Below are 57926 nucleotides of genomic sequence, written 5' to 3' on the forward strand. Positions count from 1 at the left end.
AGTAAATGACAAAAGTAATAATCCTGGATATATCAAGGAGAAAACAAAACAGGAAAAACTGAAATCCACTCGTAGTAGCGAGGACTGACTGGAGACTCGACCATAGACTGCAGGTTGCTTCGGGAAGGCACCGACCGTAGCAGACTAAGACACCTGCTCACACGCAGCATCTGAAGAAGACAAAACACGACAGGGCGAGACAAGGACACAGAACAGCGAACATCATACAAGGATCCGACAAGGACAGAAGCGGAAAACAGAGGGAGAAATAGTGGCTCTAATCAGAGGGCAAAATAGGGGACAGGTGTGAAAAGAGTAAATGAGGTAGTTAGGAAAATGAGGAACAGCTGGGAGCAGGAACGGAACGATAGGGGAGAGAGCGAGAGAGGGAGAGAGGGAGGGGAAGAGAGGGATAGAAAGAGGGAAAGAACCTAATAAGACCAGCAGAGGGAAACGAATAGAAGGGAAGCACAGAGACAAGACATGATAACCAATGACAAAACATGACAGTACCCCCCCACTCACCGAGCGCCTCCTGGCGCACTCGAGGAGGAACCCTGGCGGCAACGGAGGAAATCATCAATCAGCAAACGGTCCAGCACGTCCCGAGATGGAACCCAACTCCTCTCCTCAGGACCGTAACCCTCCCAATCCACTAAGTACTGGTGACCACGTCCCCGAGAACGCATGTCCATGATCCTTCGTACCTTGTAAATAGGTGCGCCCTCGACAAGGACGGGGGGGGGGAAGACGAACGGGGCGCGAAGAAAGGGCTTGACACAGGAGACATGGAAGACAGGGTGGACGCGACGAAGATGTCGCGGAAGAAGCAGTCGCACAGCGACAGGATTGACGACCTGGGAGACATGGAACGGACCAATGAACCGCGGAGTCAACTTACGAGAAGCTGTCGTAAGGGGAAGGTTACGAGTGGAAAGCCACACTCTCTGGCCGCGACAATACCTAGGACTCTTAATCCTACGTTTATTGGCGGCTCTCACAGTCTGCGCCCTGTAATGGCAAAGTGCAGACCTCACCCTCCTCCAGGTGCGCTCACAACGTTGGACAAACGCCTGAGCGGAGGGAACGCTGGACTCGGCGAGCTGGGACGAGAACAGAGGAGGCTGGTATCCCAGACTACTCTGAAACGGAGATAGCCCGGTAGCAGACGAAGGAAGCGAGTTGTGAGCGTATTCTGCCCAGGGGAGCTGTTCTGCCCAAGACGCAGGGTTTCTAAAAGAAAGGCTGCGTAATATGCAACCAATCGTCTGATTGGCCCTTTCTGCTTGACCGTTAGACTGGGGATGAAAACCGGAAGAGAGACTGACGGAAGCACCAATCAAACGACAGAACTCCCTCCAAAACTGTGACATGAATTGCGGACCTCTGTCTGAAACGGCGTCTAACGGGAGGCCATGAATTCTGAACACATTCTCAATGATGATTTGTGCCGTCTCCTTAGGGGAAGGAAGCTTAGCGAGGGGAATGAAATGTGCCGCCTTAGAGAACCTATCGACAACCGTAAGAATCACAGTTTTCCCCGCAGACGAAGGCAGACCGGTAATGAAGTCTAAGGCGATGTGAGACCATGGTCGAGAAGGATTGGGAAGAGGTCTGAGACGACCGGCAGGAGGAGAGTTACCTGACTTAGTCTGCGCGCAGTCCGAACAAGCAGCCACGAAACGGCGCGTGTCACGCTCCTGAGTAGGCCACCAAAACCGCTGGCGAATAGAAGCAAGTGTACCTCGAACGCCGGGATGGCCAGATAACTTGGCAGAGTGAGCCCACTGAAGAACAGCCAGACGAGTAGAAACAGGAACGAAAAGAAGGTTACTAGGACAAGCGCGCGGCGACGCAGTGTGAGTGAGTGCTTGCTTAACCTGTCTCTCAATTCCCCCAGACAGTCAACCCGACAACACGCCCATAAGGAAGAATCCCCTCGGGATCGGTAGAAGCCACAGAAGAACTAAAGAGACGGGATAAGGCATCAGGCTTGGTGTTCTTATTACCCGGGCGATAAGAAATCACAAACTCGAAACGAGCGAAAAACAACGCCCAACGAGCTTGACGTGCATTAAGTCGTTTGGCAGAACGGATGTACTCAAGGTTCTTATGGTCAGTCCAAACGACAAAAGGAACGGTCGCCCCCCCTCCAACCACTGTCGCCATTCGCCTAGGGCTAAGCGGATGGCGAGCAGTTCGCGGTTACCCACATCATAGTTGCGTTCCGATGGCGACAGGCGATGAGAAAAATAAGCGCAAGGATGGACCTTATCGTCAGACTGGAAGCGCTGGGATAGAATGGCTCCCACGCCCACCTCTGAAGCGTCAACCTCGACAATGAATTGTTTAGTGACGTCAGGAGTAACAAGGATAGGAGCAGACGTAAAACGCTTCTTGAGGAGATCGAAAGCTTCCTGGGCGGAACCGGACCACTTAAAGCACGTCTTGACAGAAGTAAGAGCTGTGAGAGGGGCAGCAACTTGACCGAAATTACGAATGAAACGCCGATAGAAATTAGCGAAACCTAGAAAGCGCTGCAACTCGACACGTGACCTTGGAACGGGCCAATCACTGACAGCCTGGACCTTAGCGGGATCCATCTGAATGCCTTCAGCGGAAATAACAGAACCGAGAAATGTGACAGAGGAGACATGAAAGGCGCACTTCTCAGCCTTCACGTAGAGACAATTCTCCAAAAGGCGTTGGAGTACACGTCGAACGTGCTGAACATGAATCTCGAGTGACGGTGAAAAAATCAGGATATCGTCAAGGTAGACAAAAACAAAGATGTTCAGCATGTCTCTCAGTACATCATTAACTAATGCCTGAAAAACAGCTGGAGCATTAGCGAGACCGAACGGCAGAACCCGGTACTCAAAATGCCCTAACGGAGTGTTAAACGCCGTTTTCCACTAGTCCCCCTCTCTGATGCGCACGAGATGGTAAGCATTACGAAGGTCCAACTTAGTAAAGAACCTGGCTCCCTGCAGAATCTCGAAGGCTGACGACATAAGGGGAAGCGGATAATGATTCTTAACCGTTATGTCATTCAGCCCTCGATAATCCACGCAGGGGCGCAGAGTACCGTCCTTCTTCTTAACAAAAAAAAAACCCCGCTCCGGCGGGAGAGGAAGAAGGCACTACGGTGCCGGCGTCGAGAGAAACAGACAAATAATCCTCGAGAGCCTTACGTTCGGGAGCCGACAGAGAGTATAGTCTACCCCGAGGGGGAGTGGTCCCCGGAAGGAGATCAATACTACAATCATACGACCGGTGAGGAGGAAGGGAGTTGGCTCTGGACCGACTGAAGACCGTGCGCAGATCATGATATTCCTCCGGCACTCCTGTCAAATCACCAGGTTCCTCCTGAGAAGAGGGGACAGAAGAAACAGGAGGGATAGCAGACATTAAACACTTCACATGACAAGAAACGTTCCAGGATAGGATAGAATTACTAGACCAATTAATAGAAGGATTATGACATACTAGCCAGGGATGACCCAAAACAACAGGTGTAAAAGGTGAACGAAAAATCAAAAAGGAAATGGTCTCACTGTGGTTACCAGATACTGTGAGGGTTAAAGGTAGTGTCTCATATCTGATACTGGGGAGAAGACTACCATCTAAGGCGAACATGGGCGTGGGCTTCCCTAACTGTCTGAGAGGAATGTCATGTTTCCGAGCCCATGCTTCGTCCATAAAACAACCCTCAGCCCCAGAGTCTATCAAGGCACTGCATGAAGCAGCCGAACCGGTCCAGCGTAGATGGACCGACATGGTAGTACAGGATCTTGATGGAGAGACCTGAGTAGTAGCGCTCACCAGTAGCCCTCCGCTTACTGATGAGCTCTGGCTTTTACTGGACATGAATTGACAAAATGTCCAGCAGAACCGCAATAGAGGCAAAGGCGGTTGGTGATCCTCCGTTCCCTCTCCTTAGTCGAGATGCGAATACCTCCCAGCTGCATGGGCTCAGTCTCTGAGCCGGAGGAAGGAGATGGTTGCGATGCGGAGAGGGGGAACACCGTTAACGCGAGCTCTCTTCCACTAGCTCGGTGACGAAGATCTACCCGTCGTTCTATGCGGATGGCGAGTGCAATCAAAGAGTCCACACTGGAAGGAACCTCCCGGGAGAGAATCTCATCCTTAACCTCAGCGTGGAGTCCCTCCAGAAAACAAGCGAGCAACGCCGGCTCGTTCCAGTCACTAGAGGCAGCAAGAGTGCAAATCTCTATAGAGTAATCCGTTATGGATCGATCACCTTGACATAGGGAAGCCAGGGCCCTAGAAGCCTCCCTACCAAAAACTGAACGATCAAAAACCCGTATCATCTCCTCTTTAAAGTTCAGATAATTGTTAGAACACTCAGCCCTTGCCTCCCAGATAGCTGTGCCCCACTCTCGAGCCCGACCATTAAGGAGTGAAATGACGTAAGCAATCCGAGCTCTCTCTCTTGAGTATGTGTTGGGTTGGAGAGAGAACACAATATCACACTGGGTGAGAAAGGAGCGGCACTCAGTGGGCTGCCCAGAGTAACATGGTGGGTTATTAACCCTTGGTTCCGGAGACTCGGAAGACCAGGAAGTAGCTGGTGGCACGAGACGAAGACTCTGAAACTGTCCTGAGAGGTCGGAAACCTGAGCGGCCAGGGTCTCAACGGCATGACGAGCAGCAGACAATTCCTGCTCGTGTCTACCGAGCATTGCTCCCTGGATCTCGACGGCAGTGTTACGAGAATCCGTAGTCGCTGGGTCCATTCTTGGTCGGATCCTTCTGTTATGCTGGTGAAAGAGGACCCAAAAGCGACTTAACGAAAACAGAGTCTTTATTCCAGTAAATGACAAAAGTAATAATCCTGGATATATCAAGGAGAAAACAAAACAGGAAAAACTTAAATCCACTCGTAGTAGCGAGGACTGACTGGAGACTCGACCATAGACTGCAGGTTGCTTCGGGAAGGCACCGACCGTAGCAGACTAAGACACCTGCTCACACGCAGCATCTGAAGAAGACAAAACACGACAGGGCGAGACAAGGACACAGAACAGCGAACATCATACAAGGATCCGACAAGGACAGAAGCGGAAAACAGAGGGAGAAATAGTGGCTCTAATCAGAGGGCAAAATAGGGGACAGGTGTGAAAAGAGTAAATGAGGTAGTTAGGAAAATGAGGAACAGCTGGGAGCAGGAACGGAACGATAGGGAGAGAGAGCGAGAGAGGGAGAGAGGGAGGGGAAGAGAGGGATAGAAAGAGGGAAAGAACCTAATAAGACCAGCAGAGGGAAACGAATAGAAGGGAAGCACAGAGACAAGACATGATAACCAATGACAAAACATGACATTAACATTCCAAAACCATGCCACACAAGGTCCGAGGAACCTTAAAATAATCAGAGGGGATTAACTAGAGTTGTAAAGGCCGTCTTTTGTTTCTGTGTTTCATATGTCTTTGATATTTTGATTGTCACTGATATGTCTGCATATAATACATTGTTTTAGGTGATTCTAGAGAAATAGCAGCACTTCAAGCTTTTTTGCAGAATCTTGGTTGCTAACATACAGGGTCCTATCTTCAATGCTACCAGATACAGGTAACTGCCAAACGTTAATTAAGAAATTAACCTCAAAAGCTTAGGGTCATGTATAAAAATGCCCAGTTGCCCATTATTTTGGCTACCATGGCTAGAAGAGATCTCAGTGACTTTGAAAGAGGGCTCTCAAAGGAGCATAGAGGATTTAACGGGTGTGTGTATTTGTGTGTGCGTATCAGTCACCAGATCTCAACCCAATTGAACACTAATGAGAGATTCTGGTGCGGTGCCCTAGACGCCTAAGATGCAAAAAACTGTCCGAATAGCTGATTTCTAAAGATGTTATGATCAATAGTTGCAATATTTCAGCTTTCTGGGTACATTCTTACAACAATTCTGTGAATAATTTAACGTCTTTATATATATCTGGCACACCTGGCTGATTTAGTTGTGTATTCTCCATCACTCTGAACATTTTTAGATATTATTGAGCATATTCTACAATTATATTTCATACAGGTATGGTGATGCGAAACGTATCCAATAAGACTCGATTGAGTTGTTTGGCGGCCATATTGAAAAAAAGGCTTCTGTGGGGTTAATGTGTGAATCCTGTGATAGCCCTGAAATATACAAATCTTTTTGAAACCATGTTCTAGCTGTGTATGTAACATTTGGTGCCTCTATCACCAAAGTTACAATCCAAAAACATAGCTGCATAATTACACTGAATTGTATGTAAGGCTATAAGCTATAGCTAGTGCTTTCAAAGTTGGTTTTATTATATCACTAAGAAACATTTCAGAATCACTTGTCAAACAAAGTTGAAAATGTATTGGTATTTCCTTTTAAAAAGCAATTTATACATATCATTCTGAAATGTTCCATAGAGGTCAAAGTTCAAACTTCCGTTGACCTGAACACTCCCTGAAAATGTGTCTTATGTATAGCTGTGAATCTAATCTTTAAAGATAACTTGTATACTGACATTGTTTGCCACGGGTAAAATCTCTATGAGAAAATGCCCGAGATGGAGGGATAAAACTAGGGATAAAACGAGGGATTAAAATGCTTTGTTGTCCACCACCAAGTAGAAACGTGTTGAGGAATGGACTGAGCCAATAGTCACAACATAGGAGGTCCTGTGGTAACACCAGATGTTGTGGAAGTCTCTTGAAATGAATCAAATACAATATATCATAGAATTGAATGAAAAATAATGTAGCATACATCAATACTTTAAATACCGTAAATAGTAACTTACTGAAAACTACTTTACAAACAGTGTACGTTCTTCCTTCAAGGAGATGGGGAAGCATCAGGAGGCCAGCTAGAGTATGGTGTTGTGTTACCATTCAACTTGGGTCTTGTGCCTTCATGTCTTCCTCGAAGGTAATGTTCATTCTCTCCACAATGCCTTGGAGGACTGCTCCCTTTCATTTGTTCCTTTGCTGAGGGTTGCACTCCATTTTTTCAATTTAGTCTCTGCCCATATGAAATAACTTTACCGCCTGAATGGCAGCATGTCTCTGAAAGTCTCTGAGTACCTGTGTTGAGTTAGTAAGTAGTTCAAAGTCTAAGCTAAATCCATATTTGTTGAACAAAAAGGATATTCCATGAATATTTCACGTATTTAGTAACTTTCTCCTTTGTGTGAATGTTTCCTCAAGAACACTTTTTATCTTGCTCATAGCCCTCTCCCCATCTATCTTTCTTAAATTCTTCATTCATTAGTGATACTGCATCTGATGTGGCCTGGCATGTCGGTGGCTCCAAGTTCACACCGGTTGAAGAGTCAGTCCTACATTTTGTTTTGATGTCTGAGACGCTCCCTCACCCTCTGCTGCTCTTATGCCTCGCCGTCTGTTCTTTACTTTGTCCATAACACACGTAAGCCACACTGTAGTGGGTGAACACCATTTGGCCTTCAGGGTGTAGCCATTTCCAGATTATGGCATTTGCCATAAACATTTTCTGGTACCTTCCATGATATTTTATTTACCTTTGTTTAACCAGGTAGGCAAGTTGAGAACAAGTTCTCATTTACAACTGCGACTTGGCCAAGACAAAGCAAAGCAGTTCGACACATACAATAACACAGAGTTACACATGGAGTAAAACAAACATACAGTCAATAATACAGTAGAAACAAGTCTATATACGATGTGAGCATATGAGGTGAGATAAGGGAGGTAAAGGCAAAAAAAGGCCACGTTGGTGAAGTAAATACAATATAGAAATTAAATACACTGGAATTGTAGATTTGCAGTAGGTGAATGTGCAAAGTAGAAATACTGGGGTGCAAGGGAGCAAAATAAATAAATAAAATAAATATGTTGTGTGCTTCGTCAACAAATGCAGACTGCAACATACCCCTCGGGTGATGAAATTGAGGCTTTGTGAGATCCACTTTGTTCCAAAAGGCATTTTGAAGCTTCATTAACAAAGTGTCCTCACATGTAGTGAAATTGTCTGGCCAGCCTTTTTCAGGGGCGTCAGCCCCAGATGTGCCTTCCAGGTGAGACGCTTCAACATTCAAGATGAACTCTGTATAAAAAAATAAAAACATGTTTGGATACCTCCCCCAAGTTCACTATTGTATGTATTTCAAGTTGTTTTTTTCACTCACATGGCAATTGATCTCTGAATTACAAATACCTACAAAAACCTAAATAATTATCCCTACTTTTATTTAAACTGATAAAAATAAGACTTTGCTGTATATACAGTCTATTCAAAAAGTATTCAGATCCCTTGAATTTTTCCACATTTTGTTAAGTTACAGCCTTATTCTAAAATGGATGGATTATTTTTTTTGCATCAATTTACACACAATAGCCCATAATGACCAAACAATTAATTTTTTTAAAGTAAATAAGTACTCAGATCCTTTACTCAGCACTTTGTTGAAGCACTTTTGGCAGCGATAACAGCCTCGAGTCTTCTTGGGTATTACGCAACAAGCTTGACACCCTTGTATTTGGGGAGTTTCTACCATTCTTCTCTGTAGATCCTCTCAAGCACTGTCAGGTTGGCTGGGGAGCGTTGCTGCACAGTTATTTTCAGGTCTGTCCGGAGATGTTTGATGGGGTTCAAGTCCGGGCTCTGGCTGGGCCACTCAAGGCTTTTAAAGAGGCTAGTCCCAAAGCCACTCCTGCATTGTCTTGGCTGTGTGCTTAGGGTCATTGTCCTGTTGGAAGGTAAAACCTTCGCCCCAGTCTGAGGTCCTGAGTGCTCTGGAGCAGGCTTTCATTAAGGATCTCTCTGTACTTTGCTCCGTTCATCTTTCCCTCGATTATGACTATTCTCCCAGTCTCTGCATCCGAAAAACATCTGCCACCACCATGCTTCACTGTAGAGATGGTGCCAGGTTTCCACCAGACGTGACGCTTGGCATTCAGGTCAAAGAGTTCAATCTTGGTTTCATCAGACCAGAGGTCATTGTCTGCATCCTTTAGGTGCGTTTAGGCAAACTCCAAGCGGGCTGTCTAATGCCTTTTACTGAGGTGTGGCTTCCGCCTGACCACTCTACCATAAAGACCTGATTGGTGGAGTGCTGCAGAGATGGTTGTCCTTCTGGAAGGTTTCCCCATCTCCACAGAGGAACTCTAATGCTCTGTCAGTGACCATTGGGTTCTTGGTCACCTCGCGGACCAAGGCCCTTCTCCCCCGATTGCTCACTTTAGCTGAGCGGCCAGCTCTAGGAAGAGTCTTGCTGATTCCAAACTTCCTCTATTTAAGAATGATCGAGGCCACTGTGTTCTTGGGGACCTTCAATGCTGCAGAAAATGTTTTGGTACCCTTCCCCAGATCTGTGCCTCGACACAATCCTGTCTCGGCGCTCTGTGGACAATTCCTTCAACCTCATGGCTTGGTTTTTGCTCTGACATGCACTGTCAACTGTGGGACCTTATATAGACAGGTGTGTGTCTTCCCAAATCATGTCCACTCAATTGCATTTACCACAGGTGGACCACAATCAAGTTGTACAAACATCTAAAGGATGATCAATGGAAACAGGATGCACCAGGCATTTCTGTTTTTTATTTGTAATACATTTGCAAACTTTTCTAAAAACCTGTTTTTGCTTATTATGGGATATTGTGTCTAGATTGATTTGAAACATTTTTTTATTTAATCCATTTTAGAATTAGGCTCTAATGTAACAAAATGTGGAAAAAGTCAAGGGTTCTGAATACTTTCCCGAACGCACTGTACCTTGTGAGTCCTCTGGAAGTGAGTCAGTTTCAGACTTCCCATGTAGATGGCCTCCTCACAGCAAATGGGTTTCAATGATTCACCAATCATTACCATCAATTTCATGGTAAGACCTGATTTTAAAGAGAATAACATTAAAAACTCAATGCACTTGTAAATGATTGCAAATTATACATTTGTTAATGTAAGCAATACAATAATATACAACAAAATGCGTTACATACTGTACCTATCTATAGCTTCCATTGATTACATCATAGTGGTCTGTTTCACCATTTAATTAAAATGGCTATGAATTCACAAGACCTCTACGAAGTAAATGCCCCCTTTTGTCTGAAACTTCAAGATATGTAGGCACCTTTTTTTCTGTTTATTTTTATTTACAACAAATATTTCAATAAACTGAAGGGGAAGCATAGAAGTATAGTACATAGAACAGATCTGCCACTTGTCATATTTTCAATGAAAATGACAGATCTATAACCAGGGTCGGGGTGAATTCCATTTCAATTCCAGTCAATTCAGAAAGTTAACCAAATTCCAATTCCAAATGTTCTTCATTGAAAAGCATTGAAGAGAATTGGAATTTCAGTGTACTTCCTGAATTGACTGGAATTTAAATGGAATGGACCCCAATCCTGTTTTTCAACCCATATTTGTATCTGAAAATATTTTTGGCTCGCTACAGACCTGGATAGTGCAGCTTTAAATAAACACTGCATGGAAAAAGTTACAGATTTCAATGCAGTTGTAAAGCTTAAACTTGACTCAGGATATGCACCCAAATCACTCGTCAAACAATCAATTCTTCAAAACAATGTATAGTTTGAATCCAATAATGTACATGGTCAGTGGATAGTAATTTAACACATCTGATGACCTGCAGACTGTAGAGTCCTTAGTTACCCCTAGACAATATGCTGATGTGTGATTTTGGATCCTGAGTGGCGCAGCGGTCTAAGGCACTGCATCGATATTCTAGTATCACAACCAGCCATGATCGGGGGGTCCCATAGGGCTGCGCACAATTGGCCCAGCGTCGTCTGGGTTAGGGGAGGGTTTGGCTGGGGTATGCAGTCATTTTAAATAATAATTTTCTCTTAACTGACTTGCCTAGTTAAATAAAGGTTAAATAAAATAATAAAGTAGTGAACATTAAAATTGTTAAACTGAAACACATAGAAATATGGCTGCATGTTTTGTTGAAGATGTTATCAATTTGACCAAGAACAGGAATGCCATTATGCATTCCTAGTACCACATACATCTTCTGTTGAGAAGTAATGCCATATTTAATTTTTTAAAAGTACATTGATGTAAAGGGCTTGTGCTAGACACTCCACTGGACAGCAGGAACTTAGCAATATCATCAGAGAGAATGCTCAACAGCATGGGGAGCAGAGAAGGGGATTTCACCTTTCACCTAGAGGTTGATTGCTTGATGGTACTGATGTCTCAAAGATAAGAGTCTAGTATTGGTTTATGAGTTGTTCGCAACACGCATTAAGCGAATGAAGTAAAAGGCGTGTAGCCTCAAAACGCATGCACCAACATTGCCGCAGTGGCCCCAAAAGCCTTAGGTACTGTGGGTAATGTAGGAGAAAGAGGCTTACATGTTGACCAAACCGGACGCGCGTCTGCGTGGATTTTGTTCACCCACACCAGAAGCGATCAGGACACGCATGTTGAAATATCAAAACAAACTCTGAACCAATTATATTAATTTGGGTACAGGTCGAAAAGCATTAAACATTTATGGCAATTTAGCTTGCTTGCTGTTGCTAATTAATTTGTCCTGGGATATCAACATTGGGTTGTTACTTTACCTGAAATGCACGAGGTCCTCTACTCCGACAATGAATCCACAGATTAAACTGTAAACCGAATTGCTTTCTCATCATCTCTGCTCCTTCCCCAGGCTTATTTTTTTACTTCTTTGGACTTAATATGATGGTTGGCAATCAACTTTACGGTGCATTACTATAACTGACCGAAGTGTGGAGTTCAGTTCATCTTTCAATCACCCACGTCGGTACATGCTCCTAAACACCAATGAGGAGATGGCACGTGGGTATATACTCTTAAAAACCAATGAGGAGATGGGAGAGGCTGGACTTGCAGCGTGTTGAGCTCCACAAATATGAACTATTTCTATTTTAGCGCCTGGCCATGCAGACACTCGCTCAGCATGTTAGAATGTTGATTCCCCAACACATAATAAAAGGCGAGGATTTTGTTTTTCGTCCTGTGGGACCCTAATGGATTTACCATTTCAAATTCATCAGAATATAAAATAATCTGGAGTACAAAATCATATTTAGAAAATATTGGATGCTTTTGAAATGTTTTTCCATCTTGGAAATCTGATAGGATGCCCTCCACAGATTGGCAAAGACTGAAAACCTCATTTAGTACTGTCTTCATGGTTTCAAGAATTGGAAGGTGGTCTTTTTATCAATCCAATTGCATCTGAATTTGAATTCATTTGGGTAAAAAAAATGAAAATGGGCCTCATAATATTCGTCCCTTTTCTTCTGAGTGGACAGTGCTGATAATCCATGCTGAACAAAACTGCTTGATTGTCCCATATATGTGAGCTGCGATTGAATTGTCCAGTCTGTGTGATCCCCAAACCATTTCAGCTTCACTTCACTGAAGGTCATTAGAGTCGTCAAGAATAGAGTTACACTTTTCAATTATGCTTTGTATTGTGCTTGAAGCAAGCATGTCGTCCTTGTAATGAAACAAATGTGACAGCAAGGGTTCTTGTAACATAACAATGTGGATTATGGCTAGATGGGTAAATAGTTTAGCAAGATTTGTGAAGTTTGTTGCATTGCACAAAGGACAAGCCAACATATTGCAAACAAGCTTGCATGGGCATCAGATGTTTGCTATACACTGTCCTCTCCGGTAGTTAGGATCAGTTATCTTCTCCGGTTGTTTTGAATGCTGACTTTTCTTTTTCATTTGTGATTGTTGTTTGGTTGTCATTTTGATTCATTACGGATAAGGTTGTGGGAGACAAAAAAGAAAGGGGCATGTGCTAACAAGCACTATTTCTGTCATGTGTGATCAGCATCCAGAGTATATGACATATTCTTACCTGGGTGTATTATATCAATTTTGAATATTAAGGAATACATTTAGTTATTCCATGTCTAGGTAATTCCATGAGAAGTGTTCCAGGAAATGGTGGTACCAGGAAGAATGCTATTTGTTTGTCACATGACATGCTATGCATTCATTGAGATGGCTGTATTCAGTGGGGAAAACCCACAGTGATGGGAACGTTTCACATTGTGTCAGATAGAAGTATGACAAATAGAACTTTTGGATCCTTTTATATAAACACTTTTACGTCACAACCCAAGGCTCAATGTCTGCCGTATTCTCTCTTTGTTCTTGTTTCCTTATTAGGATGCTGGTGGGCGGAGTTGGGAGGGTCGTCAGCTACATGGGAAACACCTGGGCCCAGTGTGTCCCAGAATAAATACATCACTTCCCCATTCATGGAAGAGACTCTCTCCATGCAGACACCTTTATAGATTTTGTTGTGAGTCTTGGTGGTTTGCTTTGGCACCGTTCAACACCCTGCATTATCACATTTATTCATGCATGCAGAACCCTCACTTACATTACTGATTACACACACACCATTGTATATTGTACTTAGTTTACTTGATTTAATAAATATATGTTTTGTTACTCCTTATCTCCACATTGTCTCCCTTTTGTTGCGGGCTTTGAGTCGGTTTGTGACAAGTGGGCGCTCATTCGGGATCTTTGCACGTATTGGTTTGGGAGAACTTGGAGGTAATGTTAAATTCTGTACGTGTTTGGTTTGCATATTTTGTTTTTTGAGTTTGATAGGCTCAGTATTGGTTGCCTTTGTTTTGGTTTGTGTGCTGCGTTGGTGAGTAATGGTTCGTTTCCAGACCCTGCCCAGCCTGGAAACTCTTGTTCAACTTTCTGTTGGGACATCGGTCTGAGGTGAGTAAATCGGCTGTGTACCTCGGTGGGAGATTTGGGTAGGGAAGTGGAACTTCCTACCCGGAGCTATAGCCTTTTCCCCCTGATTGGCTTAGCAACATGTTTCATTTTTGGAATATGTTGGGCATGGATAAATGTTATTTTTGTGTAGTCTGTGGACTGAGCAGTTCTCTCAGGGGCACATCTGTGGCTTGGTGGAATTTGCCAGCATGCTGGGGAGTTTTATTTCCTTGCCAACAGGCTACAGTGCGTAAATACCCACCGCAAATCCAGCACGAAGACTAGGGTTGAGTTATTGTAGGTTTTGGGGAAGCTCTGTATCTCATCTCTCTTCTGTGGTGCTCAGGGTGATTGTCATTTCTCTGGTTGTGGTCTGATGTGCTCAGCAGAGGGGTTGAGCAAGATTATTTACTTATGACTATGGCGTCTTATGTAGACGAGTTCATTCGCTTTCCATCAGAGGAACTGTTAGTATTATGTACTAGAGAACAGTTGTTAAAGATCGCTGAACATTACAAGATTGAATGATTGAAATCAGTGAAATTCTGTTACTTTGGGAAGTGACTATGAATCATTGGGTGTTCTTTCGTTTGATTTTGTAGCTGATGCGGTCTCTTGTGCCCTGTTCCTGAATGTTTGTGACTGACCATTGTTTGGTGTTGTCATGTTCTATCTTTCCTGTATGTCCCCCCCCCCTGGTCTTGTGTTCTTCCTTCCTCTTAAATGTTGCTTCCTGTGCGCAAAGGTTGCCGAGGTCTGGGGAGGAGGTTGGCTGGGGCAAGTGGAAGTGTGAACACTTACCCCTCATCAATTTGGGGATGCAGAGGTTGTGTCAATTTAGGGACGCAGAGGCCGGTATGTTCCGAGGTCCTTGTTGGTCCCCGGTTTTATGGGGGGGGTGTGATGACCCTCCCACTCTGTCTGCCGTATTCTCTCTTTGTTCCTGTTTCCTTATTAGGATGCCGTTGGGCGGAGTTAAGAGGGTCTTCAGCTACATGGGAAACACCTGGTCCCGGTGTGTCCCAGGATAAATACACCTCTTCCCCGTTCATGGAAGAGACTCTTGCCATGCAGACACCTTTATAGATTTAGTTGTGTTTCTTGGTTGTTTTTGGCTGTTTGCTTTGGCACCTTTCAACACCCTGCATTATCACATTCATGCATGCAAATCACTCACACTACTGATTACACACCATTGTATATTGTACTTAGTTTACGTAATTTAATAAATATATATTTTGTTGCTCCTTATCTCAACGTTGTCTCCCTTTTGTTACGGGCTTTGAGCCGGTTCGTGACAATGTTATTCATTATGCTAATGTCTATCTAGGAAAATGCATGGTTTTGTGTTAAGTGAGTTAAGGTGTTTTCTTGAACAATAGGTTGCAGGTTTATTCCCTGGTTGGGGAAAGTACGGGACCAACTCTTATAGTGGCGCTACATGATCAGAGTTGTACAGGCTTGAATTCTCAATTGTGACTACCCTTTAAGAGTTAGACAATTTAAGATAGCACAATGTTTGAAGTTGACATATTGCCTTGAATATAAATACGGTGCATTCTGCAAGTATTCAGATCCCTAGACTTTTTCTACATTTTGTTACGTTACAGCCTTATTCTAAAATGGATAAAATAAACGTTTTTCCAATCTACACACAATACCCCATAATGACAAAGTGAAAAAAAGGTTAAGTAATGTTTGCAAATGTGTTACAAATAAAACAAGTATTCAGACCCTTGCTATGAGACCTGAAATTGAGCTCGGGTGCACCCTGTTTCCATTGATCATCCTTGATGTTTCTACAACTTGATTGGAGTCCACTTGGTAAATTCAATTGATTGGACATGATTTGGAAAGGCACACCTGTCTATATGGTCCCACAGTTGACAGTACATGTCAGAACAAAAAACAAGCAATGTGTTCAAAGGAAGGGGGGGGGACAAAGGTCCTCTGTGGAGATGGGAGAACCTTCCAGGAGAACAAACATCTTTGCAGCACTTCACCAATCAAGGCTTTATGGTAGAGTGGCCATAAGGGAGCCACTCCTCTGTAAAAGGCATATGACAGTCAGCTTGGACTTTGTCAAAAGGCACCTAAAGGACTCTCAGATCCTGAGATACAAGATTATCTGGTCTGATGAATCCAATAACTATTTGGCCTGAATGCCACATCTGGAGGAAACCTGGCACCATCGCTACGGTGAAGCATGGTGGTAGCAGCATGGTGGGGATGTTTTTCAGCGGCAGGGACTGGGAAAGTAGTCAGGATCGAGGGAAAGATGAACAGAGCAAAGTACAGAGAGATCCTTGATGAAAACCTGCTCCAGAGCACTCAGGACTTTAGACTGGGGCGAAGGTTCACCTTCCAACAGGACAACGACCCTAAGCACACAGCCAAGACAACGCAGGAGTGGCTTGGGACAAGTCTCTGAATGTCCTTGAGTGGCCCAGCCAGAGCCCAGACATGAACCCGATTGAACATCTCTGTGCAGTGACGCTCCCCAATCCAACCTGACAGAGCTTGAGAGGATCCACCGAGGTGAATGGGAGAAACTTCCCAAATACACATGTGCCAAGCTTGTAGTGTCACACCCAAGAAGACTCAAGGCTGTAATCACTGCCAAAGGTGCTTCAACAAAGTACTGAGTAAAGGGTCTAAATACGTATGTAAATGTAATTTAAAAAAAATGTTTTTAATACATTTGCAAACATTTATAAAAAGCTGTTTTTGCTTTGTCATTATGGGGTAGTGTGTGGATTGATGAGTGGAAAAACGTAACAGAATGTAGAAAAAGTCAAAGGGTCTGAATACTTTCCGAATGCACCCTTCTGACTTGGGGGCCCAGGCTTTACCTTAATGGGATTCACAAGTTCCTCACATGATACGTGATTGTGTGGTTGAGTGGGAAACATTCCCAAAGCAAATGTCATGTTAATTTCCTGAGGTTGGGGGTTCTATTCTTCGGACTGTCTCATTCTCTTCCTGTTTCTAATGTCTAAATAAAGCATTTGAAAATAATGCTGGAATTTCCATTGGTTCAAATAATAATACATGGGACTTATAAAGCGCTTTTCAAGGACACAAAGTCGCTTTAGAATTATAGACAAAAAAAGACAAAAACCCATAAGCCATAACAAAACATCAGACTAAACAAAACATGATTACGGTGAGGGAAGTTGCTGGTTAGCTTAGAAGGATGTAGCTACTTAGTGCCAGCACAGTAGATGGAGGCATTCACCCAATTGTTTGCAGACCACCATAATACCATAGAAGAAGTAGCTAGCTAACGTATGCTATGACACTGGCCCCGGCGAGGGCAAAGGACAGGGTCAAAGGACACAAATTGTGCATTCACCTTATGACATCCGTGTTCAAGCATCTAAAACTGAGAGGGAGCTAGGTATTCCCTTCCGGAAGGTGGTGATTGTCTGTAACGTGAGGGAGTTTGTTATCAACAGTTTTGAACTGCAAAGGACATAGTACATGTCCAAACTTTTGTGTTAATTATCCATAGCCAAGATGACGGATTTTAAAAGAAGACCGTTTACCATTGAAAACAATTGTCAGGTACGGTCGAAGAGAATGCTCTGATCATTGGCTCCTGATGACCTAGATATAATCATGTGATCCTTCCTTAACCCATGCAGCTGATTACAGTAAAATGGTAGAAGCCCTCAAAGGCAATGTCCATGCTAAAATGGCCTTTTGGTCACTAGAGGCCTCTATCCATCTCTTTGGCTTAGCACATTGACTTCTACTGAACCAGAAATAAAATTAGTAAATTTCCACATGACCGTTAGTCATGGTAATTAGGCTTCTCCAAGCTCTGATGCTGCTGCTGGTCATTAGTAGCCTACCAAACTTGCTAACTGCCTGGTACTCAGCACTCTATTGTCCTCTAATCACTCTGACATCAACACAAATGTATTCGAAAATCTAATCCAACACTTCATGAGAGCACATGAGCTAATGTTGCTCAACATTTCTATAGGCTATGCAATTGCGGGAGAAAACAGAGTGATGGCCGCAAATAAAAAGAGGAGGATCCCATCAGCTTTCTATAGGCTAGGCCAACTATATTTATTTCTCAACTTTCCTAATATTAAGCACATTGCTTATATTTACAACAGGGGTGTAGCCTACCTGTCTGGCATGAAAATAAATCACGGGGAAAAGTGTCTTTAAGTGTATAGATGACATATATTTATTCCCACGGCCCCTGTTTCGATATAGGTGCATGCTAATGGTCCATTCTAAATCAAAACAAGTGTCACACATATGTTGTTTAGTATATGTAAAGACAAGATTAAATCAAGATTAGTCTGATGGGTGACAATATTAGCCTATCACTTGTGAATGATATATTATCACTTGTGAATGTTGCCTGGCATAAGAAACAATGCCTCTTTTTGCAACTTTTTCGAATTATAGTCGCACACTTCATGTAGCTTAGCCCATTGGCCTATATGTTTTAATAAGGTTTGTATCACAACTAAAATAGCCAAATAACTTCTTAAAATTAAGCACATTAACCCACTTTACAAGGGGTGTAGAGCCTAACTGGCATACATAAGCAGCGTGTGAGTTTCAAGTTTGGGGAAAATATTTTTCACCATAAAAATGCACCCTTATAATAAAAGCATTACATGCAAAATTGCATTTGCAGTCACTTTTGATAATGGTGTTTTCCGCTAATGGGACTTATTACCGTGTGCGCATTGCTGCGCTTATAATGTGAAGAAATACACTGATAGTTTATCAACATTTTAAGCTAAACGTTCTGATCTGTTGCGTCAGCCACATTGCATAAAAACGTTTTTTTATGCTAGTGGTTGTATGAATATGGGATCTATTGTATCCCACAACTGTCCCAGGCTGTTTGTAATATTTATTTCTCGCACACAGTAGAATAGGTCGACTTTTGTACTGTGTGGGACAGTAGATTGGCATAGGCTAGTGCTTTTGCTGTTTGTTAGGCTTACTTATCGTGTTGGCTGACAAATTGTGGACAGCTCTTCCAATGTTTTCAATATGCACCTCGGATTTGGATAAGGACGCGTCCCCGATATGTCTGTCTTCACTTGTAGCCTGTGAGAAAGACTAGATCACGTGACGGAGAGCCATGTAAGTGAGAGGCGCTTCTGATTGTGCAGCACACTCAGGGAGAAGGGCACTCCAAGCTGCAAAAAGCAAGGATTTTTTTAGGGTGCATTACGGCCACAAAGGGGATGCCGCTGTGAAATTAGAGGCATTATAAAGTACTTGTCAAATTATGAATGAGAGACTGATGAAGTGTGTACAGCCTGCGCAAAAAAGCAGAGCAAATGCCTTTCAAGCGACTTTTTCAAATCATCATTATAGTCTCATCATGCAGCTTTACAATGTATTAAAAATCTAAACATATAGCCCAACGTTTGTAGAACAACTAAAGTTACATGAATAACTCTAAATTAAGCATATGGGAGTAACTATTTCTTTGTTAACTGCTCAACACAGAATAGCCACATGTGCGCACTCCCTCAAATCGTTTGGAGAAAATATTTCAATTTTTTCTTCAGCTTTGTTCAATTGTATTCTTCATTCTATAAAATAATATAAAACAATACCATGGAATTATAAGAAAATCTTGTCTGCTAAAGGAACTAGTGTAGCCCACAACAATTTGGCATAGCCACATCAGGACCTAACATAAGGACAACTCAGAGTATGCTATTCTTTTCATCTGAAATAGACTATATTTTCTTAATATCATGCTTCTTTAGACCTGTATAAAATAAATAATGCATTTATTGTTAAGGTGTAGGCTATATTGCATGGATTTATTAGACTTTTTAATATGTCTTGTAGGCTATGTGTGGAAGCCAGGAGATCCCTAATGTGTTAATGTTATTAATTAACTGTCAATTACAGTGAGACTGACAGTTATTTGTTTGACAATCTCCAGCTGACAATTTCATGACCGCCTATGGAGTGACATGTCTTGCTTCCACTTCCGTCTCTATGTTGATGCAAATAAGGAGGCGTTTGTGCAGATGCAGAACCACCCACATACAGGAACATCCTGAATTGCGGGCTGAAATTGCACCCTTCTCTACACATTTGGGGTGGCAAATATCCTTGAGGTTAGAGAGTTGGTCTGAGTTGGTACAGTTAGCAGAATGTGGCTTGTTTGAATTATGGTGCCGACACGTTGAACAATTTTTGTGTTCTTGAGCAAGGCACTTAGTCCCAATTGCTCCAGAGATAAGAGTAAATAATGGCCTTGAGCAAATGTTTTCGTTACTGAGCAAATGTCAGGTCTGCTGAGCACAAACTTGTTCTATCGTTTAGCATAGCACAAGCATTTCGCTACACTCGCATTAACATCTGCTAACCATGTGTATGTGACAAATAAAATTTGATTTGATTTGATTTGAGCCTACAGTAGCAGCCAATGTGTGGTGTTCAATGTAGGCCTACATTCCATGAGACTTTTGAAAAAAACATGCAGGGCTTGACATTAACCTGTTTATCCGCTTGTCCTTCAGACAAGGACGTGACTGAAAATGTTGTTGTGTTGTTTGATGGAAGAAAACACTTTACAAAATAAAATGCATTATTATTATTCTCATACCATTATTACATACAATGAGACTAATTATTCTACCCTCCGCCTATTGGCTATATAGCTCATTCAAGCCTGTCTCAAAATACAACACGGCCCCTTTAAGGCAAAAAAAAAGCTCTATACTTGACTCACTTTTCAAAGATGTCTATAAATGCACATTTTGTACTCTTGTAGGAAGCAATCACTCCCCCATTGCTGTTAACAAATGATCTATAACTGGGCTAATAACTCACTAACTAGCAAAACCACCGATTAACTGGCCCATCCATTTTGGGTAAATAGTTCAGATACAGGCATTCCTGGTAAGCACCGTAACCTCCAAACCTCAAAAGACTGTGTGACCTGAGCACAACAAATGGCAGGTACCCTAGTGGTTAGAGCGTTGGGCCAGTAACCGTAAGGTTGCTGGATGGAATCCCCATAGCTGACAAGGTACAAATCTGTTGTTCTGCCCCTGAACAAGGCAGTTACTGTTACAGCCACAGTTCCCCGGTAGGCTGTCATTGAAAATAAGAATTTGTTCTTAACTGCCTAGTTAAAATAAATAATAAAATATGAACAAATGTGCACAGGTGGCAACATGCAGCTTTCACTTTGATCTCAAAATAAGCACATCTGCTCAAGCTGTAAAAAACAGTTCAAAGTGAATGGCACAGACGTGGCTGAACGAAGAAACGGACAACATAGAGCTGGCGGGATTTTCCATGCACCGGCAGAACAGAGACGCTACCTCTGGTAAGATGATGGGTGGGGGTGTGTGTCTTTTTTTCAATAACAGCTGGTGTACGATGTCAAAAATTAAAGAAGTATCGAGGTATTGCTCTCCTGAGGTAGAGTACCTTATGATAAGTTGATGACCGCAATATCTACCAAAAGAGTTCTCATCTGTATATTCGTAACAGTCTATTTACCACCACAAAGCGAAGCTGGCACTAAGACCGCTCTCAACCAACTCTGTAAGGCCATAAGCAAAGAAGAAAATGCTCACCCAGAAGCGGCGCTTCTAGTGGCCGGGGACATTAATGCAGGCAAACTTAAATCAGTTTTACCAAATTTTTACCAGCATGTCACATGTGCAACCAGGGGGGGAAGAAATCCTAGAACACCTTTACTCCACACACAGAGAAGCATACAAAGCTCTCCCCCGCCCTCCATTTGGCAACAATATCCTCCTGATTTCTGCTTACAAGCTAAAACTAAAGCAGGAAGTACCAGTGACTCGCTCAATACGGAACTGGTCAGGTGACGCGGATGCTACACTACAGGACTGTTTTGCTAGCACAGACTGGAATTTGTTCCGGGATTCATCCAATTGCATTGAAGAATACACCACCTCAGTCATTGGCATCATCAATAAGTGCATCGACGACGTCGTCCTCACAGTGACTGTACGTACATATCCCAACCAGAAGCCATGGATTACAGGCAACATCCGCATCGAGCTAAAGGCTAGAGCTGCCACTTTCAAGGAGCGGGAGACTAATCCGGACGCTTATAAGAAATCTCGACGAACCATCAAAAAAGGAAAGTGTCAATACAGGATTAAGATTGAATCCTACTACACCGGCTCTGATGCTCATCGGATGTAGCAGGGCTTGAAAACTATTACGGACTACAAAGGGAAACCCGGACGCGAGCTGCCCAGTGACGCAAGCCTACCAGACAAGCTAAATGCGTTTATGCTCGCTTTGAGGCAAGCAAAACTGAAGCATGCATGAGAGCACCAGCTGTTCTGGATGACCGTGTGGTAACGCTCTCGGTAGCTGATGTGAACAAAATCTTTAAACAGGTCAACGTTCACAAAGCCGCTGTGCCAGACGGATTACCAGGACGTGTACTCAAAGCATACCCGGTCCAACTGTCAAGTGTCTTCACTGACATTTTCAATCTCTCCCTGGCCGAGTCTGTAATACCTACATGTTTCAAGCAAGTCGGTAGCCATGAAGTGCTTTGAAAGGCTGGTCATGGCTCACATCAACAGCAGCCTCCCGGACACCCTCGACCCACTCCAATTCGCACACCGCCCCAACAGATCCACAGATGATGCAATCTCAATCGCACTCCACACCACCCTTTCTCACCTGGACCAAAAGGAACACTTATGTGAGAATGCTGTTCATCGACTACTGTACGATTGTCATAAGGTGAATGCACCTATTTGTAAGTCGCTCTGGATAAGAGCGTCTGCTAAATGACTTAAATGTAAATGTAAATGTAAATGTAAATGTCTATAGGGAGGTGGTCAGAAAACTGTCAGTGTGGTGCCAGGAAAATAACCTCTCCCTCAATGTGAGCAAGACAAAGGAGCTGATCGTAAACTACAGGAAAATGCAGGCCGAACAGGCCTCCATTAACATCGACCGGGCTTTTTATTTTAGCCTACATGGTAAAAATGTTCTTCTTCTTGAGCTGCACTGTTGGTTAAGGGCTTGTAAGTAAGCATTTCACAGTAAAGACTACACTTGATGTATTCAGCGCATTGTGACAAATAAAGTTTGATTTGATTTCATTTTGATTGTAAGATCATTTATAATCTTACAATTTGCCTGGCAACTGTAGACTATGGACTATTTAAACTACTATAGGACAATGATTTAGTTACCAGTGTCTTCTTTAAAGTATTAACATATTTTAGAAAATGTTGGAAAAATAAAGCAGCTCTGTATCTAAATATTTGTTTAATTGTTGTGTACAATAAGATGTCAAATATGTATGGAAAAAAATGATCAATCAATACTTACGCTATAAAATATTTGTATTTCACCATTTGATTCTACGATTCTAAAGCATTGTGTGTTTTGATGCTGTTTTGTACATGCATTGATACACAAACACGTTTTTTCAAGACACTCTCTTAGAAACACCAACATTTAGATTGAAGAACCACGTTGTGAGTACTTTCAGAGTACGTCTACTCTGTTTTTAAAACACTTTCTGTGTGTCACAACATTTACATTTGGGTTTCCATTCAAAAACATCCCAAACACCAGATCTCAGTCTAGGTGCACTACTTCTCATGGTTTCACTTCACAGCCATGTTTAAAAAAAAATCTTTCTACTTTGTGTAACAATTACCTATAATTTCAAGTTTGTCGTGCTCAGGTCACATAGTCTTTTGAGATTTTGAGCTCACGGGGCTTATCAGGAATGACTATCTGAGAGTCTAAACTATTTAGCCAAACTGGATGGGCCAGTTCGTGGGTGGTTTTGTCATCTCTGTGTGTGTGTTTGTTGAGACATTCCTTCGTTCTCTGTCCTACATTAAAGCATGCCACACTTCCTAACTGGGTTTCAGTCACTCAGCCTCCCACTTCACACTTCTCTTCTCTGAAGCTAACTCAGGTAAGACAAACATAAATATTTTATATTTACGCATATACTGTATGTCATTAACGTATTGCCTACTTTTTGCCATTTCAATGTGGAAATGTTGGTAATATTCGGTAAAGACGTTGATCAATGAGATTTTAACCTTTATTCACCCACTCAGCCAGAAGTTTGTTGAATTCCCAATGGTTTTATCACTATGCTTACAACTATCTAAAAGCACAACCAAATTCCAATAGAAAGACAGTGTCTGATTTTTGATTTAGTTGTCATCTAAATGTGTTATCATATTGCTTCATCTAATATCAGAACCAAATGACCTGATTCCAGTTGAGATGACATTAACAGTACATAGTGCAAGTGATCAATGCTGTTTGAGATTCTGCTAGATTATTACAGTGCCTTTGGAAAGTATTTATACCCCTTGACCAATTCCACATTTTGTTGTGTTAGAACCTGAATTCATAATTGAATAAATCAAAAGAATGTCTTACCCATTTACACACAATACCCCATAATGACAAAGTCAAAACATGCTTTAGAAATTGTTGCACATTTATTGAACTGAAATACACAAATATCTCACTCACGGTGAATTTGGAAAGTATTCAGACAGCCTTATTCTAAAATGGATTAAATAGTTATTTTTCATCGTCAATCTACACACAATAGTCCATAATGACACAGCAAAATCAGTTTTTTTGAATTTCTTGCAAATGTATGTATATAAAAAAAGAGATTTAAGATTTACATACACTACCAGTCAAAAGTTTTAGAACACCTACTCATTCAAGGGTTTTTCTTTATTTTTACTATTCTCTACATTGTAGAATAATATAGGAAAACTAGGAAATAACACATATGGAATCATATAGTAACCAAAAAAGTCTGGGATCTGAATACTTTCCGAAGGCACCTCACATAATCATTCACACCCCTGAGTCAATACTCTGTAGAAGCACCTTTGGCAGCGATTACAGCTGTGTGTCTTTCTGGGTAAATCTCTAAGAGCTTTCCACATCTGCATTGTGCAACATTTGCCCATTACAAAAAAAAAATCAATTCTGTCAAATTGGTTTTTGATCATTGCTACACAACCATTTTCAGGTCTTGCCAAAGATCTTCAAGTAGATTTTAGTCAAAACTGTTAAGGCCACTCAGGAACATTCACTCTCTTCTTGGTAAGCAACTCCAGTGTAGATTTGGCCTTCTGTTTAGGATATTGTCCTGCTGAAAGGTGAATTCCACTCCCAGTATCTGGTCGAAAGCAGACAACCTGGTTCTCCGCTAGGATTTTGCCTGTGCTTAGCTCCATTCTGTTTCATCCTTTAAAACCCAGTCCCCAGTCCTTAACGGTTACTAGCTTACACAACATGATGCAGCCACCACTATACTCAAACATTTTGGAGAGTGTTACTCAGTAATGTGTTGTGTTGGATTTGCCCCAAACATAACACTTTCTATTCAGGACAAAAGGTTAATTACTTTGCCACATTTTTTGTAGTATTACTTTAGTGCCTTGTTGCAAACAGGAAGCATGTTTTGGAATATTTTTAGCCTGTACATGCTTCCTTATTTTCACTCTATCAACTAGGTTAATATTGTGTTGATCCATCCTCAGTGTTCTATCATAGCCATTAAACTCTGCAACTATTTTAAAGTCATCATTGGCCTCATGGTGAAATCCCTGAGCAGTTTCCTTCCTTTCCGGCAACTGGGTCAGGAAGAATGCCTGTATCTTTGTAGAGATTGGGTGTATTGATACACCATCCAAAGTGTAATTAATAACTTCACGATTCTCAAAGGGATATTCTGTGACTTAAGGAAATTAAATCAAACATTGTCACATGCGCCAAATACAACAAGAACCTTAACATGAAACATTTACTTACAAGCCCTTAACCAACAGTGCTGTTCAAGAAGAGTTAAGAAAATACTTGCAAAATAAACAAAAGTACTTTGCACATGTAGGTAGGGGTGAAGTGACTAGGGGGGGGGGGTCAATGTAAATAGTCCAGTGGCCATTTTATTAATTGTTCAGTAGTCTTATGGCTTGGGGGTAGAAGCTGTTAAGGAGCAGCCTTTTGGTCCTAGACCTGGTGCTCCTGTACCGCTTGTCGTACGGTCACAGAGGAAACAGTCTATGACTTTGGGGACTGGAGTCTGACAATTTAATGGGCTTTCCTCTAACACCACCTGTTATATAGGTACTGGATGGCAGGAACCTTGGCCCCAGCGATGTACTGGGTCGTACGCACTACGCTCTAGCGCCTTACGGTCAGATGCCGAGCAGTTGCCATACCACGCAGGATGCTCTCGATGGTGCAGCTGTAGAACTGTGAGGATCTAGGGACCTGAGGGGGAATAGGTTTTGTTGTGTCCTCTTCACGACTGTCTTGGTGTGTTTGGACCATGATAGTTCGTTGGTGATGTGGACACCAAGGCACTTGAAACTCTCAACCCGCTCCACTATAGCACCGTCAATAGGGGCCTGTTCGACCCACCGTTTCCTGTAGACCACGATCAACTCCTTTGTCTTGCTCACGTTGAGGGAAAAGTTGTCCTGACACCACACTGCCATTCTCTGACCTCCCTATAGGCTCTCATATCGTTGCCAGTGATCCAGTCTTTACTCATAGACTTAAGGGGTTGAACACATTTCAGGTTTTCCTTTGTAAACATAAGTCCACTTTGACATGGGTTATTATGTATAAGCCAATGACAAATCTAAATTGAATTCAGCATCTAAAATAACATTGAAAAAAGTCAAGGGGTATGAATACTTTCTGAAGGCAATGTATAGCGATTGTGAAGATCGTAACAAACATGTAACCTACGCATGCCGTCTTGAACATGCACGCTTTTTATGATTACGCAAGACATTTGTTAAGGTAGGTTAATGTTACATATGCCTCTTGGAGGGGGAACGCAACACCCTGCTACAACTCAACTCCCTGCGGAGTGAAAAAAAAGTATGTGGCCGTAGGTGCGGAGGAAGGACGACAGAGGCTGAGAAAAATGACCTTTTACAGGGAATTTATTATTCCTAACACGGTATTGTTGGGAAAAGGGCTGGACGGACCCAAAGCAAAGAAAGTTCAAAGTTAAAGAGAACCCTCTCCTACGTAACAGCTAATCTCAAAATGTGGCCATGTATGTGTTACTTTGATGGAACTATCCAAGCAGAAGATCTCCTTAAAATGTTGATATTTGGTTGCATTGACAACCAAACACAATTCAAAAGTGAATCCAACATATTCATGATTAACTTGAAGATGACATTTAAAATCAACCAAAGCTTGAAGCCCTAGGCCTATATATATATTGTACATTTTTTGTTGAACCCTGGATGGAATACAAACAATGGCTGTTGATGACTTTGAATATGCTATATAGGCCTAAATAGTCTCATTGATGATATATGACTTATAACGTATGGTTACATTTCATTTGCTCTGTTAAACCTACCTTTTGGAATGATTTTGATAGCAATAGTGAATATAGTTATTAAGAGATCTCTCAAAAATCATTCAACAATCATTCTTGAGATAGCACATAGGTGACAAATATCAAAGCTAAGCAGAGCTGGGTTTAATTCAAACCCAGGATGGGAGACCCAATAAATAGCTGTAGATAGATCCCCTCTCCAGTAGGAGGTGCTGCCTAGCCAATTGTCTTTTTCTGATACTGGATATAACATTGAATAATTTATATTGTTTCAAAGGTACAAATTCAACATATTTTATACGCTGAAAATTAATTACAGTCATGACATAATCCTGTGGTTGAAATTCCACCATCAAAACAACAGTTTACGTTGATTACTTTTTTCCAATCCAATGTATTTTCCACGTCACAATACATTGACAAATTACGTTGAAATGTTGACTAAACCAGTTTGTGCCCAGTGGGATATTACGGTATGTAATCGTAATTTACAGTTTACCTCAGACTATTATTGCTACCATTTTCAAAGAAACAGTTATTAAACAAAGCTTAGTCTGGGGACAACTATACAGTAAGCACTTAGCACTGGACTTTTGTGTGCTGAACATACAGCATTAGGAAGAATTTCAACTCAGTTTGACTTCACAAACTATCTTGAAAACTATACAGCACTATTATTGTGGAGTGTGAAACATCCCCTCATATTAGTTTGCTGGTGGTGTAACTCCTGTCATAACATTTTTTTTAAATCCCCACAGACACTGCCACCATGTCAAATAAGATGGTCATTCAGCAGCCCAATCACTTTGTTCAGGCTGTCACATCAAACCGATGGAGCTCCGAAATCTGTGACTGCACCCAGGATATGTCTTCATGTAAGTGTGTGTGTGTGTGTGTGTGTGTGTGTGTGTGTGTGTGTGTGTGTGTGTGTGTGTGTGTGTGTGTGTGTGTGTGTGTGTGTGTGTGTGTGTGTGTGTGTGTGTGTGTGTGTGTGTGTGTGTGTGTGTGTGTGTGTGTGTGTGTGTGTGTGTGTGTGTGTGTGTGTGTTCGTGTCTGTTACCACTCGATTCCATTCAATCGATAAACTATGCTTGTATCAATCAACAAAGTGAACATCCTGTTCACTGTGATTTCTTGTCCTCTATATCCTTCTATAGGTTGCTTTGCGTTCTGGTGCTTCCCCTGTTTTGCCTGTATAACAGCGAAAGAGGCTGGGGAGTGTCTGTGTCTGCCTCTGCTAGACGGTTACAGCCTCATCCCCCCAGCCACCATGTCCATGAGGGTGGGCATGCGCAAGCGCTACGGCATCGAGGTACGGACACACAGAGCCTCATGCTCTAGTCTATTCTTTGAAGCCTTGATGTTTGCTTTAGATGTATTTTACTGACTTAGCTTGGCATGTCTTATGACTAGAGCCCTGGGTTGTTCCTGACTGATCATATGATCTGACCAGGAAATACTCTGGGCCTTATAGTTATAGGCAATATGTACAGGTATGACTATTGGTGAAGATGTTGTATCATGGAAAAATGTTGTGTCCATAGAAATTAGGTATATTTCCCAGTTCCTTTGACACTGTTTGTGTGAACGTGTGTAATGTCTCGTAGTAGTCTACATCTATCAGTCCCTCCATCTCTCCAGTTATTCATGATGTTTCCCTCACCTTAGCCAACTTCTAATCTGATCTCAGAACTGTCCTAACCAGAGTGTCTCTGTCGCTCCACTAATCTTAGATCAGTTATAATGTGTAACGATGTATCTCTGTCTCCTCCCTAACAGGGCACCATGTGTAATGACTGTGTCTATTCCTTCTTCTGCCTGCCCTGCACCTGGTGTCAAATGTCACGAGAGATGAAGACCCGCCTCCAACCCATCACTCTCATCAATACACACACAAGATAAGGAAAGACCTCGCTCTTTCTCATACTCCTCTTCATCATCACTGTCGCGTAGAGTAGGTCAGAAGGCAAACTGAAAAACCTCACCTCTATCAAATAAAAGGATGGTGGACCAGCAAAAGTACTTCTGTGCAAGGATGTTTATTTACATAATGAATCTGGAAGAAAAACAACAGTACTGCCATCAAAAGTATAAGACAGCTTTAAAAAATAAAAAAAAAAGAGGAGGAAAAAAATTAGATTGAATTAATTAATAAAAAATATATTGGTGCCCCATCAACAGCTCAATCCAACATACCCCCCTCCCCTTTAAACTGAAAGAGAGGCAGGTTTTGTAGGGGAAGCCCCTCCCATCAGAAATGACCTAACACAAATTAATTACCATCATCAAAGCCTACATTTTCCCACTCAGCTAAACATCACGAATGATATACATTGCACATTTGCAATCTGTTTCTCATGATACAATATAACACATTTACAAAATCCCATTACTGCTGACATGGTGTCTTCCAACATGCCCATTCACATGCACGAGCCATTCGGAACAGGCACTACAAAGCCAGTCCTATTGCCATAGCTCTGGTCCTTATCCCAGCATACCCGGAAGCTCCAGAGACGGAGAGAGGAATAGAAGCAAACAAACAGCGCGCTCATTCATAACATTGATAGATACAATAAATGTTGCTTAACATGAACGTGTGTCTGTATATTATTTATACCATAACAAACTGTTACTGACGGGAGGTAAGACTAAAGTGTGTAATGTAGGTACTAAGATGGCGAAGTTAACTTGTGTGTCGAACCACATTGCTTTAAAAAAAAAAAAAATGTAACATGTTTTTATTAACAACAAATCAATACATAAAGCACATGAGGGAACACAAGCATACATAGATTACAAACAATGGACAATCGAGCTAGGGGGTACAATATCACATTACAATTACACAAGGACCTTAAGGGACATGCATATACTTACAATTCTAACAGCTTTTTTGTTAGTAGAGCATTTAACCGTCTTAAAATACAGTTCAATTTCTTTTTGTAGGATACGAAAATGTGGTTTTCTGTTTGTAAATTTACATTTGTGTATATGAAATTTGGCCAAAAGAATAATGAAATTAATTACATAAAAATGATTCTGCTTATTTCTATTGTATGTAAAGAATCCAAACAGTACATCTCTCCACAATAGTGTAAAATCTTCATAAATGTGTTCAATTATAAACCTACTGATGTCTTGCCACAGTTTTCTTACATGCATACAATGCCAAAAAAAGATGCACAACTGTTTCTGGGTGGTCATTACAAAAGGAGCAATTTGAGTTGATGTTTTCCTTAAACTTCTTCATATAGTGGTTGGCAGGATAATATTTATGAATCATTTTAAAGGAAACTTCCTTAATTTTGTTAGCAAGTAGGTATGTTTGTGGCAACATCCAAACTTTTTTCCAACAGATATTATCAATAAATCCATTCCAATAAGGCATGACATAAGGTATAGATACAACATCCTGCTGAAACAAGGATCGTATCGCTCTGTTGTTGAATGGACCAAAAGAGAAACAAATCTTACCTACTGATGAGTCAACAGGGTCAATAGAAGGTAGGCTCTGAGGGTCAGGTCTTGACATGTTCCTGAATAACATAGCAACACCTGAGGGAATGGCATCTAAAACAATTGCAAAATCTTTAGGTGTTACAGGGACCTTGTAAAGTGATAAGAATTCTTTATAACTGAGTAAAAGACCCTCTGCATTTACCAGTTGGCTCACCAATAGGATATTATTTCTGAACCAATATTCTAAAAACAGAGAGGTATTTTTATACAATATATCCCGATTATTCCATATATAATATCTGTGTGGAGAAAAAATGTGTTTATAAATTAAGGACCATGATAAGAAAACCTGCCGATGAAAAGCAGAAAGTTTCACTGGAACTTTGTCAATATTATAATTGCAAAACAACATGAAGTTAAGGCCACCAAAAGTAGAGAAGACATGACGAGGAATAAAATTCCAGATAGAAGTGGGTCTTCTTAGGAATTGTTTTATCCAATTGATCTTGGAAAGTATTATTTAAAGTAGTAAAATCCAGAAAATTCAGTCCACCATTCTCATAAGTGTTCATTACAACAGTTTTCCTAATGTAATGGGTACGGTTTCTCCAAAGAAAGTTGAAAAGCATCTGGTCTATCTCCTTGCTTATTTTACGGTCAAGATATAAAGATAGCGCACCATATGTTAGTCTAGAGATGCCTTCAGCCTTGGTTATTAGGACTCTAGCTTTTAAAGATAAGTCCCTCTGTAACCATTGATTTAGTTTCTTCTGTTTTTTTAAATAAGAGGGTTAAAATTTAGTAAGCCTCTAGACTTCTGATCCTTTGTAATGGTTATGCCTAAATATGTAAGTTCTTCTTTTACTGGAATACCATAATATGAAGGTGTCACACAATCTTTGACAGCCATGAGTTCGCATTTCTTAATGTTAAGAAATAGACCAGACGCTTTGGAAAAGGATTGTATCACATTGATCGATATGGGAATTTGGTTAACGGCTTTCAGAAAAAGTGTAGTATCGTCAGCCAGCTGGCTTATAATAATTTCTTTACCAGCTATGGAAATACCTTGTACAGGACTATTATTTAAAGAATTTGCAAGAAGTTGGGTGATTAATAAAAACAGGTACGGAGAGATAGGACAACCTTGCCTAATTCCTCTCTTTAACTCAAATCTAGGTGAGGTGCCATATTTCAATTTGATAGAGCTGTTACTCTTGCATAGAGAGTCTTAATAGCCTTACATAAAAAATCCCCAAAACCAAGTCTCTCAAGGGAGTGGAAGAGAAACTGATGCTCTACTGTGTCAAATGCTTTATAAAAATCTAAAAATAATATGAAGCTATCCTCAGTTATTAGGTCTGAGTAGTCAAGTACGTCTAATACTAGTCTGACATTGTTAGAAATATGTCTGTTCCTCATGAAGCCAGACTGTGTTTCATCAATGATTGCATCCAGAACTTCTTTAATTCTTTTTGCAAGTAGTGAGGCTAATATCTTATAGTCATATATTATTATTATTATTATTATTAAGAAGACAAATTGGACGCCAGTTATCGATGAGCAGCACTTCTTTTTTAGGCTTAGGTGTCAGTGTTATTAACCTCTGACTCATTGTAGGAGGGAGAACATTGTTTTTAATACTCTCTAAAAAGACTTCAAATAGGAAGGGAGCTACTTGTTCAGAAAATAATTTGTAAAATTCTGATGTAATTCCATCAACACCTGGTGATTTATTGTTCTTTAGATGTTTGATAGACTCTATAATCTCTTCAAGTTTGATGGGTTCATCACACTGTTTAGATTCTATATCACTGATAGAGTGAACATTATTCAGTGAGTTAAAAAACATATCTGTGGATTCCTGACAGTACGTAGAGCTATACAATTTTCTGTAAAAATTGCTGCAGTATTTAGCGGTTAATTTTTGGTCATCTGTAATAACACCATCAATGTTTAACTTATGGATAGTGTTATTTTTAGAGTGAAATTTCTCAAGTCTAAAGAAATAGGATGAATTCTGTTCTCCCTCCTCAATCCATTTTTTCCTAGATCTAATAAAGGCTCCTTCTGGTTTTAATTTATATATATTATCCAGTTTATTTTGTAACTCAATTAGTTCCATCTTCTCCTCCCCCAAGAGGTCAGCTGGGGACCTCTGAGAAAGGGAAGTTATCTTAATGATCACCTTTTCCTCCTCAGCTCTTCTGGTCTTAGCAAGATTACTACCATATTTTCTAAGATATTTGGACACCTCAAATTTAGAGGGCTCCCAGTTCTTGCAATAAGATTTTTCTTCACAAGCCCTTTCCCAAAAGTGTGAGAGCAGATCTTTAACCTCAAATGTAACTATATCATTATTTAATAATGAGCTATTTAGCTTCCAGTAGGATGCTCTACCAAGGTTCGTATCAGGGGTAAATATTTTGATATCAATGTAAATAGCCTTATGGTCTGTGAGGGGAGTAGTACAAATATTTGTAGTAACACACTCACTATCAATACATTTGGATATAAGCCAAAAACCTATTCTGGATTGTCTGGAGCCTGTTTTGTTACTCCAAGTGAATGATCTGTCGGCCCGGAAACCTCTCTCTCCATATATCAGTAAGATCAAACTTTTCCATAAAAAGTATTAAACCCAAATTCTGATTGGTTGGCCTACCTGGGGGCCATCTATCAGTTGAATTATCTATTGTAATGTTAAAGTCCCCTCCTATCAATAAAAACGAATTGGGAAATTTAGATAACCAATGAAGTATATGTTTCTCTATAGATTCAAGCAACTCATCATTCTCATGTTTGGTGTTGTACCCGTAGAAGTTTACAGTAATGAGTGTAATGTCATTGTAACTATAATAATAATATAATAATATATGCCATTTAGCAGACGCTTTTATCCAAAGCGACTTACAGTCATGTGTGCATACATTCTACGTATGGGTGGTCCCGGGGGATTGAACCCACTTCCCTGGCGTTACAAGCGCCATGCTCTACCAACTGAGCTACAGGACCACAAGACAAATAAAGTGACCAAAGAGGTCACATTCCGAGTGTAGAATATTACCACCAAAGGTATTTTTCATTGTAGTGACACCAGCAGAGCGTTCAGATCCATGGGAAAGCCAAATATCGTTGCCCCACTGTGACCTCCAGAAGTTGGCATCAGCAGAAATTGAGTGAGACTCTTGAAAAAAGCAAAAATCTGTTCGAAATTGTTTAGCAAATAAAAATAAGGCCTTGCGCTTCACACTGTTTCGTAACCCCCTAGCATTAAGAGACAATATAGACAAAGACAAAACAACAAAGATTATATAAAAGTATAAACTGTAGTAGGATGTGTCAAAGACGTAGGAGCAGTGAACGTAAACGATAAGGAACCGAGATCTGCACCATTTAAGTCAATTTAAAGTGAAAATAGCTTATTCCATAACCTTTGAAATTCAACTCAACTGGAAATTATGTTCAAGACCAAACCAAGGGTTCTTGTAGTAAGAGAGACTAAAAACCCTCTTTAGTGTAATCAGGAACTATTCTGAGAAATCAAACAAATAATAATTTAAATAAAAGGGTACCTACTATTTTAAGTACATATGAAAACTGATCATAAAATAATTGAATAACAAAATGTTCTACATATAAACGTTCCTAAGACCTTTTTTTTTGGAAATAAGTATTAATAACTAAATAGAACAATAACCGTGTAAAGTCAGAGCAGACCTGTATGCCATTTAAAACAGTATCTTAGTTACTGTATACATAAAACATAAATTCAGCTTTCAATCTTCTTCGTAAGTTTATAAACAAAATAGGACTTCTGGTCATACAAGAACAAACTAATGAATTGAAATACCTGAGTATTCCTTTAATGAGAATACCATGGCTGAAACCATCAACCTGTTCCTTCTGGTGAGATTTTAGGGAGGAATATGGATTTCTGAACCATTGATGAAACCTCGTCCTCCGACGAAGTAAGCAGCCTGTACAACGTCGATGGTATCACCAACTTTGTTCTTCTCTGCAGGCAAAACTTCTTGGCAGATACGGATAGCCTCTCCTCGCACATCTTCATTCTCCACCTCTGGCAAGCCGTAGAGTCTCAGGTTCCATTTTCTTGTGTATTGTTCCAGATCAGTGAGACGTCTATGGTAGACATTGTTATTCTTTTCCACCCTTTCCACATTTTTTTTCAACTTTTGCCACTCTCGTTTTCACATCATTAATTTCACCACATGCAAACTCCATAGTCTTTTTCAAGCCTTCGATAACCATGGTGTTCGCGCCTACCATTTTCTCAATGGCGTCTCACCTGGAGTTGATGAGTAAGGAGAGGGTAGCCACGATGTCAGAGTTCATGTTGGGTTTTTTGGAGGGTGGAGGTTTGCACGGAGTAACCGGTAAAGAGGGGAATTCGTCATCTCAGTTGGTAGAGCATGGCGCTTGTAACGCCAGGGTAGTGGGTTCGATTCCCGGGACCACCCATACATAGAATGTATGCACACATGACTGTAAGTCGCTTTGGATAAAAGCGTCTGCTAAATGGCATATATTATCTTCAGCATTCGAAAGCATGATATTATCCATAGGCCAAGTGTAGTTATGACAGTTGTCTATAAGCACGTTTCTCTCTTGTTGATTAGCAATAGAACGGCTAACTTTTTCCTTTCTTTTTTTGTCACGACTTTGCATGGACATGCTGAAATAAATTATCCAATTATCATTCCAGTCACAGGAAAGGTCTTATATCTTGAACAAATAAAAATAATGACTAAACTTTTTTTTTTAAACAATTTTCACAATCTTTCTGAAGTTTGGTACGGAGCTCGGTAAAAAAGCGTCTGTTCAAGCAGCCATCTTGGCCAATCTCCTCGAACCACATTGCTAACGTAGCTGATAACGGAGCCGGCGACGAGTGTGTATGTGTTCCAAACGCTGCCCGCGGCCAGTTGCGGACTTCTCTGTCACAGTCGCACACCACCATCATCATATATCCATCTTCCTCTTCATCATGGTCATTAGACTAATCATATTAAATATCATAAGACAAATGTGAATGGAATACCAACAATATCATACTTATCGTGGACTACACATTATATCCTCAGTTGACTCTAATAAATCACTCACCATGTAACGTCACTCAGGCACGTGTACTATTTCGAGCTAGTCTGGGTGTTGTGGAATGTCCAATCTTCATCTTTCACCATGCTGTCACAGGTAGTTCACATTCACAACTTCCTCCCTGTCAACAGCTAAATACATTTCCAAAACCCTTTTGAAAACTGGACCATTGTATTGCAGAAACATACAATTGTATTACGAGAGAAAGTTATTAAAGATTAACAAGGAAAAACAGACATTCATATATATATATATATATATATATATATATATATATATATATATACATTCAGTGCCTAAGGAAAGTATTCAGACTCCTTGACTTTTTCCACATTTTGTTACGTTACAGCCTTATCTAAAATGTATTTTTTTTAAATAATCTCAGCAATCTACTCCCAATACTCCATAATGACAAAGTTAAAACAGGTTTTTAAGTTTGCTAATTTATAAAAATGTATTTACATAAGTATTCAGACCCTTTGCTATGAGACTCAAAATTGAGCTCCGATGCACCCTGTTTCCATTGATCATCCTTGAGATGTTTCTACAACTTGATAGGAGTCCACCTGTGGTAAATTCAATTGATAGGACATTATTTGGAAAGGCACACACCTGTCTATATATATTTGTCAGAGCCAAAACCAAGCAATGAGGTCGAAGGAATTGTCCGTAGAGCTCCGATACAGGATTGTGTCGAGGCACAGATCTGGGGACGGGTACCAAGAACACAGTGGCCTCCATTCTTAAATGGAAGAAGTTTGAGCTGTCCGCCCGGCCAAACTGAGCAACCGGGAGAGAAGGATCATGGTCAGGGATGTGACCAAGAATCCTATGGTCACTCGATGACAGATCTCTAGAGTTCCTCTGTGGAGATGGGAGAACTTTCCAGAAGGACAACCATCTCTGCAGCACTCCACCAATCAGTCCTTTATGGTAGAGTGGCAGACTGAAGCCACTCCTCAGTAAAAGGCATATGACAGCCCGCTTGGAGTTTGCCAAAAGGCAGCTAAAGGACTCTCAGATCCTGAGATACAAGATTCTCTGGTCTGATGAATCAAAGATTGAACTATTTGACCTGAATGCCAAGCATCATATCTGGACAAAACCTGCCACCATCCCTATGGTGAAGCATGGTGGTGGCAGCATCATGCTGTGGGGATGTTTTTCAGGGGCAGGGACTGGGAGACTAGTCAGCATCGAGGCAAAGTACAGAGCGATCCTTGATGAAAACCTGCTGCAGAGTGCTTAGGACCTCAGACTGGGGTGAAGGTTCACCTTCCAACAGGACAATGAACCTAAGTACACAGCCATGACAATGCAGGAGTGGTTTCGAGACAAGTCTCTGAATGTCCTTGAGTGGCCCTGCTAGAGCCCGGACTTGAACCCGGTCGAACATCTCTGGAGAGACCTGAAAATAGCCACACAGCAACCCTCCCCCATGTAACCTGATAGAGCTTGAGAAGATCTACAGAGAAGAATCTGAGAAACTCCCCAAAATACAGGTGTGCTAGGCTTGTAGCATCTCCCAAGAGTCAATGCTGTAATTGCTGCCAAAGGTGCTTCAACAAAGTAGGGTAAAGGGTCTGAATACTTATGTAAATGACATATTTCCATTCCAGGTGATGCTGGTTAAGAGAATGCCAAGAGTGTGCCAACCGGTCATCAGGGCAAAAGGTGTCTACTTTGAGGATTCTCAAATATAAAATACATTGATTTGTTTAACACTTTTTTGGTTACTACATGATTCCATATGTGTTATTTCGTAGTTTTGATGTCTTCACTATTATTCTACAATGTAGAAAACATTAAAAATAAAGAAATATTCTGGAATGAGTAGGTGTGTCCAAACATTTGACTGGTGCTGCATATATCTATCATGGCAGCCTACAATTCTGGTAGTGGGTAATGTTCAATCTAATGATAGATATCTATTTTATACTTGTTTACAGTATAAATGCATGTGTCTTTAATGGTAAGTAAAATATTAAAAGAAGAGTGCCTGTCTAGCCATTCTCAAAGATGTAAATACATTGAATACTGTATATCACAGACCCTCAGGATTTTGAATCATATGCAAACCAAACGCATGCAAAAAGCCACTCTCCATAATTGTGTTTGTAATCTGGAGGTAGGGATCACAAACCTGGATACAGCCAGGCAGAGTTGACCATTTCAGGTGAGTGTATTTTTTTTTTAAAGAATCAGAATTAAAGAAAATGGGACTTGAATATTACCCACTACTATAATTATAGGATGCCATGATTTGTGGTTGATGGGGAGATTTATACAATTTAACATCAGGTCAATGGTGAATATCATGATAATGCACAGTATAGGTTATGGTTTAGAAAGATATAGTTCCAAACAATGAGGTTTTGCCGTTTAAAGAGTGCACAGAGTAGCCTATTGGCTGCAAAGTGATGACTGAAAGATTGAAGTGTTTGTAAGATGTGAATGAGAAATATTATTCAATAGAGGCCCAATTCTGATTTAGGAAAGTATACCTTTCTTACGCACGCCTTTCCTACACAATTGTGGGTAGTTCGTATTCAGACTTACCTTACCTTAATCTCTGCCAAAGGTGCTTCAACAAATTACTGAGTAAAATGTCTGAATACTTATGTGAATGTGATATTTATATTTTTTTCCTTCTAAAAACCTGTTTTTGCTTTGTCATTATGCGGTATTGTGTGTAGATTCATGAGGGAAAAAAATACATTTTAATACATTTTAGTATAAGGCTGCAACTTAAACAAAATATGGAAAAAGTCAAGGGGTCTGAATACTTTCCGAAGGCACTGTATCGACTGAAGGGAACTAACAGTAAATTGACAGTTGAATATGTGCTGTTATTAGGCAGATTGACGGTTGAATATGTGCTGTTATTAGGCAGATTGACAGTTGAATATGTGCTGTTATTAGGCAGATTGACGGTTGAATATGTGCTGTTATTAGGCAGATTGACGGTTGATACTGCTAGTGGCTAATAACATGACAGAAATAGGAAACAGAGAAAGTTGGTATAGCCTATCAAACACTCGAGAGTGCCCACCCCTGCAAGTTAAAAGGCCATACAATTTATATTCTGCATAATGGTACAGCATTTCATAAACTTTACTGTGGGAAAGTTGATATGTTGACATGCTTTAGTTTGCGTTCATATTACATTTGTCTCCAGCGACTATAAGGTAAAATATATCTAAAACAAAATGCTATTTATATTGCAATTCCCTTATCCAAACAAATTGCTCATTTACCTAGCTCTTATCAATTACAGTGCATGGAGAATGGTGTTATTTCCATCTGAAACAATAAAGTAGATGCTTTTCCTACTTGGAACCGGTTGGTTCGGAGACCCTATTCATGGTTTCCTCATGCATAAAGGTGGTGGAATTATTAGGGAATTAAGTCAAGGTCAGACACACCTCCGCCACATCTTCATTTATTCGATCTCCCCCAAAACGAATCGCAGGTGAATAGCACGCTATTCTCATGCTTAAATTTGATGTCAGAATATGCACAGAGAGAAAAGTGCATCAAAAGGGAATTTACGTGCCATTTATGCACGCTTAAAACTCGGGTCGGAATCAGCACCCCTGAACAATAGAAGGAATTGCAGAGCCGTTAGAAAGCAAGTTGCAGCCAAGTAAAACGTATTTCAAGTTGGCATTGAGTTGCAGATAGAGCCAAAAGTAACAGTCCATTGTTGTTGCTTGTTGTTCATGTTCTTCCTCCTCAGTCGAGCGGCTGGCCAGTCACCATGGCAACAAACGTGATAATCAACAACAACCAACAGTCTCAGCCTCCTCAGACCTAGACACCAGCTCTAATAGCCACCCACTCTAACCAGTGGGGCACTGGCATCTGTGGCTGCTTCGACGATTTACAAGTCTGTGAGTCTGTCGGTCAGAGTTCAGTTTACATCTGTATTTCAGAATGTCTTATTAAAACATGGCATATTTTGAGACATCAACCTCTTGATACAACCACTCTTTATATTCCATGCATACAAAATAACTTCATAAAACACAGCGCTACACGCTACTAATCACGATGAGTTAGATACGTCTCCTATCAGTGCTAGCAGATCTTTTCTCTGCCCTGCACTCTCTCACCCCATCCTCAGGCTGTTTTGCCTACTGGTGCTTCCCCTGTTTTGCCTACACCACCACCTCAAAGTTCGGAGAGTGTTTCTGTCTCCCCCTGCTGGACATCTTAATGGGATTTACCCAGCTGGTAGGGGTGTCTTCCCGGACCCCTCGAGTCCATCCATGTCCATGAAGGTGGCGGTGTGCAACCGCTATGCCATTCATGTTGGTTAACAAATTGAGAGCTGTACTGTTAGTCTGAACGCCTGAATGAAGAAACTAAAGGGAGACTATCAGACTAAGCTTATGGACTTTGTGTAAGCGTGAGGCAGTGCATTCTCCAGAGCACATGAGGGCTTATGTGGGCTTGTGCCTAATAATACAAATAATAATCATTTATTCAACTTATTTAGCACTTTTCAAAGAATCCCAAAGCGCTCCAAAGCACAAAAAAGGCAAGTCATTTAAAAAAACAACATCTGAGATGGACAGTCATTAAGTTCATGGCTTGAGGTGGTAGGTGGTAGGTGGTCAAGCGAGAGAGAAAGTCCGGAGGTAGGCAGAAAGCACTTGCTGTCTCTGGCTTTTCCATAATAGAACTCAGTCACATGAAGTTTGAGCTTAGTTTTAGCAGTCAATGTAATCATACAGTATTCCAGGTTTGGTACCCTTTGCCTATACCTTATAGCAACTGTTTGTGACTAGAAACACTATAGAGTACTAAACATAACATCAACAAGATCAAACGATAATGACTGTTTGAGATTATAGTATTTAAGTCATATGTCACGTCTCTCTAAAGGGTGACATGATGGCGGACTGTGTGTACTCCACCTTTTGCAACATCTGCTCCTGGTGCCAGCTGGCCCGGGAGATCAAGAGACGCAGACAGACCTTCACAGTCATCAACGCCCAGTCCGCGATGCTGCCCGGTCAGAACATGGTGATGGCCTCCCAGCCTGGGGTCAATACATCTCAGACCACGGGTCATATCCTCTCAGCCTATAATCAACTCCACCCCTCAGGCAGTCTTGGCCACTAGGTTCAGGTAACCTTTAACCTTTGACCCTGCAAACACAGCTCACGGGGTTAGCCACGCCCTCTGGTGGTAAAGCCAAGGTATCTACTCTTTCAACTCTAAAAAATTATGCTCCCAATATATGTCAACCCCCCAATGCAGATGGAAATGAGTTAAATGTAGATTATGTAAGTGTTAATTATGAAAACATATAAATAGCTTTAACCATAGAATACATTTAAATACCATAGCCTGTAGCACTCACACTAGGTAATTTAATGAACCTTTATTAACCTTAATTTAACTGGGCAAGTCAGTTAAGAACAAATTCTTATTTACAATGATGGCCTAGCACCATTCTAAGCAAGCCTGTGATGACTTATTCTCACTACAGTTTAGCGTCTCTGTTAACTTAAGAGCCAGGCAGTTGTTAATGTCGTTGGAAAAGGCCAGCAGAGCAAGTTAGAGGGGGAGGCTGTAGCCCTCTGATACGACTGTGGTAACAGTCACAGTGACTCATGTGCTGTGATTTTAATCATTGTTAAAGCTCACGTTTATTTTCCTTCTGCTGTGTCCTCCCTCCCTCTCCCTCCCTTCCTCCCTCATTTTACATTTTAGTCAGATTTACAATTAGCGCATTCATCTTAACACAGGTGAGACAACCACATATCACAGTCGTAGCAAGTACATTTTCAGTCAATAAAGTACTATAGTTATCCTCAAAGTCAGTGTTGGTAGGAAAAGGAGGGTGGGAGGCCCTGTGGGATTTATTCCAGATACTCATTGAAGAGATTGGGTTTTATACATTTTCGGAAGATGGTTGGGGACTCCGCTGTCCAGACGATAGGGGGAAGCTTGTTCCACCATTGGTGTGTCAGGACTGAGAAGTTTTAACTGGGCTGAGCAGGAGCTGACCCCCTGTAAGGGTAGAACGGCCAAGAGACCAGAAATGGCAGAATGGAGTGCACAGGTTGGGGTATAGGGTTTGAGCATAGTGTGCTCTCTCTCTGTCTTTCTCTCTCACCCTCCCTCTCTCCCTTCTCCCTCTGACATTCCAAAACATAGGACATTGCTGTACATTAGTGAAGAGAAGAGTCCATCTAATGTCAAATGGATTTATTGTCAAATCCATTTTTATTACATTTACATTTACATTTAAGTCATTTTGCAGACGCTCTTATCCAGAGCGACTTACAAATTGGTGCATTCACCTTATGACATCCAGTGGAACAGCCACTTTACAATAGTGCATCTAAATATTTTAAGGGGGGGGGGTGAGAAGGATTACTTTATCCTATCCTAGGTATTCCTTAAAGAGGTGGGGTTTCAGGTGTCTCCGGAAGGTGGTGATTGACTCCGCTGTCCTGGCGTCGTGAGGGAGTTTGTTCCACCATTGGGGAGCCAGAGCAGCGAACAGTTTTGACTGGGCTGAGCGGGAACTGTACTTCCTCAGTGGTAGGGAGGCGAGCAGGCCAGAGGTGGATGAACGCAGTGCCCTTATTTGGGTGTAGGGCCTGATCAGAGCCTGGAGGTACTGAGGTGCCGTTCCCCTCACAGCTCCGTAGGCAAGCACCATGGTCTTGTAGCGGATGCGAGCTTCAACTGGAAGCCAGTGGAGAGAGCGGAGGAGCGGGGTGACGTGAGAGAACTTGGGAAGGTTGAACACTAGACGGGCTGCGGCGTTCTGGATGAGTTGTAGGGGTTTAATGGCACAGGCAGGGAGCCCAGCCAACAGCGAGTTGCAGTAATCCAGACGGGAGATGACAAGTGCCTGGATTAGGACCTGCGCCGCTTCCTGTGTGAGGCAGGGTCGTACTCTGCGGATGTTGTAGAGCATGAACCTACAGGAACGGGCCACCGCCTTGATGTTAGTTGAGAACGACAGGGTATTGTCCAGGATCACGCCAAGGTTCTTAGCGCTCTGGGAGGAGGACACAATGGAGTTGTCAACCGTGATGGCGAGATCATGGAACGGGCAGTCCTTCCCCAAAACATTATCTATACCAAAGACCACCATGTGTAAATGTGAGAAAGAAAATGTTACTTTGCCTGCAACTTGTATATTTGTTGTTAAACAAAATAAACAATTGTTCGCTAAACAACTCTAAACTATTATTCTTCTGTTTCTGAAAATTTGACAATACAAAAAAAATGTAAGAGAGACTGCCCTTAAAACGGCCTACGAAGCATCATTATGAGTCAGAAACATTTATTCTAGTGTTAAAATTGACTACAAAGTGTAAATGGGATCATTTTGGTCATCAAGTCAGTTTAGTCTAAAACTGAGTTTGGAACCGGTGTGTCACAACAAGTAAATTAAGGTTGGGTTTGGATTACAATATCAACAAATCGTGCTTCCTTTTGCCATTCTCCACGTGCAAATCGTCCTTCTGCTTCCCTTCATCGCCTCTCGTCGGGTTGAGACTGAAAATACCTATACACATTTGATCATGCCGCCACAGACAAAGTTTCGACTTTGTGGCTGTGGTAACTAGTGGAAACCAAAGTTCTAAAGTTTGCATGCCCTGCCAATGGACCTTAGTACCAAAGATTTGTACAACTCTCATTGTTCTAGCTGTGCTAGTACTCGTAGCCTAGTATGCGGAATAGGTGGTTGGAGTTTGTCGCTCCCCAAATCGGCTCCAGTAACGCCAGCTTGGTGTGCATCAAATGGTGGTGGTGCATATAACTATAGATACTGGAACATCATGTCCTAGCTAGCAGGTGTAATTTAGCCAAGGACTCTAACGTTAGCTGTTGATAGAGTGAGGCAGGCAAGCTAATATTTTGGCTACCATTAACGTAGTTAGTTAGTTGGATAACTAACTAGCGACCTCATGACAATTTATCATTTGATAACGCTAGCAAGGCAGGTTTGCTAACTAACGTTACCCTACTACAAGTCGGAATTGCAAGTCAGTTTGTAGCTCATACAAGTGTATTCTGTATTGTTTAGGGCAAAATTAAATAATGGATTCAGCTATGATGGTAGCTAATTTATTTCTAAGTCTGACTAATACAATGAACTAGGAACAACAAACCGTCACCGGCCTGAATTTAATCCAATCTGGAGCTAGTCAGGCAACATCTGTAAAGCATCAAATTAACTTGACCAAAGGTACTGCCCTGATGACACAGACAGCTTCATCAACAATGTAATGTGTGTTGTGTGAAAAGTTGTAATTACCCAGGTTTGAAAAACTAGTAGGTCAAGGTTAATTACCCAGCTAAGCAGATTACAAGTAGTAAGTCATTTTGGTTGTGAAGTGCATTATCGAAAAGCTTTGTCCTTTCCTGATAATAATTGACCACTTGGCTGTCCCTTATATTACTGGCGCTCCCAGTCAGTACCACCTCATAAGATGAGGAAGTACATGTTGTTTATGAGAAATGTCCAGTTTGCAGCCGAACATGCAACATAGAGAAGACCAGCAAACGGACCCTCATCATCATGCAGACATGCCCTCACTGTGAGCATTCCTATAAATGGTCAAAGGTCAAAACCGTTTAGAGTTTTGTCCCTATTCACCTTCATAAATTAGCCTGGTGCAACCAGTCTGATCGCTGCATTTGCCATTCTATTTCACTTCACATGCAGCGATCAGGTTGGTTCCACCATGCTAATCATAACCGCCATTAATAGGGTTGTTTTTATCTGACCTGTTCAAACCTCAATATAGTATCTGTTTGTTTCTCAGATATATAACCTATCCTAACTTCCGTTGGTAATATAGCCGTGACTGTGTGTGTGTGTTCACAGACACATGTATGGAGTCAGCACATGGAGACTTGCAAGATGAAGTCCAGACTGATAGACAGGCTTGATACTGATGTCTGAATTGGGGAGAGAGACTTGACATTACAATTTTACTAGACACACATTTTACATGTATTTTTTTTATTTATTATTGAATGCAATATTATCAGTCAATATGGGGTAGGACAAACCCTGTGTGTTCTGCACCAGGATCTGGAAACTCCTATTGTATACGGTACATCACACAGGAAGGTATGACCCCCCCATGAGATGTTTGCCAAGGTCGCCCCAATTCCACTAGACCAAATGCAGATAATCACAGTATCTGTATCGGCTGGGAACGACAATGAAAGGTGCACATTGTTATATTAGCAGAACCCTGATTATATGGTATTATGTGAAGGGCTGTTTATTTTACATAGACCTGTTGATTCATTTGAAAGTTATCAAAACATTATTTTAGAATATCAGCAATTGCATTCTTCTCATATTTCTCTGTAGGCTACGGAACTATTCAAAGGTGGCAGGTAGAGCGTTGGACTAGTAACCGAAAGGTTGCAAGATCGAATCCCCGAGCAGACAAGGTAAAAATCTGCCATTCTGCCCCTAAACAAGGCAGTTAACCCACTGTTTCTAGGCCACCATTGAAAATAAGAATTTGATCTTAACTGACTTGCCTAGTTAAATGAAGGTAATAAAAATAAAAGCGTACTCTGTCATCTCTCCATACTGTAGCCTGTAGTTATTGGGCAAGGATCTGACTATCATTAATGTGATGACTGCTATTTATCAAATAATTACCCACTACGTTTAATGATTACTCAATTAAATGAATAATGTAACAATTAACTCATTAGGAATTTGGGGCACCAGGGGAAAAGTTATTTACTATCTCCCAACTTAAACTCTAAAGATGATCTCTTACATCCATAACAGTCAATTATTAATTATCAGTCTCATTCTGAACGTCGTTGACTTCGTAAATCTGCATGAACCCTAAGTGATGAATCAGCAATACACAAATTGGCTTACTTATTTATTTACTAACTAAGTAAATAATCACACAGATATACATAAACACACACACACACGGTATAAGTTATTGATTTTCTAACATAATGCAATGAAAACAGGTCCCTAGTGGACTGGCATGATATGACGGCTTGTTACACAATGAAAAGGGGGTGGGGAAAGATAAAGAGCGGGAGAGACTTAGTGTGGACTTATCTTACATACATTTGGAAATTACGATCACCGTAAATATGAATATTTAGCACCCTAACAACCACTCATTCAGATACGAAATGCAACATATATTTATTTACATGTAGGTAGATGTCTTTCTCTGTCGTCTCTCTGTTGAAACCAGTCGATCCGTCTATGGGCTGTAGTTTGATGTAAGTCTCTAGTTGTCCACAAGAGGTCACAATGTCCTTCATAGTTGTAGGCTTCTTTGTCTTGGAGTGTTCTTAGAATGGATAAGTCCAGGTGTACCACACTGTGGTGAGAGGGATCTGTTCTTCCCTCCCTTCTTTGGTCAATTGTCCTAGACTACTTTACATACCCAGCTGCAGACTTTGAATGTTTGGTCTAGTCTTCACCTTCTTCACTCGTCGAGAGTTTCAGCTGGTCTTACCATTTTCTGATTTTGTAGTTTTAACCATTTCAACATGTGGACCATGTCCTCACGTTCTTTGGTCGAATGTAAATTTCGTTACAAAGGGTTTTATACTCGGGAAGAAAGGGGGCGGTCTATCGCGCCAACACAATGTCTGTGCTCACTTGTGTGTGGCCACTGACTGAGCATAGGTTTACATGGAAAACAATTATCTAATTTTAGAAGGCTGGAATCACATTATCTTCACAAAAGTATTCTTATACTTAATCGTTTATTTTATACAACATTTAGATGCAAACCTGATAAGTAGGATGTGTACACGTTCAGAGTTACCGTTATCTTGTTATCCAATCGTTAATGACATCACTATTGTTTAGATCCCCAACAACCATTCCAAACGTTTGGATTTCAAAACTAATGTTCCAATGTCCAATCTTTTGACATTAGAGTTCTCTACACACAGCACATTCCTTTGTTGGATACTGAGAGGCAGACAGTTAGAAACCATTTATGACCGGTTAAGTCAAAACTGGGCCAACTCCCTCAGGAGACGGGGGTCTGGCTATCTTCAAACCTTTGCCTCGCCGGCACCTTTGATCCTCAGCAAGGAGAGAGACTCATGACAGCTCTGACAGATGGCTGTGTCCTGGTGGTGGCGCTCAAGAAACACCCACATCAAACCACACCCCCCAAGCCAACTCATGTTTGGCTTCTGTCATGGCTGCCAGCCTTTTTTGAGGAGCAAGCCAATGAATGAGTCCAACTCAGCGGGTGCAGTTCCCCTTTAAGGCAATATAGAAGTCTTACAAGACATTACATTGTTAGACAATCAAAATCTACAGAGTATTTCATCATATGGAAAAGAAGTAGCACGTCCTCCACGCGCTGCCTCGCGCAACTGCAGCCGCAGGACGTTGTCAAACTGGTCAAAGAGGAGCAGCAGGTCCAGCACAGGGACCCCGTGGTAGATGGCCTCATACAGGCCTTTGGTGCCTCTGTGAGCCACGAAGGAGTGGGTCTTCGGGTGGCCCAGGAGGTAATTCTGGGGGAGCCAGTACAGCAGCAGGGTGTTGTTCTCCAGGGAAAAGGGTTGTTCCCCCAGGAACCTCAACACCACCTTATGGGGCAGCTGGGTGAATACTTGGGCCACTACCTCCTTAGGCAGGGCAGACACTATTATTCCCAGAGACATGACCACCACCATGACCATCACCCCGTGCTTCCCAGAGCTCTGCATGTAGGCCTCTATGGCCGCAGGAACTCAAAGTCCACCCTCATCAGCCACACGTTCGCCATGCGCGGCATGGAGTCCAGGTCAGCACCAGGGGGGAAGTGATGTTGGATAAGGCTTGTATACGCAGGGTTATTTATTAAATATTGCTCCACTAAACATAGACATAATGCAACCCATTCCTGGTTCTCTAAAGGAAGTCCATGTGGTTGGAGAGCTCTGGGCCCATGCAGGGAAAGGGTGAAGGTGAAGTAGCCCTCTCAAGCAACCATAGCAGGTTGAAGAACAGAGGCAGACCGAACACATTGGCCAGAATGACCCCTATGGGCAGACCAGGGTCAGTCAGCACCAGGTCAAACAGGGCGTTCCAGAGCAAAGCCATGAACACCGATCATCAAATATGGTGGCGGCCGCTCTGGCGCAGATCTCTGTTGGCTGTGTGGAAGTGATCCAGTACTGCTTGCGGAAGGAGCGCAGGCAGGGTGGCAGGGACCGGACTCCCAGAATCCTTTGCATTATCTTGTCATAGTAGCTCTTGCCCACCTCGTCCTCCAACATGTGGACGGTGACGGAGGTGTACGGAGGGGAATTCTGGGGGATGTACCAGCTCTTGGCGGAGTGCAGCATGGTGAGGTTGGGACCTCTGGAGTGTAGCTTCCGTCTACCATCCAAGATTTACCCACCGCAGGCGCTACCGTGGCAACTGTTGCCAGGCGATAGGAGCAGGAAGTAAAGGGCAGCCACAAAAGGAGTAGTCACTCCTTTTGGTGGAACCAGCCTGATCGCTGCGAATGGCTCCACCAGGCTAGGAGAATCATACAACAGATATGGAATTGATAAAGGAGGAGCAAACCAACAAAACAAATACAAAATTAGTGAAAGCCAGAGCCAGCTCTGGTGTGAGCTAATGTGATTTACAGGTAACTTCCAATAAAAAGGAAATACCAAGGTTTAGCTTTAGAGCATTTATTGGTTCCACGCACAGGGTTGCAGATGTAAATGCAGGGTAGAGTGAACATCTTAAGCGTTGAGCTCCTACAGTGCTGGTCAAAGGGATGTAAATTGAACAGAAAAAAATAATAATTTGAATGGATGGAATGAATGTGTCTTAATAGGGTGTGGAACCAGAACAGCTTCAACACTCCTTCGCAAAGATTCTACAAGTGTCTGGACCTCAAACAACATTCTTCGACGCATAATGTAATAATTTGGTGTTTTGTTGATGGTGGTGGAAAACGCTGTTTAGGGCGCCGCTCCAGAATCCCCTTAAGTCTTCAATTGGGTTGAGATCTGGTGACTGAGACGGCCATGGCATCATTTTCATGTTCATCAAACCAGTCAGTGACCGCTCGTACCTTGTGGATGGGGGCATTGCCATCCTATAGGGGCATAGCCACGGTAGCCAAAAAATAATGGCCTGCCAAGCATTTTATACATGACCCTAAGCATGATGGGATGTTCATTTCTAACTTAAATCAGGAACCACACCTGTGTAGAAGCACCTGCTTTCAATATACTTTGTATCCCTCATTTACTCAATGGTTTCTTTTTTATTTTGGCAGTTACCTGTAGATTGCTATAGTACTTCTGGATTTATCTACAATATGTACAAAAGCAACTGAGGTACAGTCTCAGCCCAACTTCATTGTGTCCATTGTGAACTTCAGTTGAATTAACTTTAATAACATTATCATGGTAACACAGTTAAGGCGATTACGGTGGAAATCCCTACAGACGGGCTATTGTAACCTATTGGTTTGGTAGAGAGGCAGGGGACTGCAATAATAAGGGGTCTAAGGCCCATTGGATGCTAAAACGTGACATGGAAGGCTATAGCAATAATAGATTTGTAAAGTTAAACTAACAGGAGGAACTATAAATTGATCAATCACCACACATACAGTGGGGCAAACAAGTATTTAGTCAGACACCAATTGTGCAAGTTCTCCCACTTAAAAAGATGAGAGAGGCCTGTAATTTTCATCATATGTACACTTCAACTATGACAGACAAAATGGGAAGAAAAAAATCCAGAAAATCACATTGTAGGATTTGTAATGAATTTATTTGCAAATTATGGTGGAAAATAAGTATTTGGTCACCTACAAACAAGCATGATTTCTGGCTCTCACAGACCTGTAACTTCTTCTAAGAAGCTCCTCTGTCCTCCACTCATTACCTGTATTAATGGCACCTGTTTGAACTTGTTATCAGTATAAAAGACACCTGTCCACAACCTCAAACAGTCACACTCCAAACTCCACTATGGCCAAGACCAAAGAGCTGTCAAAGGACACCAGAAACAAAATTGTAGACCTGCACCAGGCAGTGTCTTTGTGCAAAAGGCCCGCTATGACAGGACTAGTAAAGTGAAAAAAAAGACTAGGTGCTAAAACCTGTCGATGTGCCCTTGATCAAGGCACTTAACACTAATTGCTCCTGTAAGTCGCTCTGGATAAGAGTGTCTGCAAAATAACTAAAATGTTAATATTTTACCAGGCCAGTACAGCTTGGCTCAGCAGTATGAAAATTGTATTTTTTGTATGCAATACCTTAGACATCTTGCTATTCTTAGACATGGGTGTTGTTCCTTAGACATCCTTATCTTCCCCGAGGATGACAGCCAATGGCTTAACATGGAGGTCATTCTCCAAGAGCTCGACTCCACTCACTGCTGCGCTTCGCCATGAGCTGGTACATTCCCCACAATTCCCCTTTCTACACCTCAGTGACCCTGAACCCTGCTCCTCCTCCGGCTGGGCAGGGGACCTCGGTTCTGACTTCAACACCGTCCTGATCCAGTGCTCTCTGTACCTCTGCAGGGTGTTACCTGTCCACCGCCTCCTGGAGTAGCAGAAGGACACGGCGGTCATGTTGATTATGTTTCATGGTGGGGCGCTCAACATGATCTATGCCATCTTGGATGGGGGAGTCTGAGGGAGTCTAGATTCGACCTGATATTACCGATCCTGCCGTCCCTGCTAGGGGGCTCCTGGCCCAATACCTGGGCCTGCCCATGGTTTATAACATCCACTGGCTCAACGCTGGTGAGGCCCCCATGATCGTCGCCCCCACACCGCCGTCCTATGTCACCATGTACAATTAACTGTTCAGTGACACAATGGACTTCCTGCAGAGGACAGAGAACTTCCTGCGGTACCTGGTCATGCTCTTCGAGGAGTGCCTGGTCATCCTGCCTCTCTATGTCGACCTCCTCCGACATCACTCCCCCCGATGCTGAACTGATCTCCATGCAGCGCTCGGCGGACGAGTGGCTGATGAGGGTGGACTTTGTCCCACCATGCCCAACGTGGTCTATGTGGGGGGCTTGGAGGCCTGCATGCAGAGCTCTGGGGAGCCCGGGGTCGTGGTCATGTCTCTGGGAACGCTGGTGTCTGCCCTACCTAAGGAGGTAGTGACCGAGGAAGTGGCCCAAGCCTTCGCCCAGCTGCCTCACATGGTGGTGTGGAGTTTCTTGGAAGAAATACCCTCTGTCCTGTGGAACAACACCCAGCTGCTGGACTGGCTCCCCCAGAACAATGTCCTGGGCCACCCTAACACCTGCTTCTTCGTGGCTCACGGAGGCACCAGCGGCCTGTATGAGGTCATATACCACTGGATCCCTGTGCTGGGCCTGCCACTCCTCTTTGACCAGTTTGACAACGCCCTGCGGCTGCAGGTGCGCGGGGCGACCCAGATGCGAAGTGGTAGGCCATACAAGCTCACAGAACAGGATCGCAGAGTGCTGAAGTGCGTAGATATCGCCTGTCCTCGGTTGCAACACACACTACCGAATTCCAAACTGCCTTTGTAGGCAATTCCAGCACAATAACTGTTTGTCAGGAGCTTCATGAAATGGGTTTCCATTGCCGAGCAGCTGCACACAAGCCTAAGATCGCTATGCGCAATGCCAAACGTTGGCTGGAGTGGTGTGAAGCTCACTGCCGTTGGACTCCGGAGCAGTGGAAACGCGTTCTCTGGAGTGATGAATCACGATGCACCATCTGGCAGTCCGACGGACGAATCTGAGTTTGCCAGGAGAATGCTACCTGCCCAACTGCATAGTGCCAACTGTAAAGTTTGGTTGAGGAGGGATAATGGTCTAGGGCTTTTTTTCATGGTTCTGGGCTCAGCCCTTAGTTCCAGTGAAGGGAAATCTTAACGGTGCAGCATAAAATGACATTCGAGACGATTCTGTGCTTCCAAATTTGTGGCAACAGTTTGGGGAAGGGCCTTTCCTGTTTCAGCATGATAATTCCCCTGTGCAGAAAGCGAGGTCCATACAGAAATGGATTGTTGAGATCAGTGTGGAAGAACTTGACTGGCCTGCATAGAGCCCCGACCTCAACCCCATCGAACACCTTTGGGATGAATTGGAACGCCGGCTGCGAGCCAGGCCTAATTGCCCAACATCAGTGCCAGACCTCACTGATGCTCTTGTGGCTGAATGGAAGCAAGTCCCTGCAGCATTGTTTCAACATCTAGTGAAAATCCTTCCCAGAAGAGTGGAGTCTGTTATAGCACCAAAGGGGGGACCGACGCCATATTAATGCCCATGATTTTGGAATGAGATGTTCGACCAGCAGGTGTCCACATACTTTTGGTGATAGAGTGTGTTTAAGATTTTGTACATATGACTATCAATTGCCAATTTGCTGTCAACAATGACACAAATGGCTGAAACAAATCATAATGAGAAAGGACTTGAACATTTCCCAGGACATAGACATATCTAATATGGGCAGAAAGCCTAAATTGTTGTTAATCTAACTGCACTGTCCAATTTACAGTAGCTATTACAGTGAAAGAATACCATGCTATTGTTTGAGGAGTGCACAATTACGAACTTGAAAATGTATTAATTAAACAATTAGGCACATTTGGGCAGGCTTGATACAATATTTTGAACAGATATACAATGGTTCATTGGATCAGTCCAAAACTTTACACATACACGGACAAAATCTAAATTGCACCTGGGCTGGAATAATCAATATGGTCTTTCTCTTGCATGTCAAAGATGATGGTACAAAAACAAAATGCATGTTTTTTTCTGTGTATTATCTTTTACCAGATCTAATATGTTATTTTCTCCTACATTCATTTCACATTTCCACAAACTTCAAAGTGTTTCCTTAAAAATGGTATCAAGGTTATGGGTATCAAGGGCATGTCATTTTAGGCGAAAACTGAACAAAAGGGGCAGATCCTTAAGAGGGTTTAAGTTTAAAAAATGAAAATAAATGTAACAAATAAATAAACAGCAGCAGTAAAATAACAATAGCGAGGCGATATACAGGGGGTACCGGTACAGAGTCAATGTGCGGTGGCACCGGTTAGTCGAGGTAATTGAGGTGATATGTACATGTAGGTAGAGTTAAAGTGACCAGTCATTAATGATATACAGCGTAATAGAGGGTTCTGGGTAGCCCTTTGATTATGGCTTGGGGGTAGAAGCTGTTAAGAAGTCTTTTGGACTTAGAAGGGCAGTGATTGGTAGATGGGTAACAATAACAAATCAGACATTGAATATCTCTTGAAGCATGGTCAAGAAAATAATTATGCTGCGGGGGATGAATTAAACCACCCAGACACATCAAAGAAACGTTCGTCCTTCTAAACTGAGCTACAGGACAGGAAGGAAACTGCTTAGGGATGTCACCATGATAAAACAGCTGAAGAGTTCAATGGCTGTGATCAACAAAATTGTAACAACTGGGCACAGACCACGTCATTACAACATAAACATAACATAATTGGGTAATATTTAGTTGAGACTCAAAAAGACAGCCAAAAGTTTCCAATGTGTTATCACTCTGCTTTCAACCATCTGAAAGCACATCCATATTCCAATTGAAAAACAATGTCAGATTTTAGGTTTAGTTGTCACTCAAATGTCTGTCACAGCGCTTGCAACTATTTAAAAGCACAGCAAAGTTCAAATGGGAATACAAATGTTAGATATTTTGTTTACTTATACAACAAATTAATGTAATAATAAAATTAATTATCACTGTGCTTCATCTAATAGCAGAACCATATGACCTGGATTTCAGTTGAAATTACATTAAAAGTATATGATGCAAGTGATCAATGCTGTTCAAGATTCTGACAGATTATTCTAGCAATTGTGAAGATCTCCACAGACGTGCAACGACCTATGCATGCTATCTTGAACATGCAAACTTTCTATAATTACATAAGATAAAAATGTATAGTTACAGTAACCTCAAAATGTGTCCTTGGTTGTGTTACCCATTTTGAGGTTGAATGTTACATTCGTTTGTAAGGTAGCCTTAACTTTAGGCTGTTTACTGTATTTCAAAAGTGATATTGAATTGTGTTTGGTTGGCAACACAACCAAATATCAACATTTAAAGGAGATGTACAGTGTCGACTGCTTGGATATTTCCATCGGAGTCACTGGCTTAATTCTATTCTTTAACTTGTATTTTTGGTTGAGTTGGAGATGTGAATCCAACATATCATTTGTTAACCTGTCAACAAAAGTGATATTGAATTGTGTTTCATTGTCAACGCAACCAGATATCAACATTCGAAGGAGATTTATCTTCTGCTTGGATAGTTCCATCTGTGCCTCTGACTAAGTCTGTCTAACAATGAACGTCTCCACCTCAACCAAAAAGCTAAGTTAAAAGAATAGGACTAAATCAAATCAAACTTTAAATGCACTTTCAATAATGTTTTAATATAAACCATAGCTGTTGACTGCAAATGTTATATAGGCCTAAATAGTATCATTGATATGAGTGATAAAGTATGGTCGCATTTAATTTGCTCTGTTAAACCTACCCCTTGGAATGACTTCAATAGCAACAGTGAATCTATCTCGTTTTTAAGTGGAGATCTCTCAACAATCACTCTCACAATTGCACATTGGCAATAGTAGTTACAAATATCAAAGCTGGGATTAGTTAAAAAACCTGTATGGGAGACCAAAAGGTTGCTGGAGATAGATCAACTCTCCAGTAGGAGGTGCTGCCCAGCCTATAGTTATTTTTTCTGATAGTGGATATAACGTTGAAGATCTGACGTTGTTTCTAAGGTACAAATTCGACATATTTTATACAAGGTTTTTCAATGTTGAAAATTGGTTACCAGGATGACATAATACTGTGGTTGAAATTTCACTCTCAAAACAACTGTACTTTTTTCAAATCCGATGTATTTACCACGTAGATTCCACGTCACAATATGTTGTCAAATTACGTTGAAGCAACTAGTTTGTCCCCAGTGGGTAGTAACCAATGTTCCCTCTTTGTTTTCCGCACTGAGCAAATTTCAGGTCTTCAACTTCAACTCTGTGAAACTTCTGTGCAACTTCCAGCGCGTTTACTGTGAACACTGAGGCTGTACTCGCTTTAAGTAACAGTTGTTACAGTGGCCAAGTAGGCTTCTGTGGGTATTTGATCATAATATAGAACTACCAGAGTGGCCTACCGTCAAAAGCAATGGAGAAAATACATCACATCACATGGAAATGGTTGTTCTATCATTCAGTCTACAGTAGTAGCCAATGTGTGGTGGTCAATGTAGGCCTACATTCCATGAGACTTTTGAAAAACATGCAGGGCTTGAGATGATTAACCTGTTTATCTACTTGTCCTTCAGGCCTACTGCAGCTTTGATTGATTATGCCACACCGGTCTGTGTAGAGTGTGGGCTGAGTCATGCTCAACAGAATCCTACTCTGATGCATCCTGTCTACAACAAAATCTCTTTCATAGTTTGTTTTGTTTCGACATGTTGCATTGGAAGTGGCTAATATTGCGTTGATTCGATCATAATTGCCACAGTAAAGGGAAACGTTGATAGTGTTAACTAACAGGGGAAAACTCTAGAAAGTTGAGTGGAGTTCAACTTGGTACTTCTCTCCGTGGGCTACTGGGCGCCGGCACGCAGTTTAGAGTGAACATTGGTAGCTCAACTTGGTACTTCTCTCCGTGGGCTACTGAGCGCCGGCACGCAGTTTAGAGTGAACATTGGTAGCTCAACTCCGAGTCTCATAGCAAAGGGTCTGAATACTTCTGTAAATACGGTATTTCTGTTTCTAAAAACCTGTTTTCGCTTTGTCATTATGGGGTATTGTGTGTAGATTGATGATCATTTTTTTCAATCCATTTTAGAATAAGGCGGTAACGTAACAAAATGTGGAAAAAAGTCAAGGAGTCTGAATACATTCAAATACATTGTATTAGTGTTTTATTTTTCATTCATCTTTAAAAGTTACATTATAGAGTATTTAGTATAGATCGTTGACAAAAAAAATGAAATTAATGTCACGCCCTGACCTTAGAGATCCTTTTTATGTCTCTATTTGGTTTGGTCAGGGTGTGATTTGGGGTGGGTATTCTATGTTCTATTATTTGTATTTCTATGTTTTGGCAGGGTAGGGTTCTCAATCAGGGACAGCTGTCTATCATTGTTTCTGAGAACCATACTTAGGTAGCCCTTTTCCCACCTGTCTTTGTAGGAAGTTGACATTGTTTATGGCACATATCCTTTAGCGTCACGGTTTGTTTTGTAGTGTTTATTGTTTTGTTCGGCGTCTTTTCATTCTAATAAAGAAAATGTACGCTCACCACGCTGCACCTTGGTCCAGTTCTTCCAACGGCTGTGACAATTCAGCCAATTGTAATTCCACTTTGTAACACAATAACATTTGAAGAAATCCAAGGTTGGTTGAATATTAATGATAACCACTGTACATGATTCAATAAAAACGGATGAGAAGCTCTTTCTATTCAAACTGCCCTTAGGGAAGATGGTATCTTGGAACTGTCAGCACCTATTGGATTTCAGTCTGGTGACATACAGTATTTGAAGGAAAATACAAGATGAGAAAGATTACACTATGATATCATGTGTTAAAAATACAGCCTAGCCACCATTGTCTCACACTCCCATTCTCCTCAAACAATTTCAATTGTGCAGTCGGTGGCTTTTTTCCTGTGACTGAGCTACAAAGTTAATTTAAGGTGAGGGGGGGGGGGGGTGTCAATGTAAATTGTATGAATTGTTCAGCGGTCTAATGGCTTGGGGGTATAAGCTGTTAAAGAGCCTTTTGGTCCTAGACTTGGTGCTCCGGTACTGCTTGCCATGTGGTTGCAGGGAGAATAGTCTATAACTTGGGTGACTGGAGTCTTTGACAATTTTATGGGCCTTCCTTGGCCCCATTGATGTATTGGGCCGTACGCCCTACCCATCAAAGCAAAGGGTGGCTACTTTGGAGAATCTCAAATATATTTTGATTTGTTTGGTTACTACATGATTCCATATGTGTTGTTTCATAGTTTTGATGTCTTCACTATTATTCTACATTGTAGAATAATTAGTAAAAGTAAAGAAAAACCCTGGAATGAGGTGTGTCCAAACCTTTGACTGGTACTGTATATATATTTTTAAAACTCCATTTTCTTTTCCACCTAAAGGCCATAAAATAATGTTTTAGTAAAGATGCCTGTCATCTGAAAGGAGTCCATTAACTTGTGTTGAATGTTGAGATTACACTGCCTATTTGGTCCACAGACTAGTGTTGAATGTTGAGTGTTGAGTTTATATTGGTCTCTTTGTTAAGCTCTTATCTCAGCCTGTCAATCACTTCCACATCTTCCGATGCAGAGGCTGATCCTCTCATCACAGAGCCTCTGTGGCATGTTATCTCTGACCCGGAAATGCACCTCATGCACACACACACCTCTGAGGAATGCATTGTTTTAGAGAAGACAAAAGGGAAATATGTCATGTTATAGAATCTAACCAAAAAATCTCAGTTGTTTCTCCAACCAACAATAAACTCACAGATTGTTAGAAGAAGAGAATCCATAACTGTTCATCAAATTACTGATTTCAGTTACACATTTATTATGTAAGGACAAAGGGAGCCTGAGAACTACACAATGACACATCACCCAAATGACCACCCTTGGCCCCCATAGACCTAATTTCTTAATTCCCTTTCCTTTCCTACACTCATAACAACCCTCTCCTTCTCACTCACTTTCTCCTCCTCTAATGGTCAGAGAACGAGGGAAGAGGGAGGAAAAGGGAGGAGAGGAGTGAGTGTTTTTGTTCAGGAGGAGAAAGGCGTTCTCCTGTGTTCTCAGGATGTGGCTGTTAAAGCCTGGAGAAGTGGGCTTCCTGTCTAGGGAAACGATCAGAGAACAGACAAGGCCCTGAGGTTAAGACGCTGTGTTCCCTCAGAGGACGCAGACACTTTGTGCTGCACAGATCACCAACAGATTGAGCGAAGAAGGGGTTCTGTGGAACGGTATGGGAGAGGTGAGTGAAAAGACTCTCAAAATGTTTTCTTGTGCTAAATCTCTTTTTCATGCTTTAGTTGAGTGCGTTTTACCCTGAATATCATGCACCATTGCACCTGTTGACATGGTTGCATTGTACATGCATGCGTAATGTTCTGATTGAACATTGTGGAAATGTTGTAGTACTGTTGAAAAATTATCCTTTCATCATCATTATCATC

General features: G+C 41.7%; 3 protein-coding genes, 1 non-coding gene and 2 pseudogenes across 4 annotated transcripts in view; 4 read left to right on the forward strand and 2 right to left on the reverse strand.

The window, feature by feature from the left end:
- Positions 1 to 23595: 23595 nt before the first annotated feature.
- On the forward strand, positions 23596 to 29878 carry LOC124013693 (cornifelin homolog B-like). Its single transcript, XM_046328113.1, has 4 exons — positions 23596 to 23695; positions 27886 to 28002; positions 28285 to 28439; positions 28907 to 29878. Exons 2-4 carry the CDS (start codon positions 27897 to 27899, stop codon positions 29027 to 29029), a joined length of 384 nt encoding a protein of 127 aa, XP_046184069.1. The 5' UTR covers positions 23596 to 23695; positions 27886 to 27896; the 3' UTR covers positions 29030 to 29878.
- A 3655-nt stretch (positions 29879 to 33533) lies between these two features.
- On the reverse strand, positions 33534 to 33604 carry trnat-ugu. The gene has a single exon. It is a non-coding gene; the product is annotated as a tRNA-Thr (tRNA).
- An 864-nt stretch (positions 33605 to 34468) lies between these two features.
- On the forward strand, positions 34469 to 40840 carry LOC124013843 (placenta-specific gene 8 protein-like). The gene is made up of 6 exons (XM_046328404.1): positions 34469 to 34498; positions 34720 to 34737; positions 39528 to 39603; positions 39837 to 39942; positions 39975 to 40023; positions 40601 to 40840. The coding sequence occupies exons 1-6, from the start codon at positions 34469 to 34471 to the stop codon at positions 40838 to 40840; spliced, it is 519 nt and encodes a 172-aa protein (XP_046184360.1).
- A 6180-nt stretch (positions 40841 to 47020) lies between these two features.
- On the reverse strand, positions 47021 to 48800 carry LOC124013844 (annotated as a pseudogene).
- Positions 48801 to 49903: 1103 nt separating this feature from the next.
- On the forward strand, positions 49904 to 55071 carry LOC124013845 (annotated as a pseudogene).
- Positions 55072 to 57604: 2533 nt separating this feature from the next.
- LOC124013687 (probable G-protein coupled receptor 132) overlaps positions 57605 to 57926 on the forward strand; it is a 2576-nt gene continuing 2254 nt past the window's right edge. The window contains exon 1 of the mRNA XM_046328101.1: positions 57605 to 57724. The gene's annotated coding sequence lies outside the window, so the exon portion shown is untranslated. The remainder of the gene's footprint in view (positions 57725 to 57926) is intronic.

This window comes from Oncorhynchus gorbuscha, linkage group LG25, assembly GCF_021184085.1.
Source record: "Oncorhynchus gorbuscha isolate QuinsamMale2020 ecotype Even-year linkage group LG25, OgorEven_v1.0, whole genome shotgun sequence".
Taxonomy (NCBI): domain Eukaryota; kingdom Metazoa; phylum Chordata; class Actinopteri; order Salmoniformes; family Salmonidae; genus Oncorhynchus; species Oncorhynchus gorbuscha.

Coding starts and splice junctions, on each gene's coding strand:
- LOC124013693 (XM_046328113.1), top strand. CDS start 27,897: ATGTCAAATAAGATGGTCATTCAGCAGCCCAATCACTTTGTTCAGGCT. Junction 28,003..28,284: donor CACCCAGGATATGTCTTCAT/GTAAGTGTGTGT, acceptor ATCCTTCTATAG/GTTGCTTTGCGTTCTGGTGC. Junction 28,440..28,906: donor GCAAGCGCTACGGCATCGAG/GTACGGACACAC, acceptor CCTCCCTAACAG/GGCACCATGTGTAATGACTG.
- LOC124013843 (XM_046328404.1), top strand. CDS start 34,469: ATGGCTGAAACCATCAACCTGTTCCTTCTG. Junction 39,604..39,836: donor CTTCGACGATTTACAAGTCT/GTGAGTCTGTCG, acceptor CCCCATCCTCAG/GCTGTTTTGCCTACTGGTGC. Junction 39,943..39,974: donor ATCTTAATGGGATTTACCCA/GCTGGTAGGGGT, acceptor GGACCCCTCGAG/TCCATCCATGTCCATGAAGG.